At 39.6% G+C, this 72,089-nt stretch overlaps 1 protein-coding gene and 2 pseudogenes across 1 annotated transcript; 2 read left to right on the top strand and 1 right to left on the bottom strand.

Moving 5' to 3' along the window:
* Positions 1-24,965: 24,965 nt before the first annotated feature.
* On the bottom strand, positions 24,966-25,703 carry LOC113301774 (probable steroid-binding protein 3). Its single transcript, XM_026550590.1, has one exon. The coding sequence runs from the start codon at positions 25,600-25,602 to the stop codon at positions 25,303-25,305; it is 300 nt and encodes a 99-aa protein (XP_026406375.1). The 5' UTR covers positions 25,603-25,703; the 3' UTR covers positions 24,966-25,302.
* Positions 25,704-30,955: 5,252 nt separating this feature from the next.
* LOC113306431 lies at positions 30,956-32,403 on the top strand (annotated as a pseudogene).
* An 8,053-nt stretch (positions 32,404-40,456) lies between these two features.
* On the top strand, positions 40,457-62,086 carry LOC113305583 (annotated as a pseudogene).
* The last annotated feature ends 10,003 nt before the right edge of the window (positions 62,087-72,089 follow it).

The following is a 72,089-nucleotide window of genomic DNA, read 5'->3' as shown; positions in this document are numbered from 1 at the left end:
GCGTAATATGTAAATGCCAGAGACCATGTTCCCACTATGAAGGAAACGGGTTAGTTTACACCCACTACTTCTTGCCGCCACTAACTGCCCTTGCTTTCTGACACTTTCTTATAATGGGCGTGTTGCACGCCGCACGCTGTAAACCGCCAGACCAATACGCCGATGAGCATCCCCCAGTTTGTGACATGTTTGATGTCTCGAGTGTTTTTATGGAAAACGTGTAGAAGATTGCTATGTGTGGCAAGTCAAAGTCAGTAGACTTGCCGCAGGAGAATAGCATGTGATGCTATTAGGCTTGTCTTGGCTGGTCGCCTAAGACTTTCCACAGGCCTGTCAATTCTGTGGCGAATTTGAACGGCTAAGATTGTGACTCATGAGAAAGGGTGACCATTGATTATGGCCACATTCTGTTGGCGCCTCATAATGGAACAATGGCGCCATTGGAACATGCCAATGGCGTAGTGACATATTTAGGGCATGCCAGTGGCACAATGACATGGTTGGCATAGTTAGCGCATGCCAGTGGCACGGTGGTGCAAGTAGCGCCTAGCGTAGCCATGGCAGCTAGATTTTGGCACATTGGTGTTAGACCCAAATATGGCCTGGCAACATTAGTTCTAGTTGTCACATCAATCCCAACGTCTGGGTAGCATTACCTGGCTTGGTTGGCGCAACAACTTTACCTAAATTAGGGTTTGGCATGCCAGAACCATAATTAGTGCGTGTGGCATGTGGCCGCGACACGGTGATTTTTTTTGTGAAAACGGTGCCATAGCCATGCCAAAGGAATTATAGCAAGGCCATAATATGGAAAATACCACAGGAGCAAGGGTTGCTATGAGCGGCTATGGTATCGCGCTATTCTTAGGGTTTTCTGGGTCCCGCATGGCTCGTGGCATGTTGTGAGGGCCCGAAGTGGCGTAATTTTGGACCACGACTGGAAATTAGGGTTCCGACTAATGCCACTAAAGCAAGGTCGTGTTTCTGATTAGGATACCCTAATTGAAGTCTGTTATGGCGTTGTCCACAAACAAAAGGTGGGTTAGCACGTAGGCGCGCTATTTATGGCACGTCGGCACGTTCAACATGTTGCTGCGGAAAAGTGGCACGTTTGGCATGTTTGGCATGCACATTTAGTGCATTGACGCGGCATGGCAGGTTTGGCATGCCATTAGCATGTGGAGCGGGATGGCACGTTTGACATGCCATTATCATGTTGGTACGGTTTTGGAAAGCCAATTTGGCATTGTGACCATCTGGCGTAAGTTTGCCTCTTTTAATACTGTGGCAGGTTTAGAGCAACCTGATTGGTCGATAAAAGGAGGGGTCGTCCAAGCATGGGCGTGGCCACACTTCCGGTGCGCGTAACAGATTTAAAGTGACCTGATTGGTCGATGGTTAATAGGGCCAGAAAGTGTGGGCCCAGTCAAAACTCATGTGCGTGTGGCGGGTTTAAGGCGCCCTGATTGGTCGACTGGAAACAGGGCCGGTCGGGCAACACGGGGTGTGGCCACTTGCAAGTGGCGCCCGCTGGCCTATGACATGGTCACACCTCCCTTTGTTGCTGATCCTATTCCGCGACTCCTTTTATTCCTTGTTTTCTGATTTTGGGTAGGATTTTGCACCTACTAATTCATGACGGATTAATTTCCTAGTTTGCCTAAGTTTAGTTTCGACCAACGAGGTCTAAGATACTGCGCAGGGCGGAAAACCCTAATTTTCGCAAATCAGGTTAATATTTGAATCTTGTGAATTATCACAAAATTGATTTGAATTATGTGTGTTGACACATAGTTCTTTAAGTTTATTGTCAGAGAGCAGTATGCTTTCCGATTGAGTACTTTTATGCAAGGACCTTAACCTTGATACTTGGAAATTCGTGTTACTCTGCTGCGAGTGAACACAAATTGTCCTGCCATATCAATATTAAGGGTTCGGCCGGGGAACATAGCACAGAAAACATTCAAAGAAACTTATATTAATTGAATAATATAGGCAGGGTGCCGAAATTTACAAAATATTTGGGATTGTTGCTACATGAACCATTCTGGATAAATTTCATGTGAGTATATCGAGTTGCTCAATAAATGCGCCAGTGAAGAGTTTGAGTACTCATCACTTTACATGGATCTGTTTCTTTGCAGAATGACGACACATCAAATGCGAGGTTTTACAATTTTAACCTGAACTAAAAACCACCATCAACATTAAGTCCCCTGCTTAGCACGTAACAGTGGCATTGATGCGGGGTAAGCATGACATGGTGACATGCAAGGATAAAAAAATTGAAAAAGGCAAGACATGAAGAGGTTTCCAAAAAAAATTCGACTGACCTTGGCAAGAGGAACGAGTATCTTATGATCCTTGCACTGGCGGCTTGGAACATTGGCGTACTTCCGGCTCGGATACATGGGCTGATGGCATGGAGCATTTGGAGCGGTGCTGTCTTGGTCGTGGAGATTGGCGCCATGGAACGTCAACACCGCGGGCCAAGCTTCCTTCTTCTGTGCATGGCCCAAAAGGAAACCTTCTTCTACTCAAACTCCAAAAAGCGCTATGCATATAAAAGGGCGTTGCCCATCTTCTTCATTTTTGTATCGTTGTCTTTGTTTCCGCGTCTTCGTGTTAGCAGCAAAGGTGCATCATTCGTGAGTGGATCAGTGGAAGGAACAACAACATTAAATGTAGGCGAGTATATTTCAGGTATGTATTCCAACGTCTCTTCCCTCTTATTTGCTCTTCTGCATTGGTGTAAACCCTGGCCGTAGGCATGTCTTCCATGAACTTGTAAAAGTACTCCAATATGAATGATTCCTCTTTTCCGGTAGTACTGTAGTAGCGTTAGCCACAACATTAACAGTAACGAAGCCGATTATTATGCAAATCAAGCATGTATGGGAGAGTGGCCGCCGTTGGCTCCTTCCTTCATAAAACCTAACTTTAGTTTTTTCTTCTTTTTTACGTTTGGCCGTGGGCATCATTCCTGCCACAAGACACGGTTTTGGCTAAGAGCATATTTCCCACAACAAATATTTATTTGAGCGAACATCAGTCCCCATTCCTCTTGGATGCAGGTGCCACGACATGTGGCCAAAGAAAATTTTCCATAGAAAATTTGTTGTTGGCTCTTAATTATTGTACCCGATTTTTGACAAAATCTCCATGTATGGTTTTCTTCAAAGTAGTAACTTTTTCTGTTTTGCTACGTTGTAGTTACTTCGAAAGTCAAAGTAGCATAAGGATTTTTGTTAAGATGTCACTTGAAAGCAGTTCTGCCACCGCGTCGAGAAATGCTAACAACTCCAAGCCGAACACGGATGATGAGTTCTTTACAAAGTCTGCTACAGTTACGAGGACCCATTTGATGTGATTTTCAATTGAGTTGTAGTAATAAGTTCGTTGAGACTTGTGAAAGAAAAAGATTTTAGACTTATAAAACTTAAAAATAGAAAATTTATTGCAAAATTGATTTCAATATATTAAAAGTAACCAAGACACTAGATTCCACTATTACACATGAATGAACGATACCAAATATGTTCCAAAACTCTAACTATCCTTTAAGTCCTTTATTTCTTAATTCACACATAATCAAACATATTCCCAAATATTAATTGTATTCCCTAAGAATAGACTATCAATTGATTGAACAAAGTATAATCTATCAAATTGAATCACAAGTAATTAAGAAAATTATGTGAACATTTAGAACTCCGCAAAAGCGGTGATTGAATGAATTATAAATTGTAAATTAGATAAAATAAAATTGTTACCAATCATTCATGCATAGATAGCTTCATCCATTGCCTTGGTTTCGCGAGAATTAGCTCATCATCATGGAAACACGCTCAAAATTCATTTGTATTGCTCAAAGGGTGTTTACAAAGATGAAATGGGAGAAACAATGATAAAACCGGGTTTGTAACAGTTTTATTTGTTACAAACTGAAAAGAAAGATAGAACACTAATGTCGCTGATTCTGTAGCTCTACGACCCACGTCTGTGTGTCGTTTCCACTGTTGAAAAACGAGTGTCTTGGATGGTCTGCTTTTCGTGTTCTTCAGATGAGCAGCGGCAGAAAAATATTTCTGGTGGTTCTGATTATCTCCTTTGCCTTCTCCAAAACTCTCCCAAACTCTCCGTCTCCTCTCTATTACTCCACCGCACCTTATATACTCCTTCATGTACCGAAATCATGCGTCATAACTCCATATATTCTTTCATTACTCGATAATATTCTTCATTGCCAGTCAAGAATTTTCTTCCCTGATTTATCAACCCACGCGTTACTCCTTAGCTGTCATGCTACAAACACGTTCCAAAAGTCACCAAAACCCCAGTTTCCACACGTAAGCCTCCAGTTACAGCACACACTTCCCGGAAATAAACCCGAGAAGATATATCCTCCTTGTGTTGCTCAAATATGATTCTCCAACCCTATTTTTTTGAATTTGATGCAATTACCTGTCCTGTTTATCTGCAACAGGCCCAGTCCAACTGATGGTAGCGTTTTAATCTCATTAGAAGTCGTCCAAATCCAAAACAACAATATCAGGTTTATCAAAACACGTAACTCCCTGATTTATTCCATCTGACGCTCCAGCCAATTCTAACCCAAACCATTGATCATACCATGCCTGTTAAGCTTAAACATGCCTTCCCATGAAATTTCAACCATTGAGTCTCCTTGAATCTTCTCCAAAATCGATCCCTAATTTCTGTTGAAGAAGAACCAAATTTCCCGGAAAAAACATAATTTGAATGTTGAAGATGAAGTGCCATGAATCCGTTTTGCGGGTGCCTTTAACACCGGGTGCTATGGGGGTGTCCTTATCCAAAACGAGGGTGCCTTTAGTAATTTTTCAGGGTGCCTTTAACAACCTTTCGAGCCAAAATTTCCAAAAATGTTTATTTCCCAAAAATACCTACAAACACATAAAACACCAAAATAAGTACGAAATCGAGTACCAACAATACAGAACATTGAGGACAAATTAGACACAAAAATGTGTACCAACAATATAGAAAATAAAATGACTACACTTAGCACGTGCAGCAAGCCGTTAAACCGCTAGGTGTCCCTAGCGGCGGAATGTTGTCTCCGGAGGGTTTACCAGAGGTGTACCCACAAAACCTTTACTCCAGACCCTAGCTATCTACGCAGAACCTTGGAAGGCACTAAAGAATCTCCTTGGTTGGCATACAATCATTGACTATAGGAGGAAGTACCCTGATGCGAAATTCCAATTGTTGTACACAAGTTTGCACTCAGCATACTAAAATTCATATATAAGTGACAGATCTCTACTCAGATAGTTTCTGGACATCATAACCGGAGTCAACCAATCACATGGAAAGATTAAGAAGATGGATAAAGAGAAAAATATATGGTTTAAAGTGAATGATGTTTCCCATATCTGTCTGAAGGCCTCTGCCAAGATGAACCTAACCTAATGGACTGAGATACCGGTCTGACTAATATCAACACAACTGGAAAATACAAGGGAACCAGTGGTCGATAAACCTAACTCTAGGTCAACACAACTAGCATATACAAGGGCACCAGTGGTCGACTTTATTGAATTTATTCCGGTTGGTCTGATGGTCTGGTCTCAATTTTTTTTTTTTGGCATCTCAATCACTCTATTTCACCCTAGAAATGGTAACAATTTGAATCGTGTGCCCCACCAAATCACTTAAAAAATTAAAAACAGAAGGATTAGGATTCAACGAGATATGACGAAACTACCATGTTTTTTTTGTAATTCTAACACCTGAGCTCTGTGCTTTTATGAATAGACTCTTTAGATGTTTCCATATAATCAGATTGGTTCCTCAACTCCTATAACCAAGATGTTCCCATCCACTTAGATTGGTTAGTGCCAACCTTAATAAGCATAAATTTCTAGGCTCCATGAGGAAAGATAGGTCGAACAATAAAAGGACCCGTCCACCGAGAACCTAACTTCCCAGGGAAAAGATGCAAGCGGGTATCATACAGAAGAACTTTTTGACCTGGAGAAAATTACTTTCTTAAAATATTCTTATCATGCACAAGTTTCATTTTGTTCTTATACTCCTTAGCACTATCGCATGCATCTCTACGAATCTCTTCCAACTCATTGAGATGGAGTTTCCTATGGACTCCTTCCTTGTCTAGTGAAAAATTTAGCTGCTTAGCAGCCCAATATGCTCTATGTTCTAACTCAACAGGTAAGTTACATGCCTTTCCATACACAAGTCGATAAGGTGACATTCCAATGGGGTCTTAAACGCAGTACGGTAAGCCCATAAGGCATCAATAAGCCTAGACGACCAGTCTTTCCGATTATGATTAACTGTTTTCTCTAATATACGCTTTATCTCCTTATTGCAAACCTCTACCTGAGCACTAGTCTGCGGATGATATGGGGTAGCTACCTTATGTGTAATACCATATTTCTTCATCAAAAGCCTAAAAGGTCCATTACAAAAGTGCGACCTTCCATCACTAATTATAGCTCGCGGTGTACCAAAACGTGTAAGTATATTATCTTTCAAGAACTCAATCACAATCCTATGGTCATTAGTCTTACACGCAACCGCTTCAATACAGTTAGAGACATAGTCTACAGCGACAAGGATGTATAAGTTATCAAAAAAATTAGGAAACAGACCCATAAAGTCAATACCCCACACATCAAATGCCTCAACAATTAGAATCAGGTTCAAGGGCATCATGTTCCTGTGGGAAATGGTTCCTAATTTCTGGTAACACTCACAAGTAGCACAGTGACTATGAGAGTCTTTAAACAACAAAGACGAATAGAATCCACACTGCAATATCTTAGCAGCAGTCTTCTTAGCACTAAAGTGACCCCCACAAGCATGATCATGACAAAAGGAAATAATACTGGACTGGTCACTCTCAGGTATACATCTCCTAATAATCTGGTCTCGACAATACTTAAACAAATAAGGATCATCCCAAAATAAGTGCTTCACCTCGGCTAAAAACCTAGGACGATCTTGTTTACCCAAATGTTGGGGCATTCGACCAGTAACAAGATAATTCACTATATTCGCATACCAAGGTGCTTGGGTAACAAAGAACAATTGTTCACCGGGAAAACTATCCCTAACAGGAGGAGAATCATTAAGGGTATCCACAACAAGCCTAGACAAGTGGTCTGCTACTACATTTTCTGCACCTTTTTTTATCTCTAATGTCTAAGGAAAATTCCTGCAACAATAGGATCCATCTAATCAATCTAGGTTTAGTATCCTTCTTGGAAAGAAGATACTTCAAAGCAGCATGATCAGTAAAGATTATGACCTTAGAACCTAAGAGGTAGGATCTAAACTTGTCTAAGGCAAACACAATAGCTAATAGTTCCTTCTCCGTAGTGGTATAGTTCAACTGGGCATCATTCAGAGTTTTGCTAGCATAGTAAATCACATGAAGTAACTTATTTTCTCGCTGACCTAGCACAACACCAATAGCATAATCTGAAGCATCACACATGATCTCAAAGGGTAGGTTCCAGTTGGGTGCCTGGACTATAGGGGCGGTAGTGAGTAAAGTCTTAAGCTTCTCAAAAGCCTCTAAACAAGCATCATAAAAGACAAACATAACATCTTTTGAAAGCAAATTGCAAAGAGGTCTAGAAATCAAGCTAAAATCCTTAATGAATCGGCGATAAAAACCTGCATGCCCTAAGAATGACCTAATATCTCTTACGGTTTTTGGGACCTGTAAAGTTTTAATAAGGTCAACTTTGGCTCTATCTACCTCTATACCCTTCGAAGATACGATATGCCCTAGAACAATTCCTGAACGAACCATGAAGTGACATTTCTCCCAATTAAGCACTAAATTCTTTTCCTTACACCTAGTCAAAACTAATGACAAATGATGCAAGCACTCATCGAAAGACGAACCAAACACTGAAAAATCATCCATAAAGACCTCTAAGAACCGTTCTACCATGTCAGAAAATATGCTCACATACAACTGAAAGGTCGCAGGGCATTACATAGCCCGAAAGGCATGCGTCTATACGCAAAGGTACCAAAGGGACAGTAAAAGTGGTTTTCTTGGTCTTCTGGGGCTATGACAACCTGATTATAACCGCAGTATCCATCTAAAAAGCAATAATGGCTACGTCCAGCTAATCTCTCTAGCATTTGGTCGATGAAGGGAAGGGGAAAGTGGTCCTTCCTAGTGACCTTGTTCAATTTCCTATAGTCAATACAGACACGCCAACCCGTGGTCACCCGGGTTGGGATTAACTCATTGTTATCATTCTGGACTACAGTAATACCAGATTTCTTGGGAACAACCTGAACGGGGCTGACCCACTTACTGTCTGAAATGGGGTAGATAATGCCTGCATCTAACAACTTAAGAACCTCGGTTCGAACTACTTCTTTCATATTAGGGTTCAGTCGACGTTGCATCTCCCTAGAAGGTTTGGTGTCACTCTCTAAATAGATCTGATGCATACAATCAGTAGGACTTATACCCTTAATGTCTGCTATGGTCCACCCTAAAGCTTCCTTGTTATTCTGAAGGACGGTCACTAGCCTACTTTCCTGATCACTATCCAAGTCGGATGCTATAATCACAGGTAAAGTTTCAGATGGGCCTAAAAACACATACTTCAGGGAATCTGGTAATGGTTTAAGGTCCAACTTAGGAGGCTTTTCTAACGAAGGAACTAGGGTAGACTCAGAAACGGGTAGAGGTTCGAACTTAGGTTTCCAGCCATTACTAGTGTCTATCAAAGGGGTTGAATCTAACAAAGCATTCACCTCATTAATCACATCGTCATCATCAAAATCAATCCCAAAGTGGGCTAGGCATTTCTCTAATGGATCTTCTAACAAAGTGTTTGGTAATGACTCCTCGACTAATGTTCCTATCATGTTCACCTCTTCTATGCTCGAGTCATCTAGTTCAGAGGGTAGCTTACTAATATTAAAAATGTTCAGCTCAATAGTCATATTACCAAAAGACAAATTCATAATACCATTTCGACAGTTAATGATCGCATTGGATGTAGCTAAAAACGGGCGACCTAAAATCACTGGTATTTGGTTCTCTGGGTCAGGGACAGGTTGGGTATCTAGGATAACAAAATCCACTGGATAAATAAACTTGTCGACCTCAATAAGAACGTCCTCGATCACACCACGAGGAATTTTAACGGACCTATCAGCTAACTGAAGTGTCATCTGGGTAGGTTTCATCTCACCAAGTCCTAGCTTAAGGTACACATGGTATGGGTAAGTTCACACTGGCTCCTAAGTCAAGCAAAGCTTTCTCGACACGGTATTTACCTATTGTGCAAGAAATAGTAGGGGACCCTGGGTCTTTATACTTAGGAGTAGTGGTATTCTGAATAATAGAACTCACATGACTAGCTAGGAAGGCTTTCTTCTGGACACTAAGTTTTCGCTTTCGCGTACACATATCCTTAAGAAACTTGGCATAAGCGGGAATCTGCTTAATCGCATCTAACAATGGGAGGTTGATAGTAACCTGCTTAAAAACCTCCAATATATCATTAAAGTTGGACTCCCTCTTAGTTGGAACTAGCAGCTGGGGGAACGGGGCTCTGGGAACAAAGCCGGGCTCAGCAGACCCTCATTGGTCTCTTTGGAGACTCTATCAGTCTCCTCATTTTCTGGCTCAGAAGGGTGAACTACAACATGTTCACTATCAGGCATGGCAACCTTATTGTCAACTTTCTTTCCACTCCTAAGGGTTGTTATAGAATTCACATGATTGTACGATTTCTCTCCTTTAGGGTTAGGATCAGTTTGACTAGGGAATCTTCCATCTTCTCTTTCACTAAGAAACTTAGCTATTTGGCCGACTTGAAGTTCTAAGTTAGCAAGAGACTGGGAATTATTCTTAAAATTCTGCCTGGTTTCTTCTTGAAAACCATAGTGGTTCTTTGATAACATCTCATGGTTCTTTGCTAACATAGTAAGGGTTTCTTCTAAGGTGGAGATCTTTTTCTCATTCTGAAACTGGGGTTGACCTGAAGAGTTCTTAGCATAACCAAAACCTGGGGGAGGCTGAGAATTACTAGACTGTCCTTGATTCTGACCCTTAGACCAAGAAAAATTAGGATGGTTTCTCCAACCAGGGTTGTAAGTCTCTGAGTATGGGTCAAACTTTGACGGTTCTCAAACCTAGCATTGTTATAGACATGGGCTTGCTCTTCACTAACCTGACCTTCCCAAAACGAGTTATTGGGTTCTACTCCACAACTAGACACTTGAGAGGCTCTAAACCTATCATCAGGTTCAACAAGAGACCTATGTTTAGGATGATTCAATTCCAAAGCTTCTAACCTTCTAGACAAAGCAGCAAACTTAGCATCAGACCCGAAGCTTGTATCTACCATATTGGTGCTACTTCTATTGACCAAGAGTCTTTTGGGGGGTTCAACACAAGACTCCCACTGTTGGGATTTTTCACCGACAACTCCTAAGAAGGTAAAAGCATCATCAGCACTTTTACTAGTGAACTCACCAGCGCACATAGACTCAACCATGGCTTTGGTTGAATAGTCTAAACCATCATAAATAATCTCTACGAGTTTCATCTTATCAAATCCATGGTGAGGACACTGGGATAGGAGATCATTGAATCTCTCTAAGAACCTATAAAGAGACTCTCCCTCTTGTTGTACACTAGCACTAATTTTCTGCCTAACAGACGCAGTTTTATGCTTAGGGTAGAATTTCATATAGAAAGCAGCAATAAGTTCCTGCCATGTTTCAATGGATTTAGATGGTAGGTTGTTCAGCCAGGTGTTGGCTTTATCTCTCAAGGAAAAGGGAAACATCTTAAGTTTCAAGACTTCATCAGTAAGGTCTTTTATTCTAATTGTCCCACAAATTTCCTCAAAGTCCCTAATATGAAAATAAGGGTTCTCATCATCTTTTCCTAAGAATATAGGGATCATCTGAATAATACTAGGTTTTATCTTGAAATTAGCCGTAGTGGCTGGCAATTTAATGCACGAGGATCGGGTGGACCTAGTTGGGAACATGTAATCTTTCAAAGTTGCCATCGCTGGCACAGCTGAAGTACTATGGGTATTTTCCTCACGAAAAGACAGATTCTCAAAACTGAAGTTTCCAAAAACAGGGCTCTCAAAAGAAGAGTCTTTGAGCTCCCCGCTTCCACAAGAAGAACTACTAGGTTTTTTACTAATAAATCGACCTAGATTATCTCTTTTCTAAGCCCGTTTTCTAATGACCTCGGGCATACACTAGAAAAACAAAAGAAAAAGAAAGAAATCCTAAAAGGAAGGGAAGTTCTATGCGAACACAAACAAGGCTGACTCCACCACAGCAAACCTACTGATTTCTAGCAAACAAAAAGCATGATGGCTCCACTTAGATTGTTTCTATACCAACTTCTAATCCTTCGAAAGAGAATTCGTTACAATTTAAGCAAACCCCTCTGGAATCAATCCGAGTTAAAGTAAGTTGAATCGAGACAAGGGAAGCTCAGTGGAGCTTTGATACCCAAGGCCTCACCGACGTTACAAGGCGGTGTATTCAACTCACAAAAACCATCATGAAATTTGAAGCATGCTTAAAAGAGTAACCAATACTTTTCGAATGACTTTCCTATTAAGCTCGTTACCCTATAGGTCTCGTTCTAGTCAAATTTTAGGCTTAGGTTCGCCTTTGGTTTCGTTTTCCTAAGGCGGGCAAGAAGGGAATGGTGATGAAATCTGAACCCTTATCTTGTATGGCCAGTCCTTGCCCTTTACTAGGAAATTAAAGCAGCCGTTTTCAAATCCTCAGCATATATGCAAACGAAGGAATACAGTAACTCGCTGACAGGGGATTCGCGAGTGTTTAGACAAACTTACCTCCCGTACCAAACGGGGGATGAACCGCTGAAGTCGACTCGGGCCACGATTCCTATGTCATGTACGAACCCGAGAGGCCGAGGCGATATCGTAATCTCCGTCCTTCTCTGCAAACAATTTATATTTAAACTACCCTTACGTAGGGTTAAAAAAATAAAGTCCTAAAGTCCACAGTCCAAAAATATAGTGCAAAAGAAAAAGATAATCTAAAAAAAATTCTTAAAGAAAAAAAAATGTTTCTTTCTCTTTCTCTCTCTCTTTTTTCTCCTTTTCTTTCGTTCCTTTCGCTTTGCTTTTACTCCAAATCTTTAAGTATTCATCAAAAGCTTTGGCAAATTTTTCTGTCGCTCCAAACTCCAAAATCTGTAAGGAAAAGACAAAAACCAAAAACGTAAAGAAGAACAAATAAAATAAAAACGAAAAACAAATAAAAACCTAAAAAAAAATAATCTAAAAACTCTAGCCTAAAGAAAAGTCCGCGTCGGCAGCGCCAAAAATTGATGTGATTTTCAATTGAGTTGTAGTAATAAGTTCGTTGAGACTTGTGAAAGCAAAAGATTTTAGACTTATAAAACTTAAAAATAGAAAATTTATTGCAAAATTGATTTCAAGATATTAAAAGTAACCAAGACACTAGATTCCACTATTACACATGAATGAACGATACCAAATATGTTTCAAAACTCTAACTATCCTTTAAGTCCTTTATTTCTTAATTCACACATAATGAAACATATTCCCAAATATTAACTGTATTCCCTAAGAATAGACTATCAATCGATTAAACAAAGTATAATCTATCAAATTGAATCACAAGTAATTAAGAAAATTATGTGAACATTTAGAACTCCGCAAAAGCGGTGATTGAATGAATTATAAATTGTAAATTAGAGAAAATAAAATTGTTACCGATCATTCATGCATAGATAGCTTCATCCATTGCCTTGGTTGCGCGAGAATTAGCTCATCATCATGGAAGCACGCTCAAAATTCATTTTTATTGCTCAAAGGGTGTTTACAAACATGAAATGGGAGAAACAATGATAAAACCGGGTTTGTAACAGTTTTATTTGTTACAAACTGAAAAGAACGATAGAACAGTACTGTCGCTGATTCTGTAGCTCTACGACCCACGCCTGTGTGTCGTTTCCACTGTTGAAAAACAAGTGTCTTGGATGGTTTGTTCTTCGTGTTCTTCAGATGAGCAGCGGCAGAAAAATATTTCTGGTGGTTCTGATTATCGCCTCTGTCTTCTCCAAAACTCTCCGTCTCCTCTCTATTACTCCACCACACCTTATATACTCCTTCATGTACCAAAATTATGCATCATAACTCCATATATTCTTTCATTTCTCGATAATATTCTTCACTGCCAGTCAAGGATTTTCTTCCCTGATTTATCAACCCACGCGTTACTCCTTAACTGTCATGCTACAAACACGTTCCAAAAGTCAACAAAAACCCCAGTTTTCACACGCAAGCCTTCAGTTACAGCACACACTTCCCGGAAATAAACCCGAGAAGATATATCCTCCCTGTTTTGCTCAAATATGATTCTCCAACCCTATTTTTTTGAATTTGATGCAATTACATGTCCTGTTTATCTGCAACAGGCCAAATCCAACTAATTGTAGCGTTTTAATCTCACTAGAAGTCGTCCAAATCCAAAACAACAATATCGGGTTTATCAAAACACGTAACTCCCTGATTTATTCCATCTGACGCTCCAGCCACTTCTAACCCAAACCATTGATCATACCATGCCTGTTAAGCTTAAACAGGCCTTCCCATGAAATTTCGACCATTGAGTCTCCTAGAATCTTCTCCAAAATCGATCCCTAATTTCTGTTGAAGAAGAACCAAATTTCCCGCCAAAAACATAATTTGAATGTTGAAGATGAAGTGCCCTAAATCCGTTTTGCGGGTGCCTTTAACACCGGGTGCTATGGGAGTGCCCTTATCCAAAACGAGGGTGCCTTTAGTAATTTTCCAGGGTGCCTTTAACAACTTTTCGAGCCAAAATTTCCAAAAATGTTTATTTCCCAAAAATACCTACAAACACATAAAACACCAAAATAAGTACGAAATCGAGTACCAACAATACAGACATTGAGGACAAATTAGACACAAAAATGTGTCTATCACCATCCCAAATACGTGGCAACCCTTCTGGAAATTCTAATAATGAAGGAGAAGTCCAATCAGTCTATCTAGGGCGTGTAATGAAGTTTTTCCTTCAGAAGAAAGAATATCTGGCCTCTCCCATAGACTTCAAAATCTGCCATAGTTCATTGCGCTCTTACGATAAATGAATGAAATTCATGATAATCCAAGACCATGTAAGAGCTAATTTGACTGGGGCGCAAATCATGAATGTTGTCATGGCATCTGCGACACTTCAAATCAGAAAAGATGCTGCAGGTTTCATTACTTTCATCTCCAGATGGTGTCCGGAAACTCACACGGCTATATGTAGATGGGGTGAGATGACCATTACTTTGGAAAGCGTAGTCGTTCTGTGAATCTTCCAATAATAAGGAATCTTGATGTCATATTGTCTGAGGAAGAAGAAGAAATGCATGCCACTTTGGTTAAGAAATCAACATGATATGTTCGGAACGATTATGAGGAAAAGTGCTTCTATAACTGGTGGGTGTCTAAATGGTTCCCTGGTGAGCCGGAGCCGGATCAGATACTGGATGATACACTCCATGTTGCTGGATTTTTAGCTCTGTAGTTATCCAGAGACATTTTTGATGATGGCTCTGGCAAGAAGGAGATAAGGCAGAAGCTCATCAAATTTGCTATCAAATTAGCGAAAGGCGTTGCTCTTCCCATTGGTAGTTTGTTCCTTGGATCTTTGTACACCCATCTGGATCATTTAGCAGCGGACATGTATGTCTCTAATGGGTATATGAAAGTAGACTCGTATGTCCTTGTCGCCTTTTTCCAAGCATGGTCGTGGGAGCATTTCAAAAATTATGCTCCTAACCCGAAAACCTCATTTCCTGATATATATGGCGGCTCTAGGATATTCCGTTGGTTGGAGAGGCGTCCAAGACCTGGCTCAAAGCTCATTGATTTTCTTGACAATGCGCATGCAGTTAACTTTCGTCCTTGGGATCCGGTCCACGCCTCCATAGTTCAACCAGACACTTTTGCTTCCGCCTCGAACGTGACATTGCATTCTGCCGACGAGAATATGAGCATTGGAGAAACTGTGTTCTTGCGAAGCTGCATACCTGGGTATGTGCTATCTTTTTTCAGAGGGTCTTGTGAAGTAGTTCCTTACAACATTGACATGGCTGCTCGACATATGGGTTTTGATCAGGGAGTCCCATTCCATCGTCCACTGAAGCTCCAGATGAATTGCTACCCGCCGTTCTTGATAACATCGTCTTTGCACCAGATAAAAGCCTTCCATTCTTGCTCTCAGAACGAAGACCGATGACGACTCCCAAATATAATGTCTTTTGGCAGGATGAGTTTCTCGCTATTCATCAATTCGTGCAGGATGTTGTGACAAATCCACGCGGCAAGCCCTCCTATAAGATTTTAGCAAAGCACCCCTTGTTGAGGGAGTCTTCTCCGATTAAGCGGAAATCTCCTAGTTCAAATGGGAACAATCCCCAGAAAAGGGAGCAAAGATCAAAAAGTCGTGCAGGTGGCTTCCGATCGGATTCGACGGCTCTCGTGACCTTTAGTTCTTCCAACATGCAAGTACATATGATTTCCTTACTGTTTTGGCCGATTTTGTGCAAATTTTTGTAGTCACTAAACATCTCTTCTTCTTTTAACTCAGGGTCTCGGCGTCACGAATGCTTTCACCAGACTTGCACGTGGCTAGAAAATGGCGCCTCTTGAGGAAGGGGCCGGCGACACTGAGTCTCTTGAAGATGAAGAAGAATCCAAAGAGGAAGAAAGATCGAGATCCGGTGGCGAGAAGAGCACTTCTGAATGTAGCAACGAGTTTTCTTCCAGTGGGTCCCACAAATGAGTCGGTGAGTTTTCCACACATTTTTTTTGGGGGCTTCTTTCAGAATAAATACTCACTCGGTGATATCATAGGAAAAAGCCCTTCTTGCAGATAACCCTGAGATGGAGATTCGTCACAATGAAGATGTAGCTTCGTCTCCAATCAGGGAAACCGTACCTGCTAGTAATCCGGAGATGGAGATCGATAATCATGAAGATGCTGCTATGCTGCAGGCGCGATTGTTACCAAGAGTCTTTTTTGGTCACAGAATCAGTTGCAGGCGTCGCTTTCGACTCTCCATTTTTACCTCATTTTGAAGGTCATGTGCAGATCGGAGGATTCAGTGTACCAGCTAAGTATGCGGAGTTGTATACCAAAATATGAGAAAGGTACGAACATATCGTAACAACCAAAAAGATCACCAGCCGATTTGCGTTGGTTAACCGTGTAGAAGAAGCTTTATCTTCGATCCATGACATGTGCAACGTGACTGGCCACACTGTTTCTGAAGATGTAATCTCAAGCTAGAATTTCCACCGGGATGTGTGTGTAGACTTTGAGTTTAACGCCTTTTGGTTCTGCGAAGGATTTTCCAAGATCCAAAAGCTGCAGGTTGAAGCGGTTGAAGGTCCTTCCGCGGATTTGATTAATCAACAAGATGCGGAAGTCAAAAATTTGTCTCAGGATTTAAAGCTGAAACAAGCGGCTCTTCAAAGCATGAAGGATGCTTTCTCCAAGAAGAACGAGCCATTGTTGGGCAACTTCCCTTGAATGTTTTTTTTTTTTTGAACTTCCTTCTCTTAGGTTTTGAAAGGCAAGAGACGCCTCTTTTTATGGTTTGATTTTCTATTTTTTTGGATTGATAGATGATTGTCCTATAGGGATTTTTTGAATTATTTTGGAATGGTTTCACAAGTAATTTTCTGGAAGTAATTGTACTTGGATCAACTAATATATTGGAATCCGAGTTATGAATGGAGGTAGCGTAATTACTGTAGAGAAATTGTAAATGTCATATGAAAATAAGAAATATGGGGATAATATGAAATCTTAGGATAATTGGGTTATCAGCTTTTGTTGTCAACGTATAACTGATGCTTGTGTCAGATCTCCAACAGATTCAGAATGATAAGTTATGTAAACATTGTTCGACGAAACTTACTCGCTTAGGGCCTCTCAACAAAACTGAATTTTCAAAGTGCAAATCCAAGTTTTATTGTGTGACGCAGTCCCGGCCGCTAGAAGTCGTCCTTTATTGTCTCCGTGACGTCTTTATGTCGATCCAAGACAAGGCGAAGAATCTCCAGTCTCTAGACGCAATTCCTCTGAATCAATCTTTTCTTGGACAATGCGCTTTAGACCATTGCATTCGCTGGTAGGATGATGAATAAATCTGTGATAGTGAAAATATCTTGAATCTAGCGTCTCCTGATCAGTTGGTGGACGCCACACCGGGGGTAATTGGACCACTCCCTCTCGTACCCAAATTTTCAGTAACTCTATGACTCATCGGATAGGTAACGGGAAGCATGGATATTTTGAGTCTGGCTTCTCTCGCATCGATGACTACTGTGCTGAGAATTCTGGTAGGCTTTGGTATAAAGCTCGTTTTCGAGGGCGGAATTGACGCTTGAGCCATCATAGTTCATGAGCGGGCCGTTTACTTCTAGCATGTTGCTGAAAGGTAATTTCTCTTGAGGGGCCTGCGTCAGTGGAATCGACACGAGGTGTATGGGATGGATGTTGTTCGTCTCCATAGGCGTCTTGGCATATTTCCCCTTCTTCAGGTGCCTCTCTCTTAAGTAAAGCAATCGTGGCTTGAGACTGTTGGACAACTCTTTGAACCTCTGTGAGGGTTTGGAAATAAATATTTTCCAGCAAAGCTTCATATGACGACTCTTTAACCTTGTCATGTAGATAGTGTGGCACACCTGGAAAGTCTCCTTCGTTGGTCTTGTGAAACTGTCTTGGCTCTCTGTCGTTGGCAGAATCCAATCGGCTGTTCTTCTTCTGTTGTTGTATGACATGGATACATGATCCGTCTGCATCTTCATTAGTAGAAGTACGGGCCTTAGCCAAAGATTGAACGTCCTTCGTATTACCTTTGAAATTGGTGAAATCCTTCTGACAGGTACTCGCTGATTCTTTCCACAATCGACTTATCATATTCTTCAGGATATGAAGCGTTTCATTTTGTCGTCTGATAATATCGACTTGGTTTGCAGCCATATCCTCTAGCATTTTTACCATGCTTTCCATGGTGGTCGGCTTCCGGCTATCCATTTCTTTTGAAAGGTTCGAATGACTAGGATACATATGGAAAGTTGGTGTCTTTGATTGAAATGATTTTTAGTTAATGATCGAATTAGGCCTAAGACCAATTGGGATGGAAAATGAAATTGAGAATTGAATTTGCAACCGAGAGATTTAGTCTCCCACTGTGGTCGCCAATAGCTTATGGGTAAAAATTGTTTCTGTCGGTTTTGGTAAATTTGGGTGTGTGGATGAGAAACGAATATAAACCTAAAACAAATGCACTGCACGGGAGTAATTTAGATTCGAGAGATCAATCTGTACAATCCTGGCCTAAACCAAGAAATGGCCGTTCCAGTCTTGATTCGGTCACAAAGTGAAGAAGAAGGGTTGGTCTTAGGGAAGGAAGCAAAGAAGGTGTTGAGACCAGAATGGTTAATTCTAAAGGTGTGGCTATTTTATGACTTGCATCCGAGTTTGGAACTGGCTTGTGGAATGTAAGCTATCAGTTCTTTGGTATTTTATGGATACTGTGTCGTTGTTAACCCAAACTCTCTTGTTTGGTCGAAATAGGTAAACCCTATTTATACAAGTCATATTGAACGCACCCTGATCTCGTAGAAAGTGGTAATGATTGAGTGATGGAGAAGTGGGGTAATGTGTAAATGCCAGAGACCACGTTCCTACTATGAAGCAAACGGGTTAGTTTACACCCACTACTTCTTGCCGCCACTAACTTCCCTTGCTTTCTGACACTTTTTTATAATGGGCGTGTTGCACGCCGCACGCTGTAAACCGCCAGACCAATACCCCGATGAGCATCCCCCAGTTTGTGACATGTTTGATGTCTCGAGTGTTTTTATGGAAAACGTGTAGCAGATTTCTATGTGTGGCAAGTCAAAGTCGGGAGACTTTCCGCAGAATAATAGCATGTGATGTTATTAGGCTTATCTTGGCTAGTCGCCTAACACTTTCCACAGGCCTGTCAATTCTGTGGCGAATTTGGACAGCTAAGATTGCGACTCATGAGAAAGGGTGGCCTTTGATTATGGCCACATTCTGTTGGCGCTTGATAATGGTACAATGGCGCCATTGGCACATGCCAATGGCGTAGTGACATATTTAGTCCATGCCAGTGGCACAATGACATGGTTGGCATAGTTAGCGCATGCCAGTGGCACGGTGGTGCAAGTAGCGCCTGGCGTAGCCATGGCCGCTAGATTTTGGCACATTGGTGTTAGACCCAAATATGGCTTGACAACATTATTTAAAGTTTCCACATCAATCCCAACGCTCTGGGTAGTATTACCTGGCTTGATTGGCGCAACAACTTTAACTAAATTAGGTTTTGGCATGCCAAAACCCTAATTAGTGCGTGTGGTAGGTGGCCGCGGCACAATGATGTTTTTTGTGCAAACGGTGCCATAGCCATGCCAAAGCAACTATAGCAAGGCCATAATATGGAAACGGCTATAGGAGCAAGGGTTGCTATGAGCGGCTATGGTATGGCGCCATTCTTAGGGTCCTGGGTCCTGCATGGATCGTGGCATGTTGTGGGGCCCCGAAGTGGCGTAATTTTGGGCCACGAATGGAAATTAGAGTTTCGACTAATGCTACTAAAGCAAGGTCGTGTTTCTGATTAGGATACCCTAATTGAAGTCTGTTATGGCGTTGGACACAAACAGAAGGTGGGTTAGCACGTAGGCGCGTTATTTATGGCACGTCGACACGTTCGTCTTGCTGCTTCGGCAAAGTGGCACGTTTGGCATGTTTGGCATGCACGTTTAGTGCATTGACGCGGCATGGCAGGTTTGGCATGCCATTAGCATGTGGAGCAGGATGGAACGTTTTGCATGCCATTGTCATGTTGGCGCGGTTTTGGAAATCCAATTTGGCATTGTGACCATCTGGTGCAATTTTGCCTCTTTTAATACTGTGGCAGGTTTAGAGCGACCTGATTGGTCGATAAAAGGAGGGGCCATGCTTGGCCGCACTTCCACTGCGCATAGCGGATTTAAAGCGATCTGATTGGTCGATGGGAAATAGGGCCGGCAAGTATGGTCCCAGCCACAACTCATGTGCGTGTGGCGGGTTTAAGACGACCTGATTGGTCGACGGGAAACATGGTCGGTCGGGAAACACGGGGTGTGGCCGCTTGCAAGTGGCGCTTGCCGGCCTATGGCATGGTCACACCTCCCTTTGTTGCTGCTCCTATTCCGCGACTCCTTTTATTCCTTGTTTTCTGATTTTGGGTAGGATTTTGCACCTACTAATCCATGACGGATTAATTGCCTAGTTTGCCTAAGCTTAGTTTCGACCAACGGGGTCTAATATACTGCGCAGGGAGCATACCCTAATTTTTGAAAATCATGTTAATATTTGAATCTTGTGAATTATCACAAAATTGATTTGAATTCTGTGTGTTTACACAAAGTTCTTTAAGTTTATTGTGAGAGAGCAGTATGCTTTCCGATTGAGTACTTTTATGCAAGGACCTTAACCTTGATACTTGGAAATTCGTGCTACTTTACTGCGAGTGAACTAAAATTATCATTCCATATCAATATTAAGGGTTTGGCCAGGGAATATAGCACAGAAAGCATTCAAAGAAACTTATATTAATTGAATAATATAGGCAGGGTGCCGAAATTTACAGAATATTTGGGATTTTTGCTACATGCACCATTCTGGATAAATTTCATGTGAGTATTTCGAGTTGCTCAATAAATGCGCCAGTGAAAAGTTTGAATACTCATCACTTTACATGGATCCGCTTCTTTGCAGAATGACGACATATCAAATGCGAAGTTTTACAATTTTAACCCTGAACTAAAAACCACCATCAAGACATACACAAATGACGAATGTCAATTAGGGTTTTGGTTTGGCGGTCTATGACACGGCTATTTCTCATCGAAAAAAAGAGCAAAGGCGTCGGAATAAGTAGTTAAACTCAACCTATTTTATCTCTATCTATTCTGGAAGAGACGAAAAAAATGCCCCAAACGACAAGTAATCCCTATTTTCACGACCTGATATTAAAGAATTTAGCTATAAATAGGTCCTTTATTTCTCCAAGCTAGCACAAAGCTTTGTCATAAACTCTCATTACAATTTTTCTTCAAACCCTAAAATTTTCTGATCCCTCTAGAACCGGCTCTAAGCCCCCTTCCATGTAACTGAAGCATCATTTGAACGAACACGGTGCGTGGTTTAGGCGAAGATTATTCGTGTTCAACCTCCCGCAACTCACTTTCAAAACCCTAGAATACCACTTTCAAAACCCTAGAATCCCACTTTCAGTGCCTCACCAACTATAATTTGGCGACCACAATGGGAGGCTATTCACCCAGTTACAGATCTCAATCACGGAAAATATTAGGAAGGAAGTTGATTTCATCAATCCAAATACAAAGACGTTTGATTGATTCAGTCTCTGTAATTAACACTACAGACGTAGTCCAGAAGGTTATCACTACCAACATTTTTTTTTTGTCTCGGACGATTGTTTAGCCTTGTTGAATAAGTTAATAACGATCTGAATCACTTGAATCTTTTCCCTTCATGGAAAAAACGTACTGGTAACCTACTCTACAAATATTTACCACTAAACCTTGAAAACGTTGGGTAAGGACCTGAGCGAGCTCCCAGGGACTCAACGGAATCTTGCAAAACCTCAGATCGATATCTGACTTATCTGAAGACACCTATGAATAACCAGTAGGGATAGATCCAACAAATCAGAACTGAGTACCCATTTTACAAAGAAAGAGTACTAAAACTATTGAGAATTGCACGGACGGAGCCATTGTACAATCGGCCTTACCGGAGAAGATGGAGCTCATAATGAATGTGACATAGCAAAACCACAACCCTCCAACTATTCAAACTGCCTCATAACTCTCAATGACCGGATGACGCTCTAAACTTGAAGATTCTGACGAAATTTTACTCAAAAATTCGTTCAGGTCAATGCTCCTCAACTCGATTACAGGGTACCAGGGAATTTACTATACTTCATTATTTTACTCACAGCTCCTTCATTCTTTATCCGATTAGGCCTCGTTCATTTTTCATTAGATTTGTTATTCCATTTTCTACCAGATAAAGTTAGTAAATACTTGGAAAGGCTCCAAAATATTAGCCACCTAATCAAAAAAATTTGCAGAGCCACCTAGTGTCACATACTACCATATCCATCCAAGATACATCTTTTCGCACATCGTGCTCTAGAGTGTCATGACCAGAAAGTGAAGAAAGTATGAGACGAGACTGGATCCAAAGACGAAGATCAACCAAAGCTCAGCCTTGTTCAAAAACGCAAAGTTGTTAATCGATATGCTACCTTAACACCTGTTTTTCATAAAGAAGATGAACTAGCCGTAACACTTGTTTGGCCAAGTCTCCATGAACCTCCAGATAAAATGCACCAATGACTATCCAGTTTTATTATACAATGGGACCTAAGTTTGACCAATACGGAGAAGGATAATATCTTTGCTTCCAAACTTACCAAAGGAAAAGAAATTTGTAGTGATACTCGTAAGGTCAACTATTCAAATAAAGACTCCACTGCTCGACGTACAACCACAAGAAGCTACTGTCATTGAAGTAAATAGGGGAAGGATCCAAGAGCATAACTCTTCATCACTCAGGCCATAAGATATTCATCCAGATAGCTGCTAGCAGTTCTCGCAGTCAAAGCCTCTTATCTCAAAAAAACCCGGCTTAACAAGTTGTCTCATATTTCAGAGTTTTATGTGATGACCGATAGAAAATATATGACGAACACTTACAACTTCCTCAGGTCAAGAGACGACTCCTCCACATGAAAAAGTACCTAGCGGATTTCCAGAGAACTCTCCCATCAACAGGGACAACACAAATCGATTGTTCAGCTAACCATGAAGTGTATCAATTTCTCTGCTAGTATTAGAAGACGTTTACAACTCTCAAGTTTGGTTGACCATCTCCCAAAGGAAAAATAGACCTTGACATGATTCTCTACATACGTCCCCAGAGTGTCATTTTTCCATCCTGAAGACTCAATCTCGAATGCTACGAGGGTCTTACTTCAACTTCCAAGCGTCCCGAGTTAACAAGAAGCCTTGGTCGAATCTCAAATAGGGGACTGACGAAGAACCATACATCAGACATCTGCATGTCCAACAAAAGGCGACCTAGACATTCAATTCTCAGATAACATATTTGGACACCATCTACAAGGGTCTCCGGAGAGTGGAGTACATCAAGAACATTCAGAGTTAAGGATTTATCACTAAAGACAACCAAACACATTCAATATGGTTATTTTCTTATTGCTGCACGTTTCAGTCCTCACACCCACATCACAACATACCCAAATATTATTACTTGGGGACTGGGGGACTAGATTCAAAGTGGTGAGGGGAGCTTATCTGCGACTCGGGAGATCAAAATGTCATCTCTGTTCTCGTCGAACTTATCGCCGCCAATATCTTCTTCACATTCAACAATTACAACTATGTCCTAGATCCTGACTGAAGATATGAAGATTCAAATCTGAATAATTTTGTTGCTACAAGATGTTTTACGCATGCACCAGGACTCACATGAAGTAGAAGAAAAATTCAAAACATCCCTCAACTCTAGATGCATGCATGAGACAAATTAGGGTTTGCAATCGAGTTGAAGAAGAGTCTATAGTTTCTACTCTATTCAGACTTGGCTCACCTTTCAGCCAGCTAACTAAGAACTGGTAGAATTTGGTAGAGAATTAGACGATGCTCCATTGACGAAAGATGTTCCTCTATGTCCCTACTAGCATGAGTTAGAATGGCATGACATTCTGAGATACAAGCTAAGAGATATGATCAAAACACTAGAATGCCTTACTGCTGAAAATCCCTAGATTTCCGAGTTCGACTTCACGTGTACTTACTACCGACCAAATAAGCTCAAAATTTGCATTTTTCACTAATTGCTACTCGTATTTGAGGATTTACTATAAGGCAATCGATGCACTAACATTCTGGAAAATATCTTATTTTGCCCCTCAGTAACATAAACTCATTTGATGGAGGCGGAGCATATATCATTTGTCTATCCTGGCCATAATTCTTAATACTAGAGGTATATAGCAAACATGAAGAGGAGGGAATGTCAACTATTGTCAATACCCATTTGATGGAGGCGGAGCATATATCATTTGTCTATCCTGGCCATAATTCTTAATACTAGAGGTATATAGCAAACATGAAGAGAAGGGAATGTCAACTATTGTCAATACCGCTGTACACCTTGTTCGTGAGGTGAGTTTTCTCAGGCCTCCTACACCAAATTGAATCACACTGCACCTAGACTCTTTATTGCTAGTTGCTTATAAACAAACCCAAAAAAGAACTCCTTACAAAGGTGAACCCTTCTACTCTGTCAGCTCTGGCCAGGTCTAACTCGCAAACTTCAAATTCTCAAAGACCGAGCTCATGACTCCTACGTTTTCACCAACCTTTCTTATGCCAATAACGTGTTGCTTGATGGGTCTAAACGAAATTTGGCCGGAGCAGCAGGTGGCTATACAGCTGGCTGGCGGCACATCTTAAGCCAAATAATCTTTCCTTTTCCGTGCACTCAGAAATTCAATGTATCCTACTTTTGAACACAGATTAAGTTAGCTAAACCAAGAAACAACACAGGCTCTCACTTGAATAACGCAACAGAACTCACTCCAATATCTTATCAAACTCACCAGAATACCAGATACCTCTATGTTTGATCCACCAACCTCTTTCATCTTATTCTGAATCTTAATAATCGCTGTTCAATCTTCACTCATTAGAATTTGCACCAGCATGAAGTGCAGTACTTCAAAGAAATTCACAAATAAAAGGTTCAATCAAGAGAAAATATACCAAAACACAAGTTCATACACCATTTGTCTGTAAATAACTAACCCACAAATCATAACCTAACCTTAGAACCCAGACAACCACAAAACAACAAGGAAACATTGAAATCATATTCAAAATACAAAATTAGAGACCAACAACTCCTGATTCACACAATCTTCTTTTATTTATCTGTTTCTTAATTTCTTCCGTACACCATAACCCTAAATAGGAACACAAATTGCAAATAGTTCAAGAAATTACAAAGTACAGTGACCCAAATTTTTATTGGAGTAGCAATACTTGTCCACAGAAAACCCCCAATCTAAACAACAGAACCAATAACAGGGTACTTAGCTTCAAATTTCTTCTCCCAATCGTTAAGAACACCCATTTCTTTCTCAGAGAGACCATCTAAAGAAGCACAAATATCTTCATCATTTTTACTCATCTTAGCCAAAGCTCTACTTGCATCTTTACCAGCAAATATACAGTAAGATCCACCAGGACCGTAGAAACTTTTCCCTGTTGTAACATCAAATATCTTTCCTTTTAATGCCACGTAAATTGGTTTGCTTGCATCCGAACCATCAAATTGTTTAAGCTGTTGCAGAGTTAACTCCATGATTGAATCGATTCGATCCGTAGAGAGAGGTGCGTATTAGGATTTTGATTTTGCAGAGATGAATTTGAGTTTGAGAAATCAGGGAAGAAATGAAAGGGTCTGGGTTATTATAGAGGCCTTGATACAAGATGCGTCAATCTTGACTGTTGGATACTCATTATTTATTTATCGTGGACCATACAAATAGAGACCTGAGTCGAGGTATTTAAGATTTAAGAGACCTAAAGGTCAAATAGTCTGACTGAGGATGCAGTGATCTACACTACAAACAACTAAATTAGGGGTTCAATTTTACAGGATCTACATTGTAAAGATTGGGATAAAACCTTAAAGAGGTAGAGATAACTCTATCATAAAAATCTTCACTAGTTTGATTAGGATTACAGAGACGAATAAAAGTGAAGAGTGTTTTGGTCACACGAGCCAAACACACACACACACAGAAGTTCAACTAAGGACACTCAATACAATGATAAGGGGATCCCTTAAGTAGCTAAGTCATACAAGGCTATGACAATGCCCACTCCTACAGCATATCCTTGTCCTCAAGGATGAACTTAGGGAAAGAAGATCTGATGAAAGTTGTGTCTTCCCAAGTAGCATCTCCTTCAGCAGTGTGAGACCATTGTACCTTCACCTGTCGAACATGTTAGCGGCCCTTGATAAGAACACGAGTACTCAAAACTTGAACATGCTTGACCTTGAATAATCCATCTTTGTCCAAGGTGGGAAGTACTGTCCGTGGGAGAAGTCCTTGGCCAATTTTCTTCTTTAATTGTGAGACGTGGAAAACTGGGTGAATCCGAGAAGAAACATGTAACTCAAGTAGATAAGCAACAACACCAACTCTTTCTAGTACCTTGTAAGGACCAAAGAACTTGGCTGCGAGTTTGAGATTCTTGCGTAGCTGAATTGATGTCTGCCTATATGGATGAAGACGTAAATATACCCAATCGCATACTGCAAAAGATCTCTCAACCCTTCCCTTGTCAGCTTGCTGTTTCATTCGATGTTGAGCAGTAAGAAGATTCTGGCGCAATACATCTGTCATAATGGCTCGCTGGTGTAAATAATCTTCTACTAAGGAATTGTCAATGGTCCCAACAGCGTGTAGCCCAAATTGTGGTGGAGGATAGCCGTAAAGAGCCTGAAAAGGTGTTAGCTTGATGATGGTGTGGTAAGAGGTATTAAACCACCACTCCGCGAGAGATAACCATGACACCAACTTGACAGGCCTGTAACTACACATGCAACGCAAATAGGATTCTAAACAAGCATTAACACGTTCTGTTTGTCCATCCGTTTGCGGGTGGTAAGCGTGCTCAAATGTAGAGAAGTACCCACTGCCTGGAACAAGGCCTGCTAAAATCCACTCTGAAATACTGCATCTCTATCGGAAGCAATGGTTTCAGGGATGCCATGTAGTTTAAGGATGATGTTGATAAAAACCTTGGCTATGGTTTGATATGTATAAGGGTGACTTAACGCTATAAAGTGAGAGTATTTTGTGAAAAGATCAACAACTACCAGAATTACGTCTCTGCCCTCAGACTTTGGCAAACCAGATATGAAATCCATGCTAAGGTGCTTCCATGCTTGATCAGGTACAGGTATTGGTTGTAGCAAACCAGCAAGTAGCTGATGTTCCACTTTATGTTGTTGGAAGATGTCGCAGTTGCGGACGAATTCAATCAAGACTTTCTTCAAGCCAGGCCAATGGAAGAATGACTTAGCTCTCTGATAACTAGCTTGCATTCCGGAGTGTCCTCCAATGGCTGAGGAATGAACATCTGCAAGAATCTTGTGTCGAACTGCACCACTGGTGCCAATATATATCCTGCCCTGCAACTTCATAATACCATTAGTGTAAGTATAACCCTCATCATTTTGGTGAGAAACAATGAGCTTTGGGATCCAATCTGAGGCAAGTCGGTCAGCCACATAGCTAGTGATCACTTCTTCAACCCATTTTGGTTGAGCCGCAGATAAGGAAGAACAACTAACACGAGACAGAGCATAAGCTACACGATTCTCTGAGCCTTTCTTGTAGCACAAGGTGAAGTTGTACTCCAAAATCTTAGTGATCCATTTATGCTGGAGTAAGGTGTGTAACTGCTGCTCCATGAAAAACCTGAGGCTTTGATGATCTGTAAAAATCTTGAAATGGGAACCCAATAAGTAAGTTCTCCATTTGGTGACGGCAAGGACGATGTCCAATAACTCTTTTCCGTAAGTGGAAAGTGCTGTGTATCTGATCCCCAATCCCTTGTTGTGGAAAACAATAGGCCTACCATCTTGCATTAACACTGCCCCAACACCTATATCACTAGCATATGTTTCTAGTACAAACTCCTTACTAAAATATGGCAATACCAACACTGAAGTAGAGGTGACCACTTTTTTGAGTAGCTCAAAAGATGATTCTGCAGCCGCATTCCAAGAGAAATTACCCTTTTAAAGCAATGCTGTAAGTGGTTGACAAATAATCCCATAGTCCTTGACAAATTTACGGTAATAACCTGTCATCCCTAGAAACCCACGGAGACCCTTAGTGGTAGTTGGTCTAGGCCAGTTCACCATACAATCAATTTTGGCTGGGTCAGCTGCGACACCCTTGTTGCTGATTACATGACCTAGATACTCTATTTGTGATTGAACAAATGAACATTTACTACGCTTAACAAACATGGAATGACTGTAGGATAAAAAGTCTAATATGCAGATGCTGACAGTGTGAACCCATGTCTTTGCTATAGATTAGTATGTCATCGAAGAAGACGAGAATAAATTTTCGAAGGTATGGCCGAAAAATATTATTCATGAGTGATTGAAAAGTTTCCGGGGCATTAGTGAGCCCAAAAGGCATCACTCTAAACTCATAATTCCCGTGGTGTGTACGAAATGCAGTCTTAGCAATGTCATCTAAGTATACCCTAATCTGGTGGTACCCAGCAAGAAAATCTACTTTGCTGAATATAGTAGCACCAGATAACTCAGCAAGCAATTCATCAATAACAGATGTAGGGCACTGATCTTTTATTGTGATTGCATTAAGCTTAAGATAGTCGACACAGAATCTCTACCCTCCGTCTTTCTTCTTGACTAAGATGAGTGGTGATGCAAAAGGGCTACGGCTAGGCTGTATGATTTCTGCTTGTAACATTTCTTGGACTAGGTTCTCAATCACCTCCTTCTGCAGATATGGTACTCTATAAGGCCACATATTTGGTGGAGTAGCATTGGGAAGTAAATTTATGTGGTGATCATGATCTCTCTCCGGTGGCAGTATGGTAGGTGTCTGAAAAATGCCAGGGAACTGCTCTAGAACTGCAGCAATTGGTGCTTCTATGACTTCTAAAGTAGTGTTGGCCTGGAGAGAAAAGAATTGTCCTATGATAACTTGGGTGCCTTTTTGAAGTATCCTTTTTTAGCATGGAGCCTGACATTTGAGACAAGGTAGCTTCTTTTTGTTGGCCTGTCAATTCGATCTCCTTACCTTGGTGCTGAAATTTAATAATGAGTTTCTTGAAGTCGAAGACCATAGGGATGAATTCACGCATCCAGTCCACACCAAGCACCATATCATAACCCCCCAACTCTAGAATGTGCAAGTCATTAGAGAATTTATGACCTTGCATACTCCAAGTGAACTCAGGGCATTTTGCTTGACTAAGCAATTTGTTACCATCGGCTACTACCACTTGTAGGGGATGCGTAAAACTGATCAAACTTCCACTCCTACTTGCAGCTTTGGGGTCCAAGAAGCTGTGAGTACTGCCACTGACTATTAAGATGGTGAGTTCATGATTCTTGACCAATCCTTTGATTTTAATGGTTGTATGGGAAATTAATCCAACCAGGGCATGTACATATATCTCCATGTCTTCCTGCATTTCCACAATAGTTGGAGTAGACCCATTTCTTGCCTCTTCAGACTGTGAGACCTCTGCATCATCTGCTACAATCAGATACAATTGCTGTTTATTGCATTTATGACCTCTAGTGTAAGCTTCATCACAGTCATAACACAGTCCTTTCTCCCTCTTTGCGCGGATTTCAACATAAGTGAGTTTCTTCACAGACTGCAATTTAGGACTTGTTGTTGGACTGGTAAAAATTGGTGTAGTGACCAATAGAGTTAGATTAGGAGGTTTTTTGGAGGTAGGTAATGGCTTACCCCCATAGGAAAACTTTCCTGAATATTTTGGTTGAGATCTAGCTGCTTTCTCCATGATGCACTCCTGTCTTCTAGATAAAAAAATAGTTTGCTGTAAGGTAGTAGGGGTGAACATTTGTACTACCATTATGATATCCTCTTTCAGTCCACTAATAAAACTCTGAATAAAGTAATCTTCAGTCAGTGAAGGATTCTTTGCTAACATTAAGGCCTTAAGCTCTTCAAATTTTTCTTGATAGTCTAAAACTGAGTGTGTTTGATCTAATTTATTGAATTCTCCTATAACACTATCATGGCCTAATTCTTGAAATCTAGTGCAAACATCAATAATGAAATCCTCCCAATACAATATACCCTTATCTATTTGGTAGTCTTGGAACCAAACATATGCTTTGCCCTCCAAGTACAAGGTTGCCATATATACCTTTTGTTCATCATTCATTTGATGTAGGAAGAAGTACTTCTGACATTTGCGGATCCAAGCTCTGGGGTTAGTGCCATCAAAACGTGGAAAATCGACTTTAGGTCGGTAATTAGAAAACTGACCTTCCCCCATCTGAGTAGTTTGAATAATCCGATGATGATGAACCGGTTGGTAATTCTGGTAGTTGTTATTAGACGAAGGATCTGGTACTTCACCATCTTCCCAGGAAGTATTCGTTTCACCACCATGATTATACCTTTGAGGGAAAACTGAATTATCGAAAATCAATTGAAACTTCTTATCCAAAGAAGATTGAAGAAGTTGAAATTGATTTTCCATATCAGTTTTCATTGTTTGTACATCTCCTTTTACAGATTTGAGTGATCGAACTTCTTCACGCAAGTCCTGTAGTTCAAGACGCAGTTTGTTATGATTTTCCTCCAACTGCTTCGATCTGGAGCCATCCGCTATTTTGTGTGCCAAGGAAAGACCTAATCTGATACCACTTGTAGTGATCTACACTACAAACAACTAAATTAGGGGTTCAATCTTACATGCTCTATACTGTAAAGATTGGGATAAAACCTCAAAAAGGCAGAGATAACTCTATCATAAAAATCTTCACTGGTTTGATTAGGGTTACAAAGACGAATAAAAGAGAAGAGTGTTTTGGTCACACGAGCCAAACACACACACACAGAAGTTCAACTAAGGACACTCAATACAATGATAAGGGGATCCTTAAGTAGCTAAGTCAGACAAGGCTATGACAGAGGATCTCTACGAAGTCTAACACCAAACCCTTACTCCATTTCTCAGATTTCGAAGGTTAGTTGATTTTTAACTCTGGTATTTATTTCATCTGGATTCTAATGCATAGAGATTACTTTATATGATGATTGAGTGCTGTAGGAAGTAGGAATCTTGATTCACATTTCTTGGTAATTTATATGTTTGATTGTGTAATCTTGATTGATTACAAATACATGACCCTAGATTTTTGGGTGTTTGTTTATACTTCATAAAAATTGTATAATTTGATACTAGTTAACATGTACGGTTTCGAGTTTAACCTTTCCAAGATCAACTGCACCTTCGAAATTCATGGTTTCTGATATTGTATGACAAATGTTCGACAGAATGTTGGTGAGGGATCACATTGCTAGGAGACTGATTACTTGGCACATAGGCTTGGGGTGTTCAACTGGAGTTTATTTGTTATGTTGAGAACTGTTATAGAGATTGTGTGATTCTAGGGAACTTGGTGTACTGATTAGGTTTTGAAATGTTATAATCGTTTTTGAAATTCCATCCAACTTCTGTGTTATAATCCTTGCAGGTAGATTGACATAAAAATGTTTATAAGGAAACCCCCACTTCCTCGGATGCTCCTAAACAACGTCTCTTGCATGAGAAATGCCCAATTAATTCTTCGCAACATCAACGCCACAGTTCATGATGGAGGTGCGCTTGTGTTAACAGGAGCAAATGGTGCGGGGAAATCCACTTTTTTTACGAATGTTAGCTTGTTTCTCACGACCATCGGCTGGAGAGATCCTGTGGAATGGGCATGACATCACAAAGTCAGGAGTTTTTGAGCAATACAAACTCCAACTCAACTGGTTATCCCTCAAAGATGCTGTCAAAGAGAAGTTCACTGTTCTAGACAACGTTCAATGGTTTGAAGTCCTTGAAGGCAAGTCTGGTAAATCAAAGGCAGCTTTGGAGCTCATGGGTCTAGGCCGGCTTATTAATGAGAAGGCAAGGATGCTTTCCATGGGTCAAAGGAAAAGACTCCAGCTTGCTAGAGTAGTAGCACTTGACCGTCCAATTTGGTTGCTCGATGAGCCGTCAGTCGCATTAGATACCGAAGGTGTGAAATTGCTTGAGCACATTATTGCTGAGCATCGAAAGAAAGGTGGGATCGTGTACGTCGCAACCCATTTACCTATCCAGATCGATGATGCGATGATTTTGAGGTTGCCAGAGAGGTTCCCAAGAAGGAAAACCATGGTGGATTTGCTTGATTGATTATGAGTGGTGTATTGAGAGGGTTACTTGGGGGTTTTGTTTTGTGGTATTGGGAGAGGAACCTTTTTAGTCATTCACTCAGTCGTCATTCACTAACACAGCGTGCTCCCAATTTGTCACTGAGTATTAGATTCTGGAGACACACCTGGACTTGTAAAAAAACCAAGAACGGTAAAGCAAAAAGGGTCCTTACGTTGATCAACTGTTGAAATAATTATGATCATCTCATGACAAAGACCAATATTTCATCAAGAGCATCATGATGCACAATTTTCTTATCAACTGCATGCTTGATCTGTCTGTCTATTCATTTATCAGCCATTGTTCTTATAACCACAACAGAAGCTTAAGACAAAAATCAAGCAAAACACACATTTCTTTACAGGAAACATTTTTCAAATCATCAGTTGCCAAAATCTTTAAAGAAAAAAAAAAAAAAAAAAAAAAAGCTATCAAGAGCATGCGACGCAATGTTCTCAAGTTGCGGAATAAAACGATGCTTTATCTAACTGGAGAAGATAGTTCTAACGCAGAATGGCCAGTCTCAACCATTTGACTCCGTGTTAATCTTCAGTTTTGGTTACTTCCTTCCTAGAGCATTTCTTATACCTTGAACACTCGGGTGTTAGATCCGTGCTTAATCTTCAGTTTTGGTTACTTCCTTCCTAGAGCATTTCTTAGCCTTGCTGCATGTAGAAGCACTTGTTCGATAGGGTGTAAAATTCCCCATGTTCATTCTTATTCTCTGTTCAGGTAAAAAGAACTTGGAAAAACTCAAGAAACGATTTTTATGATCCCATCCATGCACATTCAATTTTTCAGACGATAATCATCAATGGCTCCGTATTCCATGGTCTCTTTAACCCTCCTCATTTCCTCTCTGATCATCACAGTTTAAGTTTCTGATCAACAACAACACACCTATACGGTTCTTGGTGCTTCTTCGTCATCATAGTAGGAACAATAGTTTGAGCACACAATTGAAGCTTTAATGGCTATTCAAGATTATGTTGTGAAAATTACAAATAATGTAACTGAGAAGAAGATACTTAGCTCAAACCGATGTTGCTGGAGATGCACATAAAATGTAGAGGCACGTATACGATACGCTGTCCTAAAGGCAATATCGCCTGCCACTCCTCTGAGATGCTACAGCAGTTGGCGAGTCACCTCCAGGATACAACTACAGTTAGTACCCCTCAATGTAGCATACAATGAGGGTACCCTTAGAGCTTGGCAGAACTTAAAACAGTAGAAGAGATGTTTACAGAAAAACAGAGGGAGAGTAGAAGAGATGTTTCTCTGTGGTGTGTCTTTTCTGAGCTTACAACTACTCTCTTATATAGTGTTTGTGTAGTTACAAACAAGAAAGAAAACCCATGCTTATGACAGAAATACTGGTACAAACAGAGAGGCATGGAGCAGTGTGTTGCTGCCAAGCCAAATACGTACAGACAAGGGATCCAGGACAAAACACGTACAGACAGAGAAGCCAAGACAAGCACGTTCAGACAAAGAAGCCAAGACAAGCACGTTCAGACAAAGAAGTCAGGACAAAACACGTACAGACAAAGAAAAGATTCTTCTACTTGTGTGGAAAACACGTACCAAAAATTTCAGCAAAAAGATAGGATCTAATGAACCCACACCCACACCCACACCCGAACCCGCACCGACCGACCGACCGGACGGACGGCGGCGGCGTGCGTGCTTCTATGCGAAGCACCGCGCGTACGGGAAAGGCAACCTTGCCCTAGTCTAGGCCTTCCCTCCAAGCACAAAAGTCTAATGACCCAAGGGCCATGCCCTTATAGCCAATTCTATGGTATTTAAGTCTAAAACTCTTTAGATTTTAGTCAATGTGGGACTATTGTTTTATCTATTCAAATGAAAAAACAATTAATGGGCAATAGGTCTAGGGATCAAAACATAGTCCATGGAAAAATTGGTATTTTTAAAGCGTTTTTTCTAACAATCCCCCACATGAATGATAAAACATATCGACGAAATACGAGAAAACAAAATACATCAATATTAGGCTAAGGTGTCCCAGAGATTGAACCTTAACTTAGTGAGAGGTTACCGGAACTGCTTGTTGTTTCGGTGAACACAATGTCTTGAACCGTCAACAGTGAGTGCAATTCAGAAATAACAACCACGCTTTGATGTCTCAAAGAAAGCTGCCAAGCTCTTGCCGTTGTGCCCGTTTTGGCCGTGGGCTAAATCCCGGACTTAATGAATGTCTCTAGAGAAAAAGCTCAAATTCTCATAGGAAGCGGCCCCACTTCCAACATCCACATAGGTGAGTCCATTAAGAGTGTCCTGCCACACTCCGCTTTAAGCAAAGCCATGGAACTCATTAAGATCTTGACAGATCATCCTAAAACATGCAGGCATCACTATCATACGGTTACACCATAGGGAGGGACAAAGATAGTGCTCTCTCTCGACATCACCAAAAATTAGTTATCTCATTGAACCTTGATCTTGGAGATCCATTCACAAGGTTGAGTGTCCTTCATGGCGATTTATTCTATGAGCTTGAGTCCCATCCCCTTCGATGTGGATCTAACTACCTCTCTAGATAACCCTTTCGTCAAAGGATCTGCAATATTCTCTTTAGACCTTACAAAGTCTATAAAGATGATGCCAGTAGAGAGTAGTTGTTTCACTGTCTTGTGTCTTCTTTGAAGATGTATAGACTTTCCGTTGTATACACTATTCTTTGCGCATCCAATAGCAGCTTGACTGTCACAGTGGATTGCGATCGAAGACACGGGCTTGGGCCAGAGTGGAATTCCACCCAGGAAACCTCGTATCCATTCAGCTTCCTCTCCAGCTTTCTCCAAGGCTGATCGGGCTATACATGTATGTTTGGTAGACTTCCATGACACAAACACACCACCAAGTGTGAAGATGTACCCACTAGTGGGTTTGCACTCATCTGAGTCTGATATCCAGTTAGCATCACAATACCCTTCTAGCACAGCAGGATACTTCCCAAAACTTAAGCAATAGTTTGAAGTTCCTCTCAGGTACCGTAGAACTCTGTAGAGAGCATTCCAGTGATCCTGCCCAGGGTTGCAAGTGTACCTGCTTAATCTACTCACAGTATAGGCAATATCAGGTATTGTACAGTTCATTAAATACATAAGACTGCCAATAACACGAGAATACTCAAGTTGATAAATACCCTCACCCTTGTTATTTTTCAATTTGCAATTGGGATCATAAGGAGTAGTTGCAGGTTTAGCATTTTCATGATTAAATCTCTTAAGCACAGTTTCAACATAATGAGATTGACTAAGACTATATCCATCAGACATCTTTCTGATTTTCATCCCTAAGATTACATCAGCAGGGCCTAAGTCTTTCATGTCAAAGTTTTCGTTAAGCATGCTTTTAGTGGTATTAATACTATCAAGGTTACTACCTAATATGAGCATATCATCAACATATAGGCACACAATAACATGAGAATCATCCACAGATTTAATGTAAACACATTTATCAGATTCATTAACCTTGAAGCCATTAGATATCATTACATGATTAAATTTTTCATGCCACTGTTTAGGTGCTTGTTTTAAACCATACAAAGATTTTTTCAGTTTGCATACTTTATCTTCAAACCTTTCACAACAAAACCTTCAGGTTGGTCCATATAAATTTCTTCATTCAATTCACCATATAAAAAAGCAGTTTTAACATCCATCTGATGTATATGCAAATCATAAATAGAAGCAATAGCAATCAGCATCCGGATAGAAGTGATTCTAGTGACCGGTGAATAGGTATCAAAGAAATCTAATCCTTCCTGTTGTCTGTACCCCTTAGCTACCAACCTAGCTTTGTGTTTTTCTATAGTTCCATCTGTTCTAAGTTTCCTTTTGAAGACCCACTTGCAACCTATGGTTTTACTACCAGGAGGTAAGTCTACAAGCTCCCAAGTTTCATTTTGTTGAATGGAATCCCACTCATTATTTGAAGCTTCTTCCCAGAAGGGAGCTTCCGGAGAAGTCATAGCTTCCTTATAGGTTTGGGGTTCAGACTCTACCGTAAGAGTCACAAAATCTGGACCGAAACCTTTCTCGGTTCTGACCCTCTTACTTCTTCTAGGTTCGGTTTCAGCATCTAGAGACGGGGGTTGACTAGTCGAAGGAACATCTGAGAGATCATCGCGGACCCTTTTATGAGGTCCAGACCCTAAAGGGAAAATGTGTTCGAAAAACACTGCATCTCTGGATTCCATTATGGTGTTCTCACCAATTACCATGAACCTATAAGCACTAGTGTGCTCAGGATATCCTAGGAAAACACAATCTACAGTTTTAGGTCCTATTTTGGTTTTCTTGGAACGAGGAGTGGCCACCTTGGCCAAACACCCCCACACTTTAAAGTATGCATAGGACGGTTGTCTTCCTTTCCATAACTCATATGGAGTTTTGTCGGATTTCTTAAATGGAACTCGGTTCAAGATATAGCAAGCAGAGAGAATTGCTTCCCCCCACAGGTTCGAAGGTAGCCCTGAACTAGCTAACATAGCGTTCACCATATCTATGAGTGTTCGGTTTTTCCTTTCAGCTACTCCATTCGACTCAGGTGAAGAAGGTGCAGTAGTTTCATGAATGATGCCATTAAGTTTGCAGAATTCTCCTATAGGTATCACATACTCACCGCCTCGGTCCGACCTAAGAGTTTTAATAGTAACACCTCTTTGGTTTTCTACTTCAAGTTTATATAATTTGAAAGCGTCTAGGCTTCATCTTTACTTCTAAGAAGATAAACCTGACAGTATCTTGAGTGATCATCTATAAAAGTGATGTACCATTTTTTACCTCCTCTAGTTGGTGTTGATTTCAAATCTCCCAAATCGAGTGGATTATTCTAGGGGAGTTGTACTACGTTCAACCTTTTGTTAAAGGGTTTTCTAGCATATTTAGATTCAACACAAATTTCACATTTATGACCTCTGTCAAAGTTTATTTTAGGAATGCATCCTAATTTAGCAAGTCTTTCAATAGATTTGAAATTAACATGTCCTAGTCTATCATGCCAAACATGTGAGGAGTCACAAACATAAGCAGAAGAAGATGCATTATCATTCAAGTTCAAAGAAAGTACACTAAGCTTAATCATGTTATCAGTGACATATCCTTTTCCTACGAAGTCACCACCTTTAGAGATTACAACTTTGTTAGACTCAGCTACAAATTTAAAACCTTTCCAAGTAAGATGGTTTCTGAGATAAGATTCTTGCATATGTCCGGGACGTGATACACGTCATTCAATGCGAGAGTTTTTCCTGAAGTGAGCTTCAATTCAACCTTGCCTTTTCCTACCACTTTAGAGGTAGAAGAGTTTCCCATAAACAATTTCTCATCGTCTCCTACTTTGTTATAGGAGGAGAAAGCATTTCTGAACTTACAGACATGCCTGGTGGCTCCAGAATCAAGCCACCAGTCTCTCACATTGGTCACATTAGAGACAAGGTTGACTTCAGACACCATGCCAGTAAAATATCCAGAATCATCTACTACGTTTGCCTTATTTTTCTGTTTAGGATCATTTTTGGTCTTTTTAGGTGCCCTACAGTCTTTGGCCATATGACCAGTTTTCCCACAGTTATAGCAGTCGCCTTTGATGGTGTTTTTGGAGACACCACCCTTTGGCTTAAGATGGTTACCTTTGGAGTTACGTTGTTTGTTACGTTTACCATTTTTGCTAGATTCTCCTTGCCTTTTCTTTGACGCAGCATTATCGTCCAGGACATGAGCTTTGTTGGACATGTCTTTGCTCAGCATCAGGCTTTTGTCCTTGCAGCACAGAAGTTCCTCCACCTGGATCTTTTTTCCCAGCTCCACCATGGTGATTTCGCGACTCTTGTGTCGCAGCCTCCTCTTGTACTCGTTCCATGAGGGTGGTAGCTTTTCAATTACTGCAGATACTTGTAGAGATTCATCAATATGCATTCCTTCAGCAAGAATTTCGTTGATGAGTAGCTGGATTTCGACGAATTTTTCTACAACAGGCTTTTCATCAGTCATCTTATATTCCAGGAACCTAGCTACCAAGAACTTCTTGCTTCCAGCAGCCTCTACAAGATATTTTTCTTCTAGGGCTTCCCATAAATCAAAAGCAGTAAAATTCTCTTTTGCATTATAAAAGTTGTACAAGGAGTCATCCAGACAGTTAAGAATGTGGTTTTTGCACATGTAATTCTTCTTAGTCCACCTATCCAGTCTATCTTCATAGCCACGGTCATGAAGTCTTCTTGAGGGTCTTTCTAAGGCAACTTCATCTAGCCTTTGGTCTTTTAAGAAGAATAACATTTTGGACTGCCATCGTTTAAAGTCTTTGCCACTAAACTTTGGGGGTTTGTCTACAATACTCTTTCCCATGTTGTTAAAAAATATAGTAAAGAGGATATTGCCTTTAGATTGTTGTGAAAATTACAAATAATGTAACTGAGAAGAAGATACTTAGCTCAAACCGATGTTGCTGGAGATGCACAGAAGTAGAGGCACGTATACGATACGCTGTCTTAAAGGAAATATCGCCTGCCACTCCTCTGAGATGCTACAGCAGTTGGCGAGTCACCTCCAGGATACAACTACAGTTAGTACCCCTCAATGTAGCATACAATGAGGGTACCCTTAGAGCTTGGCAGAACTTAAAACAGTAGAAGAGATGTTTACAGAAAAACAGAGGGAGAGTAGAAGAGATGTTTCTCTGTGATGTGTCTTTTCTGAGCTTACAACTACTCTCTTATATAGTATTTTTGTAGTTACAAACAAGAAAGAAAACCCATGCTTATGACAGAAATACTGGTACAGACAGAGAGGCATGGAGCAGTGTGTTGCTGCCAAGCCAAATACGTACACACAAGGGATCCAGGACAAAACACGTACAGACAGAGAAGCCAAGACAAGCACGTTCAGACAAAGAAGCCAAGACAAGCACGTTCAGACAAAGAAGTCAGGACAAAACACGTACAGACAAAGAAAAGATTCTTCTACTTGTGTGGAAAACACGTACCAAAAATTTCAGCAAAAAGATAGGATCTAATGAACCCACACCCACACCCACACCCGAACCCGAGACACTTTTAAGTTTTAATTGATCCTTTTACTTTTCCGATTACTGCAATATTTTTAATCCCAAGGGATTAATACACTAAACAATAATGTTTCTTCTTTTTCTACTCCCTTCTCATATTTATCATCAACTATTGCTTATCACATCATTCCACAATTCTCTGTTCTTTCAAACTTTTGAGACAGGTCCCTATTCTCTTACCTGAGAAAACAACTCTCTTAAACCCAAAAATTCTAGATCAAACTATATTATCGATAAGATGGTAATTAAAAATCCTGATTCATATATCAATGGAGCTGTTGTTGCGCTTGGAATTAAGTCTACTCTGAATGACTCTGTTTTTGGTGCTGAAAATGATGGTAACGGGAAAGTCTCAAACCCATATAAACAAAGAACGAATTATTGTACTGGGAGGCGTTTGGAAACTCTTATCCTTGCAGATTTGACCTTAGAATATATACCCGATGGGGATAGATTTTGCAAGCAAGGGAGGTCAATCCCTTGATGGCGGATGAGCTAGTCCCCAAAAATAGAAATACGACTGGTCGATCACCGTTGGTGGCTGGGTCGGATCAGCAGCTCGATGGGTCAAGCCTGGGCGGCTGCTCCGAACTGGACAATTATGGTAGGGTGGGATGTACTTGACAGGGGTGTCATCGGGGAAGTGGATTAGTGTAGAGATTGAAAACGTGATGGAAAGCCGAACTATCAGCATCGAGAAGGTTCGAGCGAAGAGTGTTCCCCTTGGAAACAAAGGCGCTTAGGCGGTCTGGCCACGTCGACGTGACATCTAATGTCTGCAGCACTCACGGTCTAAACGGTGCGATTAGCTCACGCCCGAAACCACCCAACCCGAACAAAGGGAACAAAATGCTCATTTTCACTGGTTAACAGTTTGGGCCACAGAGGCAGTATTAACTAGTGTGGGTACATAGCCTAAAAAGTTTTTTTTTTTTTTTTGGTTAAATCCAACATAGCCTAAAAAGGCACAAACACATCAACAAATAAATGGGGTTTGCTATCTATCTCACTCTTTCTTCCAACATTCACCATTTTCTATAGATTTTTTTTCACTTCGAAATATCCTCTTGATATCAAAAGAGATTTCAAGTTGCAAAATAAAAATGCAGTTTGGAATCAACTCAATGCTGAAACAAGGTCATAAGCATTTCTCTGGACTCGATGGAACTCTTATTAAAAACATTGATGGTTGCAAGTAGCTCTCTACTTTTACCCGAACCTCTCTTGGTCCTAATGGTAATCTCATTTTCGATAATGATTCATCTTATTTGTAATGTCAAGCCTTTTATTTCAAGTGATACAGATTCGAGATTGATTTTAGTCTAAGTTTTCGTAACCCTAGAAGTTTTTCTGATTTTGATATGGGGTTTTACTAGATAGAGCACTGATTCATGTTTTTCTAGTTAACAGCATACAACCCGGAAAATATAGACTACTTTTTGAAGAATCAATTCTCTCTTTCATTATGTAAACCAACTTTTTCTAATGATTATGTTCAGGCATTAATTGTTGGAGAAAATGAGTATATTTGCTGGTTTTATAGTCTTGGTGGGAATGAAATTTAGGACCTTAAAGTCTCTAAGGGTACTTGCTCATTTTCTTATGAGTGAATGAAATATGACCTTTAGTCCCATATATGGTATAACTAAAGAGGTGTTCCACTATTTAACTAATCCATTATGGGAAGTTAGAAAAACAATGTGGGTGGAACGAGTGGGCGAAATATTTTTGCTTCCACTTAGTCTTAGGGCTCGGGCTCGTGCCTGCGCCATGGACATGGATCAACCAAGATTTATCACTTTGACAAAATGATTTTAAATTATTTCCTTAAATATTTTACAATCAAAATAAATACTGTCTTAAATGTGGGAGGCGTATGACCGGGGTGAGAATTATTTCTTTCCTATTTTTCATTGTGTCGACATAACGTGCATGGTTGTTTTATTACCATTTTGAAAAATATTGAATTAATTAGATTTTATTTTTGTCTTTAATTCTGATTTATTCTCTCTTTAATTCGCTCTAAATGCACATTGATTTTGCCTCTCTCTTTTCTACCTATAAAAGGGACTCGAACTTTTCATTTCAATTTGTGTCCAGAAGAGCTACTATCCTCTTCTTTTCGTCTCTCTCCCTCTGTGTGGTTTTTACTTTCATTCTATGCCATTGCCGTTGAGTTCGTAAGAGTTGGCAAGTATTGTAGTGATAACAATACTTGCAACGGGAAGTTTTATCCTGGATACGACTTGACCACAGGGTATAGGCATCACTCATTTTTGAGGCGTACCGGTCAACTATCGTGTTAAGGACAGCGTGTTGAACACGTGACTTTGTCCTCTGTTTGCTGATTCCATTGAGTTTTTATTTAAGCGTTTCATAAATTTATTTATAACATCTTCTTTGAGTATTTTATTGTTACAGTTGCAACAATCTTAACACGATAGTCTTTTCTATCTGTAACAATGGGTAAGAACGATGTTGATGGGTCAGAAAAATTTTCTAGGGAGCTCATCCATTTTGTCAAACCGATTACTTCCATTATAAAGGAGATAAGTATCAATAATTTTTGTTTATTTTATTGTTCCTTGTATTTAATTATTGCACCCAACAATCATGGATGTTATTTGTGGAGTGAAAAAGCAAAAAATGAATTTTTGGGTCAGCTTTAGAGTTTCGAGTTTATCTCTTGACATAAAAAGAATTTTGATAAACCCCTTTGGCATAATGTAGTAGACATCTCTATAGTTACCCACGTAAAATTTCAGAATTTTTGGAGTTGTTAAAGTATTTTTTCGATATTTTACAAAACAGAGAAATGTTCCTGAAAAATTCTGACGAACAGAAATTTGTTGTTGACAATATTAGTTTTTATGGGGTAACCATGAGTTTTATTTTGAAATGGTGGTTCAAACGAAGTTTGTAAATCTAGATGCTATCTTTAAAATTCATATTTTATTTTCTGATTCGGAATTGTGGTTTGTGAATAAAGGTTCCATCTACAAGGGACATGGCTAATAGGCGCATGTGGCTGAAAATAAATCTTCCAAAGATGGCAAATGTGAGAACATCAAATGCAACACTTTGCATAGCTCTCGTAATAAAGGTATGTTTCACAGACCTAAATCTAGCATTACTTTAATTAAGGGTGTTTCTTATGTTTGTAAAATTCCTGGTCAAATGGCATTAATGTGTAGACAACATAAAACCTTAATAAGCAGAAAGTTAATCCTAATTTAGTTGAAACAAACTAGAACGAGTTCAGTGACATGATAACCTATGTGAGAGACTGGAGTGGACTCTGGAGCCACTAAGCATGTTTGTTAAAACAAATACCTGTTCACCTCTTATCTGAGAATAAGGGATGTTGAGAAACTCTATATGAGTAACTCATTTGCGACAGAGGTTGCATAAAAGGGAAAGGTCGAGCAGAAGCTCATATCTATAACATTCTCACATTGAATGAATTTTCATGTTCCGGGCATATGCAAGATAGAATCTTGTATCTTGTTCTACTGAAGATGATATAATATTTAAGATATTAAATGAATCAGTAAAAAACTTGTCGTAACTAAGGGAAATGAATTTTTTAAGCAACGGTTAATTGACTTGGGGTCCATATAAGCTTAACGAAAATATGATGAAGTGAACATAATTGATTCGTGTGCTTTCTTCTGTGTGATTGAATGTTTTGCATGTTAGACTTGGAAATGTAAATTAAATCAATGCATAAACTAGCTAATGAAGGCTGCATACCCAAATTTAGTTTGGAAAAGGAACACAAATGTGAAATATGCGTAGAATCAAAATATGCTATAAAATCTTTTAGCACGAATGTTCATTGAAATTCTAAACCCTTAGAATTAATTCACTTAGACCTAGTTGACATGAAATCGGTGCAAACTAGAGGTGGTAAGAAATGGTTTGTTACTTTTATAGACGACCGTACTAGGTATTGTCATATATATTTGCTTAGACGTAAGGATGATGCATTAGAAGCCTTTAAGATGTATAAATTAGAAGTTGAAAACCAACTGAATACTACTATTAAAACCATTAGGTCTGACCGTGGTGGTGAATACAGAATTCCTATAGAAGATTTATGTGTAGAACATGGCATAATAAATGAGGTTACCCCTCCTTATTCACCTCAGTCTAATGGAGTAGCTGAACGTAAGAACCGTACCCTTAAGGTGATGATGAATGCCATGTTAATTAGTTCAGGATTACCTTCGAACTTGTGGGGGGAAGCTGTCCTCTCATCCTGCTATATCCTTAATAGAGTACCTTTTAAAGGATCATATAAAACTCCATATGAACTGTGGAAAGGTAGACAACCTTATTTTGCATACTTCAAAGTGTGGGGGTGTTTGTCTAAGGTTTCCATCCCTAAACCTAAAACAACCAAGATAGGACCCAAAACTGTTGACTGTGTCTTCATAGGGTATCCTGAGCATACTACTGCATATAGATTTAAGGTTGTGAGTTCTGAAATTTCTGAAATTGGTGTGAATACTATTATGGAATCTAAGGATGCTGTGTTTTTTGAAAATATTTTTCCATTAAAATTTGACTCTCGTAAGAGAGATGTTGATCCCCTAGATGTCCCTTCAACCAGTCATACTTTACCTTTTGAGGAAGATGAAATAGAAATTGATCCTAGGAGAAGTAAAGGGGCTAAAACTAAAACTTCCTTTGGACCTGACTTCGTAACACTAGCCGAGACTGATCCTCAAACTCGTAAAGAAGCCATAACATTTACTGAAACCCCATTCTGGTAAGAAGCCTCATTTAGTGAAATGGACTCAGTCCATCTGAACCAAACTTGGGAGCTTGCTAGTTTACCTCCAGGGAGTAAGACCATAGGATGTGAATGAGTGTTTAAGAGGAAACGTAAGGTAAATGGAACTATGAAAAAATATAAGGTTAGGTTGGTAGCTAAAGGCTATAAACTGAAAGAAGATGTAAATTTCCTTGATTCTTATTCACATGTGACGAGAATTACTTCCGTTGAGATGCTAATTGCTATTACTGTCATAAAAAACTTAGAGATACATCAGATGGATGTTAAGAAATTTTTTTTAGATACGTGAATTAGATAAAGAAATTTACATAGACCAACCTGAGGACTTTGTAGTGAAAGGTTATGAAGACAAAGTTTGTAAGTTGAACAAATTTTTGTATGTTTTTTTTTTAAAAACAGTGATATGAAAATTTGATCATATGATAATGAGTAGTGGATTTAAGTTAATGAATGCAATAAGTATATTTACAAGTAACTTGTTGAGGATGCATGTGTGATTGTATGTATGTTGCTGATATGCTTATACTTGATAAAAACATAGATGTGATTAATTCCACTAAAAACATGCGCTGAATGAGAACGTTGACTTGAAAGACTTAGGCACTGTCAATGTAATCTTAGGGATGAGGATTACAAGGTAATCTATTATTTATAGTGTTAGTCGTTCTCATTATGTTGAATTTGTGGTTAAGAGATTCAATCAGTATGATTGCAATCATGCTTGTACTCCGTACGATTCTTTTTATAGACTCACGATAAATAAGGGTAAGGAGTATCTTAACTTGAATACTCAAGAGTTATAGGATGTATGATGAATTTAATGAACTATAAGAGTCCAGACATTGCCTATATTGTGAGTAAGTTAGGTAGATATAACCTGTAATCCAGAGCAAGCGCATTGGGATACACTTAGTAGAGTAATATGGTACCTAAATTACTCTATTACCTTTTGTTTGGTCTATGAAAAGTATCTTGCCGTCCTTAAGGGATTTTGTGATGCAAACTGGATATCTGACTCAGAGGAGTCTAAGTCTACGAGTGTATATATTTTCACTCTAGTTTGAGGGTCTGTTTTTGGAAGATTTCCAAACAGACATGTTTTGCTCAAATTCACTATGGAATTTGAGAGTATTACGTTAGATAAAGCACGAGAGGGTGCCGAGTACCTAAGATGCTTTTTAGAAGACATTCCTCTCTGGCATAGGCCTGTGCCAGCTATATCTATACTTTGTGTTAGTCAAGCTGTAATAGCTAAAGCTAAGAATAAATAATCTCAATTGGCGTTATTTCCATTGATTGGATTATGTCCAAGGAGAATATCGCAGACCCTTTGACGAAAGGTTTGTCTAAAGAGATAGTTAATTATGCAACAAAGGGGATGGGGCTTAAGCTCATTAAATAAACTTGCCATGAAGGATACTCAACCTTGTTGACTGGTGATCCCAAGATCAAGGTTTTGAATGAGACAACTAATTTGTGGTGGGTCAAGGTAAACACTATCAGAGAATTTCATTCTCTGTCCATTCCCTATGGTGTAGACGTGATAGTGTGACTGCATGTGGAGGATGACTTTCAATTAAGTCTTAATGAGTTCTTTAGTTTCAATTTAAGATTGAAGTGGGGTGTAGCAGTAAACACTCTTGATGGAACTCACCTATCTGAATGTGGAAGTGGGTCGCTTCCTATGAGAATATAGCTGATTCTCTAGAGCATTCTGAGAAATGGGATTTGTCCAGGGCCAAAAAGGACACAACGACACGAACTTGACAGTACCTAGAGAGATATCACGCATGGTTATTATCGCAGATTACACCAAACGATGGCAGTTCAAGACATCGCGTTCACTGTCCATCAAGTAGTTCCGGCAATTTCTCACTAAGCAAAGGTTCAAGACCTCATGGACACCTCTTACCTAAGTGGTATTTCTCGCTTTCCATTTTTCTGATTTTATCGGTATTTCATTAATGTGGGGGATTGTTGGAGAAAATGAGTATATTTGTTGGTTTTATAGTTTTGGTGGGAATGAAACTTAGGACCTTAAAGTCTCTAAGGGTACTTGCTCATTTTCTTATGAGTGAATGAAATATGCCTTTAGTCCCATATAGGGTATAACTAAAGAGGTGTTCCACTATTTAACTAATCCATTATGGGTAGTTAGAAAAACAATGTGGGTGGAACGAGTGAGGCGAAATATTTTTGCTTTCACTTAGTCTTAGGGCTCGGGCTCGTGCCTACGCCATGGACATGGATCAACCAAGATTTATCACTTTGACAAAATGATTTTAAATTATTTCCTTAAATATTTTACAATCAAAATAAATACTGTCTTAAATGTGGGGGGCATATGACCGGGGTGAGAATTATTTCTTTCCTATTTTTCATTGTGTCGACATAATGTGCATGGTTGTTTTATTACCATTTTGAAAAAATCTTGAATTAACTAGATTTTATTTTTGTCTTTAATTCTGATTTATTCTCTCTTTAATTCGCTCTAAATGCACATTGATTTTGCCTCTCTCTTTTCTACCTATAAAAGGGACTCGAACTTTTCATTTCAATTTGTGTCCAGAAGAGCTACTATCCTCTTCTTTTCATCTCTCTCCCTCTGTGTGGTTTTTACTTTCATATTGTGCCATTGCCGTTGAGTTCGTAAGAGTGGGCAAGTATTGTAATGCTAACAATACTTGCAACGGGCAGTTTTATCCTGGATACGACTTGACCACAGGGTATAGGCATCACTCATTTTTGAGGCGTATCGGTCAACTATCGTGTTAAGGACAGCGTGTTGAACACGTGACTCTGTCCTCTGTTTGCTGATTCCATTGAGTGTTTATTTAAGCGTTTCAGAAATTTATTTCTAACATCTTCTTTGAGTATTTTATTGTTACAGTTGTAACATGAATAAGATGGTCATTGATCATTGGGACAAGAAATTTGTCACAAATGATGCTGCCACAATCGTCAACGAGCTTGAGGTTCAGCACCCTGCAGCCAAACTCCTAGTGTTAGCTGCTAAAGCGCAACATGAGGAAATTGGAGATGGAGCTAACCTCACTATATCATTTGCTGGAGAGTTTCTCCAAAAGGCAGAGGAGTTAATCAGAATTGGACTGCACCCGAGCGAAATCATCAGCGGATACATGAAAGGGACCAATAAGGTTTGTACTACTCCCTCCGTTCTTTTTTAATAGACTGGTTTCTATAAATAAATGTTTCAAAAAAATAGGCCGGTTTCCTAATTGGGAAAGTCAAATGTTACTTTAATTTTCTGGGATCACTTTTCTCTTAACTTCTTTTGATGACAAGTGTCATGTGGACCATTTTACTTTACTTCTTTTGCTGACAAGTGTCATGGGGACCATTTCACTTCACTTCTTTTATTGACAAGTGTCATGAAGACCACTTTCAATGATTAGTTCTCTTAATTTCCTTAAATTTCTCTAAAAGCAAAACCAGCCTATTAAAAAAGAACAGAGGGAGTAGTATTTATCAAGTAATCACTATCTGTTAGAACTCTCGGAAATTTGGTTAAGTGAGTAACTGTTTAGTATGGTGCATGTTTTTCCTGACTTTGTTTTATCTTTGTTTTGGTTCAAAGACAGTTGAAATCTTGGAGAGCTTGGTGGAGAAGGGTTCAGAGACAATGGATGTGCGGAACACAGAAGAAGTTGCTTCTCGAATGAAAGCTGTTGTTGCTAGCAAGCAATTTGATCAAGAAAATATATTGTGCCCTCTTATTGCTGATGTAATGATTTACAACCAAGCCAACTCGTCATCCTCTTGTTTCATTGTTATTCTTGACAGAGACACCTTTGGTTACCATTATTACTAGATTTAAGTCAGATTAACAGCAGTGAACTGTTTTGCACTTCAGGCGTGTATCCAGGTATGCCCCAAGAATCCCACAAACTTTAACGTGGATAATGTGCGTGTTGCAAAGCTTCAAGGAGGAGGTTTGCGCAATTCGATGGTTATCCGGGGTATGGTCCTAAAAGGTGATGCCTCTGGGAGCATAAAAAGGGTGGAAAAGGCAAAGGTGAGGCGAACAAAAGACCTATTTTCATGATCCCGAAATGTTTCCTTCCATTATTTGGTAATGTAGATGAACTATGAATAGACTTATGATGATGCAATCATGTGAGCTATCCTTGTTCCGTAGGTTTCATCTAACATGGTAAGACTTAAAATGTAGTCGGTGGCCTGTAGTTATAATTCAACTTCGATACGGTTAATTATGTGCCCGAGTAAAGGTTACGTCTACGCGCTTTAAATCTGTACCTGGTGATAACTGCACTTATAACTATACTCGATTCTCCATTTACACCCAAGTGAAGTGCTGGCACAGACACTTTATTTGGGCATGCTTCTTGTAATCCCATTTAACTGATTTGTAAGGACATTCAACTATCCAATCTGATTTCTAAATGCGGTATCTAAATCAAAATAGCTGTTCCCAGCATTTTATGTATTGGGATGGGGGTCATATATTGTCTGGCAGGCACCCACAGAATATAAAGACAGTGCAATCTTATGTCTTTTTTTTTGTATACTGTGGTTCATCACCCTTGTGAGCATGAAAGTGACCCCACCAGTTTAAATTGTTTGGTTGTACTTTTGACCTGTATTAATTGCCTGCACCCAAATATTGGTATCTTGTATTTCAGTTCGCTTCTTTCTAGTTATTGCATGTGCAATTGCTTTCTTGACTTCCATGTAGGATACAGGTGGCCTCATTTTTATTCATGTATTTCTCTTTCACTCCGTGGTTGCTGATTTTAGTTCATATCTTGCTACTAACTTGACTGAATCCATTTTCTTCATTATTCTCTGTAGATTGCTGTGTTTGTTGGAGGTGTTGACACTAGTGCTACTGAGACAAAGGGAACTGTCCTTATTCATAGTGCTGAGCAGGTTAGATATTGGAGCAAGGCTTTTAAGAGAATAACTTAATGTACTCTTTCTGATGCTTATGCTGGATGATCAATCTTGGAAATGTTTTGGAGTTGAGTAGTGTTGAGTAACACAAACAGAAACATTCCACAACAGTAGTATTTAAACAGATATTGAGTTATAGAAATCGTATAGCTGCAGTGTAGCAAGTTTATAGAAAGTGGTACCTTTACATCATGTGCATTCTTGAAATTAGAAGCGTTCTACAAGGCAGCTTTGTAAGGCTAAGTATGTTAGACTCAGTGTTGAAATCTTTGTGAGAGTTTCTGAAGTATGATGCTTGCATTTTCATCTTTCTCTCGGAAACAATCTGATAATACCATGGCGTCTTTCAGCTTGAGAATTATGGAAATACTGAGGAAGCAAAAATTGAGGAGCTTATCAAGTCTGTCGCTGATTCAGGTGCTGAAGTCATCGTCAGTGGAGCAGCAGTTGGAAAGATGGCGTTACATTTCTGCGAACGTTATAAGTATGACAACTATTTGGTTTCTTATGAATTGCACTTCATAGTTTATTTCAATGAAATCCAGCCTTCATCATGTGAATCACACAACAGTATTTGTTGGCTAATACCATGGGTTTTGTGGATTTTCCATAGTGCATTCATCCATAATAAACAATTTGTAGTGGAATATGCTTTCATTATTAATGGGGTTGAGTAGCCAATAAGCGAGCCATTTACTCTTGTTTTATTATAGCAGGCTGATAGTATATGTCTCGTTTCACGAAAACATTTTGGCGAAGGAGGTTCTTTAATCTTCTCTACATGAATATGAATAGCCAAGATGCCGTGGTTCTTCCTTTTGTACATTAAATTAATTTACTTTCTCTGTCACCAACATACTCAAGTGTGCATATGTATATAGGTTCCCTGTGTTTTCCAATCTACGGATCGTATGTATTGTATAGATGACATACATACACAAGTTCGTGCCTTATTTACCAAGCAATTTATTGCGATGAGATTCATTTTTTATGCACGTGAAGTGTTTTTGAAATAACCTTGCTAAACTTATTCTTTACTTCCAGGCTCGTGGTTTTGAAAATCAGTTCAAAGTTTGAACTTAGACGGTTTTGCCGTACTACTGGATCAATCGCTCTTGTAAGCCCACTATCACGACCAAATGAATTCCCATATGCTTTTGTAGAATTTCCTGTGAATTCATGTTCATGTAATTGTGGAAACAGTTGAATCTTAGACAACCTAGCCCTGATGAATTAGGATATGCTGATTCAATCTCAGTAGAGGAGATTGGCGGTGCTCGATCGGGTATGCTTCTTTCAGTTTGCCGTTGTTACAGATTCTTAAATATTCTTTTGTTTATCTCCTGGAGATTTTTATAGGTTGCATATGCTACATTTTCATTTAATAGGTCACTGTTGTGAAGAACGAGGAGGGTGGAAACTCTGTAGCCACAGTGGTCTTACGAGGAAGTACTGACAGTATATTAGATGACCTTGAGAGAGCTGTTGATGATGGAGTGAATACCTACAAGGTACTTTATTGCTGAAGATGGACTCAACTGAAAAAGTGATCTCCTTACATCTTTATAAGAGTTTTTGCATCCAGATTATAACGCTGTTTTATTTATTAGGCAATGTGCAGGGACAGCCGCATAGTCCCCGGAGCTGCAGCAACAGAAATTGAATTAGCAAGACAATTGAAGGAATTTTCCTCTAAATAAGTTGGGTATGTAGGTTTTTATTTATTTTATTTTTTTCCGTTGCTTTTATGCGCAATTCCAAGACATTTTTAGCTGCTCTACCTTTTTTCTTTTTGATCATAAAAGAAAGATAATCATAAACACAATTTTATTAAAAGCAAGCTTAATGTCCAGAACCGTAGTGAGGAGCATTGGCGACAACCAAACCAAGACTGGTACATGAGACTCAAATTCGCTGCTTTAGCTAGGACATCAGCAGCTTTATTTCACACCCTACATACAAAAACACAGTAAAATGCAGACAAACCTCTAAGAGCTAACCTACAGTCATTGAGAAGATAGAAATTCTTCCATCTAACAACCCTAAAATTAGGCGTCACATGATCTATTACATTTTCATAATCACATTCTATGATTACATTGGGCATGACATGCTGATTCCGCAATACCTTTAGTTAGCAAGTTGCCTCTAGAAGGGTTTGAGCTTCAGCTTGCTCTGACATACTGACATACTGCTCTTCCTGCCAAGAAGATCCTTGTGTTACCAAACCAATACCAGCTTTTTAGAAGAGATATCAAATGCAGCATCAAAATTTAGTTCAAAGGTGGGGTAGTCGAATGCAAATGGGGCAATGATTATTGGTGGTGGTTATAGGAGGACTATAACTAGGTACAAGGCTAATATTGTATTTTATGCAAAATTGCTTGATGCACTGAATGCTCTCTCGCCTTCACCGCTCATCGACCTGCTGGATAAAATGCGAAATACAACCAATGCCTTACAAAAATGGAGCAAGGCCACATTTGGACACCTTCCATCAATGATCGCTACAATGGAACACATCATCAAACAGGCCCAACATATGTGTGCAACCTCAACAGGCCCAACACTGCAAGATTGGCTACAAAAAGAAAAAGACTACATGCATACACATTTGATGCTGGTAAACTGCAACGAACTATACTGGAAACAACGATCGAGAATACAATGGCTGCAAGAAGAATATGCGAATACCACATTCTTCCATACAAAAACAACAATTCACAGGAGAATTAACCATATTTCGCATATTCAAGATGACCAGGGAAGGTGGCATACACATCCACAAGCCATCCTGAGAGTGATACAACAATTCTTCACAAATCAATATGTAGCTCCAGCTACACATCAATCAAAATCTGTTCGATTCTTGATTCAGCCAGTCACGGAAGAGGAAATTGACAAAGCCGTATTCTCGATTGGAACCAACAAAGCTCCCGGGCCGGACGGGTTCACTAGTGAGTTCTACACCTCATTTTTTCCTTCAATCAAACAACAAGTGATAGGCATGGTACAACATTTCTTTGAACAATCCCAGATTGAACAACCTTTTAACCACACAAACATCACTTTAATCCCCAAAATCCAAAACCCCACCAAACCAAATCCTTTTCGACCAATTGGGATATGTAATGTGACCTACAAAGTTATAACCAAAATCCTTGTTAACCGTTTAAGACCTCTACTACAATTCATAGTCAGCTCATTCCAGAGTGCCTTTGTACCTAACAGAGCAATCCATGACAATATTGCCATTGCAACAGAACTATTCCACACAATCAGAACCACCACACCATCAAAAAACCCAAAAATTGCTATGAAGCTTGATATACAGAAAGCGTATGATAGTCTTGATTGGGGCTTCATCCGTCTCACTCTGGAAAAAATAGGATTCCCCCCAACCTTCATACAATACATCATGGATGCATTACATCGGTTTCATACTCTATCAATCTCAATGGCTCTGCACAAGGTCTCATCCAGCCAAAGAGAGGACTACGCCAAGGGGATCCACTTTCACCATACGTTTTCATTCTCTGCGCTGAAGTACTCTCCACTAATTTGGGTGTGTTAGAACAAACTGGAGCATTGACAGGTCTAAAAATTGCAAGGAATTCACCACCAATACTGCACCTGATGTACGCAGATGACCTATTAATCACATGTTCGGCTGATGTGAAGTCATGTGAAACCTTACAACGACTCCTCCAACGGTACTCCACTTCGGATGGACAAGCAATTAGGAGGGAAAAATCTTCTATCATCCACCACCCTAAATTACATCCGGCTTTGGTACAACAACTCAAGCTCTGGTTCAACATCAATACAACAACAACCCCACCGACGTACCTAGGCATCCAGTTCAAGAATGGTAGGAACTACTCAAATCTGTTTACTGAACTTTTAAACAGGTTGGAAAGAAAAGCAAAAGGCTGGATAACCAAGTGTGTCAATCAAGCGGGAAGTCTAGTTCTGATAAAAATAGCATTGACCCCAACTGTGAACCATGTCATGCAAGCACAACAACTACCAACTGCGGCGCACAACAAGATAAACACAATCACCATGAACTTTCTATGGGGCCACGATAGTCAAACAAGAAAGATGCACCCAATTGGTTGGGAAACAATGACAAAATCATTATCAAATGGAGGCCATGGTATCAGGAAAAGCAAAAAACATAACCAAGCATTGATGATGAAACGAGTATGGCAGTTACAACAGTCAAAAGAATCAGTGTGGACCTCAATCTGCACTCCAAAATACTCCAAAACCAATTCAAAAACACTACCATTCCCAAAGCCTCAATCATCAGCCAGTCCCATTTGGAAAAGCTTAGCTAACACTTCTACTTTTTTTGCAGGGTTTAGTTTTCTCACAGGTGGAAGATGGCAAAAACACAATGATAAGCCAAAACTGGATTCCAAATTCACAACATTTATCACTTCAAAACCTACCCATCAACATCCCACTCAATACACCAATTAGCTACTTCATTGAACCTTCATCAAATACATGGAACCATAACCTCCTTTTCTCAACCTTCCCTCCACCCATAGCCCAAAATATCATCAGTATTCACCAACCCAAAAAACCAAAAGCCGATCACCTAGTATGGCCACACTCAAAAACAAGCAATTACACATCCAAAACTGGTTATAGCAAACTCACCTACCAAACAACCAATCCCCCAACAAACCAAGCATCAACTCAACACCCTGTGGACTCCAACTCAATTTGGAAACTAAAATGTCCACCAAAAATCAGACTTTTCTTGTGGAAGGTCACACACCATGGATTACCAACATTCCAACGGCTTCACCGACTCAACATCACAACATCAAATACATGTCCAAATTGCAACAATGAGGAAGAATCAACACAACATCTATTGTTCGAATGTAATAACTCAAAAGAAGTTTGGCAACTAATAATAAATCATCTAACAAGTATTCCGGAGACAAACAATACTCATCAACGACAACACCAACAAGCAGGATCACAACATCAATATCAACAAAAGCCAGCAAGCTCCAACAACCACATATGTCCAACCAACATTCATGACGTACTCCACAAAACATACTCAGAACAAAAAAACAGTGTTACTGAGTTTCACGGTATGGCACATATGGCTGGCGAGGAACGAAATAATGTACAAAAGGAAACGACAACATCCAAGGAAAACATTCAATATCATAATAGCCTGTTCGGTTCAAGTTTTTCAAATCTCAGGAATTGGATTCCAAGAAATGGATTCCATGGTAAAACAAAATCTGTTTGGTTGGGATAATTGGATTCCATTGTAATTCAAATCTATTATTTACTTAAATATCCTTGAAACTTCTAATAAAGCTAAAACTCAAAAATTTAAGAATTCAAAATTTCAAAACAAATTTGAACCATGGATGACTATTGTTCCACTTGTGTATGAAGCGCCTTTTTCCACATGGTTCTTAAGAACTTCTCAAGTGAAACTATATCTTTTTCATAGACTACAGATTTACTGATTACTTACATAAAACTGAGCGAACAAATTTATAGAGTAGAATCACAACCTTATTTCGAAAGGCAAAAACAAAATATAAGATTCTATTGTTGTATTTCGAATGTAAAGTTCGAACATATAGAATTTGCCAAAAAAATACAACGCCATCACAGAAAAGTAGCAGGTGACAATAATGCAAAATTACTGATCTTTCACAGCAGACTATACAGCTGCTGCAGATGGAGAGTTGCTGTAATTCATAAACTTGTATCAAAGTAATTAAGAAGTTAAGCCAACTAAGAGTGCTTTTTCTTGCTTCCTAACCTAGATTTGTAATCAAGAGTTCTTGCCAGCTTATCTCATATGCCAAAACTAGCTTCAGGTTTCATAAAGTCTTAAACAACTCTTCAAAACTACACAAACAAGAACTTAAATTGAAATTGGATAAAGTACAGTTGTTGCTAACCAAATACCCGTAAGAAAACAAAAGAGGAATTCAATGGACCTTCTAACGCTTCCTTTTCCACCAATGCGGTTCACACCAGCCATCTTCTGAAGCTTCTTTTTTTCACTACTACTTGAGTATTCTATTCTTCACATAGTGAGCCCTCTTCCCTTCTTCCATCCCGAAAAACATTTTGGTCTTCGTAGATGAATCAAGTATAATCGAAGCAACATCTATCACATCATCATCAGTAAGACCATCAATCTTCTGTAGCTCCTCAAACAACTGTTTGTTGGTGTCTGATTCTTGGGACAATGTACTACGAATTGCTTCAAAATGTGAAAGAGTGCCTGATACAAACTTGCTGAAAGAATTAGCCATCAGATTAAGACCATTCGAATCACCACTTGATTCACCAGATCCAACATCCAAAGAAGATGATCTAACCCTCTTCCTCCTCCTACCTTTATCATTACTATTATTGGCTTCGTCCACTGATCCAGATTGGTTACTTTGTTCTCGTTCTGTTTCTTGTTCAGTTTCCTGTTTTGTTTCGTTCTCCCTTTCTTGCGCCTCTTTTTTATCTATCTCTTCCAACTCTTCAGCTAAAGAAGCAGCTCCTTTACCATTTGCTCTATCTTCAGCAAATATTTCAACCAATGCGTCCAAATGAGGAAAAACTTTCCCATACACTCCCTTTATACTTGGATGAGACTGCAAAATCCACAAATTGGGACTTCAAAAAATAAGAACAACAAACTGGAAAAAATTAAACTAGAAACTCACAGTTCATAAATGAAACGAAACAAATGCAAAATGAAATTGCGGACTTTCCAGAGGCAGTGTTATTAACGCGAATGCAGAAGCTACACCCATGATATTAGTTAGTGAAGACACAGGTGAACGGTGAGTATCAGTGCAGTAACAGTGCAGTTAAAATAAACAGTGCACTGAGTATCAGTTGAGTAACAATTGAGTAACAGTGCAGTAACACAAAGATGTAGAATAGTAGACTTACTACTGCGCATTCAAGCCTTGACTTCCTCAAAGTCCATACACAGAGACCTTATCCCACCACAAGGTCTAGTTATCACCATCAATTGATTCCTATAATGGTCATCGTTACCAAATTCACTAAATATACTTACACTGTTCACACTACATGGTTCATAAGGTAGCTCAATCTCAAACTTCGAATAGTGATTAGAGGAGAAATTAGAGACACAGCTAATTAAATAGAAAGGAATATATTAAATAATGGTTTGAAATTACCTTAGCCCATTCATCAAATAAATTCTTCTCACTCACAAGCTTATTGTTGACATAATCCCATTCAAAACCACTTCCAAAACTTAGCATTTCGTTGATTGCCATTGAATGCTTCTTCAAAGTCTTTATTCTCGAATCAATGTTGGTAGTACTTAACCCGGAATTGGGTAGTTTCTCAGCTAATTTTTGCTCAATCACTTTCAAATAGCCAGATTTAAATCCTGTATCACTCTTCCACTTGCCATCAAGTGCAAGTTCCGTCAAAACATCAACCAATATGTCATCTTCAGCTTGTACCCAACTCCGATGAGGTGCCATTACTTGCCTGTTTACAACCAAATTATGTCAAGATAATTTCATAAGTAGTTTAACTTCAAATGGAACAAGGAAATGAACCATAGTAACTCACAGATTAACAGTGAGATTTCATCATCTGTGATTGTTGTAAAGGCGGAAAACATAGTAGTCATTGCTGCTATCAAACTCACACAGATATTATAAGATAGAGACAAAAATCAACCATTTGCAAAAATAAATCTGAAATGAACCATCCCCCTTACTATACCATTAGAAGATAAGTAATAAACCTTGTTCTTGTAACAGTTCAGTACAAATGAAAGTGATAAAAAATGTAAGCTAATACAGGAAAATGATGAAATCATTTTAACTAAATATGCGCCTACATCTACGTGCAGTCCATCTTTCCCACATTTGATCAGCTAACTCCTTTCTCTGAACATCCCAATAATTAGAGGAATCGACATGTTCGATCATTCGACTTTCTTGAGGAGAAACCAAATTAATTGGTCCATCTTCATATTCATCTTCCGGTAAAAATTCATCCATAGGCATTTCTATCCTAATAAGGTTATGTATCAAACAACAGGCCATGATAAAACGGCAATGTATGTTCACAGGATACCATGAGGGACCCCTAAGTATTGCCCATCTCATTTTCAACAATCCAAAAACTCTTTCAATCACATTCCTGGCCCTACAATGTTTCATATTGAACAATTCTTCAGCTGTCCTGGGTTCTAAACGATCTCGCCCCCATTCCTTCAAATGATAACGTTGACCTCTAAAGGGAGCAAGAAATCCTCCACTATTTGGATAACCGGCATCAACAAGGTAATAGTAACCTAAACAAGTAAGCATGTAAACAACCATCACTATCTTAATAAAAAACATGAAAAACACTCGCTAATCCGCAGATTCAAGTTATAATACTCTAACAAACTTACCATGTGGAACTTTTAAGCCATTTTTTTTGTAAAAGGCTTCCCTAAGAACACGAGAATCAGCAGCTGATCCTTCCCATCCAGGATATACATATATAACCTCCAAGTCTTGAGAACATACACCTAAGACATTGGTAGCAATTGCGCTTTTCCTTGTACGATACCTAGGCTTGTCTGCTGTTGCAACGTGGACACTAATATGTGTTCCACCTAATGCCCCTAGGCAGTTCTAAAGGTAAACAAGGTAATGTTAATAGTTCATTACTGATACGAAAAACCAAGTGTTAATATTCATGACATATAAGGTTAAGAAGGTTATAATATTTCATTTGAGACAATCTCATACCTTAAAGCAGTTCCATCTCTGGTCAACAGAACTTGTAGAGACTGCTACCGGTTCTTTTAAAAACTCTCCTTGAAGCCTAATAACTCCTTTCAACACCGTGTTCACATGTCTACTAATCATATCTCCTGATCGCTTGAATTGAAAACCCACAACTCTATTCTTATGGTGATGCGCAATTACATTTTAAAATATCGCCACCATTTCTTCGACATCATAATTCCTATTATCTTATAGTCCACTAACAGTGCGCAACTTATGACAAAGAATTCTAAAAGTGCGTCTATCGAGACGAAGTTGGGATTTACATTTGGTGTCACTTTTGTATACCAAATCTTCCATCACCCACAATCGTACCATAGTTAATTCAAAACGATCATTAGATCTTAACACACTGCTTTGATGACGCAAGACATATGAATAGAAATAAATGTAAAATAAAGTTACAACATCCATCGTTGTTCGGATATTGTCTGTCATCATTTCAAGTTTCCTTTTTTTTGTCAAGACTAGAGGTGCCATACTGGAAGTGGGTCTGAATTTGAAAAGGATAAGAACAAAATGGTCAACCATACATGACTATACAGACACGGATGATAAAACAGTAAACAATCATACAACCACAGGGTGACTCAATATAGGTCTCAAGTCAAATATCAAAAGTTTTTCAGGAAAAAAAAAAGCATAATCTAAGTTAGTTTTTCATTGTCAAAAAAACACAACACAATCAAGGGATAGTTAAAAGATGATTTCATGGATTATATCATAAACCCAACATACACATGCATAAGCTAATTTTATCATAAAACTAAAAAATTACCGAAATCAATTTAAATGAAATTGGTGAATGAATTATACCTTGAAAGTTCTTATTAGTTGAATCAAAGGGAAACGCTGATAATATTGTAGTTGATTGAGTCGGTAAAAGAAGAAATAGGTACTGTTGAAAATGAAAGTTAGAGTTCTTGTGGAAGAAATTATTGTTCCTGAGTTGATGACCGATTATCACAAAGCCGCAAATCCAATTGAGATGATAATTGGTCTTTTAATCAATCATTCCCGCAACAAACTGAAAAGAAATCAAAACCCTAACAAAACGAGCAGTTAAAAAATGAAATTACATACAGATAGAGAAGAAAGAAAATACGAGAAGTTAAAACCCTAACCTAATCATCGTATTTCTCCATCTCTCATTCTTCAGTGGTTTCTTTCTTCTTCTCTCTCGATCTCTTCTTCTCTCTCGATCTCAAACGAAATGGTTAGAAATGAAAAATGAAAACCAGATTTAGATTTTGTTTTCAGAGGGACAGATTCGTAATTTTCGCTCAATTCCCTTTGTTTTTTACGGAATCAAATTCCTTTCCACCACCCACCAATGCAATAGAATAGAGCCCATAGGAGGGAATTGGATTCCTTAGAAATCCAATTCTAAATTTTTTTGGGCTGTTCGGTTCAGGGGAATTGGGCCTATTCCCTTGGAATCCAATTACTGGGCTCCCAATTACCCGAAACGAACACGCTATAACGGTAATGTATGACGAGGATCAACGAGCACATGAATATATGGCTCCAATCATGGCTAATGGACCAACAATTGCAAGAATACAAAGGAAGAGAACGACTACTTCAACAATCTACATAGGATGGACTCCACTGGAAATAAATTGGATCAAGGTAAATACAGATGGCGCATCCAAAGGAAACCCGGGACCGGCAGGAGCAGGGATCATATGCAGAGATAGTGAATGAAATCTACTGAAGGCAATGGAAGCACCACTTGGGATAACAACTTCAATTCAGGCGGAAACATGGGGATTACTACTTGCGGCAAGGATAGCTACTCAACACCAGTGGCAGAAAATCTGGTTCGAAATTGACTCACAAGCACTTCTCAGTCTAATCCAAAAAAAGGAACCAATACCATGGTACCTAAACAACATGTTGGCAGAAATCAACTCGCTGCTAAATGAAATACCAAGCTACAAAATCACACACACCTGGAAAGAGGCGAACCAAGCAGCCGATGGATTAGCAAATAAGGCGGTCACAAACCAAACAAATAACACAACTGCGACAACAACTAATAGCTGGGAATTCACATGCCCATCCTTCATCCAAGAAATTGTATCTAATGACAGGATTGGAACAAAATATCCTAGAAATGTAACCTCAAGTTTCTTATCTTAATGAAGTGGTGAACTTTTCAAAAAAAAAAAAAAAACTATCCTAGCATTGGGACTTGGCTGCTCTACTGAAAATGGACTTTTACTGATATAGAAATACGTCTTTGGCTCTCCTTCCTAGTGAACTACCCATCTGTTTGCTTCTCATGTTAAAAACTAAAATTATATCCTAGGGTTGTTTTGTCCTTTTGGCAGTTGTTATTGTTGGAAATTCAGCTCCTTAATCCTCATTAACTAGACTTAAAGATGATAATAATAATGAATAACTTTACCTTCTGATGAGAACAGTATTTACCCAAATATTAACATGTTCCACAACTCTTATATTCCATCTCTTACACAGTATAAACAACACACGTATTAACAATTGATTACCTTAGGCAGAATTCTGTAGAGTTTATAACTGAGACTTATCATAACACAAATTCTACAGCTTCAACAAACACCACATACATTATAATCCATTCATATTGTAAGAATACTTTACTGATTTTACTGAAGGAAGAGAAAGATAATCAGATTTCCAACAGGTGGAGTGATTTGGATTTCTACATCTATTTCATCGTGCTTGAGTGATGACAAAAAACAGAAGTTCAGTTTCCACCACGAGTTGGAAACCACTTAAAAGGTTATTAAGCTACTCTTGACTTGATGTGGCCTTAACCAAAACCTTAACTTAAACGCATGATTGAGAACTTCGATCATACCTTAATCCAGATTATCCTACAGATTGGATAGCGCAAGTACGAGTACTGTCAAGTGCAGCATGTTTATGATGCGGGGACATGGGACAGTGATATTTTGGATATTTGCGTGTGTACGCTGCCTGATGATTTCTCTTGTTCTTCAATCAACAAATAATGAAAGTTACAAAAACCCGAGCTATTTACATTGTGGTACTTATTTTAACAAATTCTAGATGATTTACTACCTAGGTCAGTCAAAGTCTACTACTGTGGACCGAGAGTTGTAAGCAAGTGTGAAGGTTTAAGGGCACAAACCCAGAGGATGTAATAATTTGTCCAGCATTGTGTAGTAAGCTAGGCAAGTCTTTGAAAGTCACTTCATGGGATAAGTAAGCGTATCCAGCGGTACCCGTGTCCACACCTATGGACGCAGGACACGCACACCAGCTGTCTTCCAAACAATCCGAGAAACCCAATCTACAGACATCGTTGGTGCAAATTTAATTCTTAATTAAAGATGGATGGAGCATTAAGACTTACGTGGTGGCAGATGCTATAAATTATTAAACTAATCTATGTTGATGCACTGCAGTGGTCATCTTCTTGTTCTTTACTGGGTGCAAGATGATTGGTACTTTAATAGTACCCACCTTGTATGTCGATGGTTGGAACAATTAATTTCCTAAAACCTTTTCTCGATTTTGACTGGCACTGGCCTGGCATCACTGTAACCTTTTCTTGATGGTTAGTGGAGCTATACTCTAGATCTTGCTGACTGGCACTGGCCTGTCATCACTGTGACGACTTCCCTTTGTGCAGATTGGATCAGTATGCTATTAACAAATTTGCCGAGAGCTTCGAAATGGTTCCCCGGATCCTTGCTGAAAATGCTGGGCTTAATATCGTCTCTATATGCTGAACATGCGGCTGGAAACTCCAAAGTGGGTATAAACTTGGAAGAAGGTGTATGCAAGGATATTTCCAGCTTGGGTATTTGGGACCTTCATGTAACCAAGTAAGCTGCCTTTTGATAATCGTTCCTTTTCAGTTAACAAGTTAACACAGTGTTTTGATATCATTTTACTAATGTAGTGTTTCATCTGTGTCAGATTCTTTGCCCTCAAATGCGCTTCAGAAGCCGTGTGCACTGTACTTAGAGTGGATCAGGTATGATTCTCTTTCTCTGCACCAACTCGTTTACACGCTTTGTTTTATCTTGTAGATGCTGTCGTTGGATATATAACTAAATATGCGGTCCTTTTCTACACGGCTGCAGATTATAATGGCAAAACAAGCAGGTGGACCAAGGAGAGATCTGTTGGAGAAATTACTAATAATGTAACTGAGAAGAAGATACTTAGCTCAAAATAATGTTGCTGATGTTGCTGCACAGAAAATGCAAAGGCACGTAAACTACGCTGTCCTAAAGGCAATATCGCCTGCCACTCCTCTGAGATGCTACAGCAGTTGGCGAGTCACCTCCAGGATACAACTACAGTTAGTACCCCTCAATGTAGCATACAATGAGGGTACCCTTAGAGCTTGGCAGAACTTAAAAACAGTAGAAGAGATGTTTACAGAAAAACAGAGGAAGAGTAGAAGAGATGTTTCTCTGTGGTATGTCTTTTCTGAGCTTACAACTACTCTCTTATATAGTGTTTGTGTAGTTACAAACAAGAAAGAAAACCCATGCGTATGACAGTCAAAGAAAACCCATGCGTATGACAGAAATACTGGTAGTGTTGGGTTAAAGATAGTGCATGGAGCAGTGTGTTGCTGCCAAGCCAAATACGTACAGAGCCAGGACAAAACACGTACAGACAAAGAAGAGATTCTTCTACTTGTGTGGAAAACACGTACCAAAAAAGCCAAGACAAGCACGTTCAGACAAAGAAGTCAGGACAAAACACATGCAGACAAAGAAGAGATTCTTCTACTTGTGTGGAAAACACGTACCAAAAATTTCAGCAAAAAGATAGGATCTAATGAACCCACACCCGGACCTGGACCCGGACCCGGACCCGAGCCCGACCCGACCCGACCGGACGGACGGCGGCGGCGTGCGTGCTTCTGTGCGAAGCACCGCGCGTACGGGAAAGGCAACCTTGCTCTAGTCTAGGCCTTCCCTCAAAGCACAAAAGTCTAATGACCCAAGGGCCATGCCCTTATAGCCAATTCTATGGTATTTAAGTCTAAAACTCTTTAGATTTTAGTCAATGTGGGACTATTGTTTTATCTATTCAAATGAAAAAACAATTAATGGGCAATAGGTCTAGGGATCAAAACATAGTCCATGTAAAAAATTGGTATTTTTTAAAGCGTTTTTTCTAACAATCCCCCACATGAAAGATAAAACATATCGACGAAATACGAGAAAACATAATACATCAATATTAGGCTAAGGTGTCCCAGATATTGAACCTTAACTTAGTGAGAGGTTACCGGAACTGCTTGTTGTTACGGTGAACACAATGTCTTGAACCGTCAACAGTGAGTGCAATTCAGAAATAACAACCACACTTTGATGTCTCAAAGAAAAAGAAAGCTGCCAAGCTCTTGCCGTTGTGCCCGTTTTGGCCGTGGGCTAAATCCCGGACTTAATGAATGTCTCTAGAGAAAAAGCTCAAATTCTCATAGGAAGCGGCCCCACTTCCAACATCCACATAGGTGAGTCCATTAAGAGTGTCCTGCCACACTCCGCTTTAAGCAAAGCCATGGAACTCATTAAGATCTTGACAGATCATCCTAAAACATGCAGGCAACACTATCATACGGTTACACCATAGGGAGGGACAAAGATAGTGTTTTCTCTCGACATCACCAAAAATTAGTTATCTCATTGAAGCTTGATCTTGGAGATCCATTCACAAGGTTGAGTGTCCTTCATGGCGATTTATTCTATGAGCTTGAGTCCCATCCCCTTCGATGTGGATCTAACTACCTCTCTAGATAACCCTTTCGTCAAAGGATCTGCAATATTCTCTTTAGACCTTACAAAGTCTATAGAGATGATGCCAGTAGAGAGTAGTTGTTTCACTGTCTTGTGTCTTCTTCGAAGATGTATCGACTTTCCGTTGTATACACTATTCTTTGCGCATCCAATAGCAGCTTGACTGTCACAGTGGATTGCGATCGAAGACACAGGCTTGGGCCAGAGTGGAATTCCACCCAGGAAACCTCGTATCCATTCAGCTTCCTCTCCAGCTTTCTCCAAGGCTATAAACTCAGACTCCATGGTGGATCGGGCTATACATGTCTGTTTGGTAGACTTCCATGACCCAGACGCACCACCAAGTGTGAAGATGTACCCACTAGTGGATTTGCACTCATCTGAGTCTGATATCCAGTTAGCATCACAATACCCTTCTAGCACAGCAGGATACTTCCCAAAACTTAAGCAATAGTTTGAAGTTCCTCTCAGGTACCGTAGAACTCTGTAGAGAGCATTCCAGTGATCCTGCCCAGGGTTGCAAGTGTACCTGCTTAATCTACTCACAGTATAGGCAATATCAGGTCTTGTACAGTTCATTAAATACATAAGACTGCCAATAACACGAGAATACTCAAGTTGATAAATACCCTCACCCTTGTTCTTTTTCAATTTGCAATTGGGATCATAAGGAGTAGTTACAGGTTTAGCATTTTCATGATTAAATCTCTTAAGCACAGTTTCAACATAATGAGATTGACTAAGACTATATCCATCAGACATCTTTCTGATTTTCATCCCTAAGATTACATCAGCAGGGCCTAAGTCTTTCATGTCAAAGTTTTCGTTAAGCATGCTTTTAGTGCTATTAATACTATCAAGGTTACTACCTAATATGAGCATATCATCAACATACAAGCACACAATAATATGAGAATCATCCACAGATTTAATGTAAACACATTTATCAGATTCATTTACTTTGAAGCCATTAGATATCATTACATGATTAAATTTTTCATGCCACTGTTTAGGTGCTTGTTTTAAACCATACAGAGATTTTTTCAGTTTGCATACTTTATCTTCATAACCTTTCACAACAAAACCTTCAGGTTGGTCCATATAAATTTCTTCATTCAATTCACCATATAAAAAAGCAGTTTTAACATCCATCTGATGTATATGCAAATCATAAATAGAAGAAATATCAATCACCCACACCCACACCCACACCCGAACCCGACCGGACGGACGGCGGCGGCGTGCGTGCTTCTGTGCGAAGCACAGCGCGTACGGGAAAGGCAACCTTGCCCTAGTCTAGGCCTTCCCCCCTCACATAAAAGTCTAATGAACCAAGGTCCATGCCCTTATAGCCAATTGTATGGTATTTAAGTCTAAAACTCTTTAGATTTTAGTCTATGTGGGACTAATGTTTTATCTATTCAAATGAAAAAAACAAGTAGTGGGCAATAGGTCTAGAGATCAAAACATAGTCCATGCAAATTTGGTATAACAAAACCGTTTGTTTCTAACAATCCCCCACATGAATGATAAAACATATCGACGAAATACGAGAAAACATAATACATCAATATTAGGCTAAGGTGTCCCAGAGATTGAACCTTAACTTAGTGAGAGGTTACCGGAACTGCTTGTTGTTACGGTGAACACAATGTCTTGAACCGTCAACAGTGAGTGCAATTCAGAAATAACAACCACACTTTGATGTCTCAAAGAAAAAGAAAGCTGCCAAGCTCTTGCCGTTGTGCCCGTTTTGGCCGTGGGCTAAATCTCGGACTTAATGAATGTCTCTAGAGAAAAAGCTCAAATTCTCATAGGAAGCGGCCCCACTTCCAACATCCACATAGGTGAGTCCATTAAGAGTGTCCTGCCACACTCCGCTTTAAGCAAAGCCATGGAACTCATTAAGATCTTGACAGATCATCCTAAAACATGCAGGCAACACTATCATACGGTTACACCATAGGGAGGGACAAAGATAGTGTTTTCTCTCGACATCACCAAAAATTAGTTATCTCATTGAACCTTGATCTTGGAGATCCATTCACAAGGTTGAGTGTCCTTCATGGCGATTTATTCTATGAGCTTGAGTCCCATCCCCTTCGATGTGGATCTAACTACCTCTCTAGATAACCCTTTCGTCAAAGGATCTGCAATATTCTCTTTAGACCTTACAAAGTCTATAGAGATGATGCCAGTAGAGAGTAGTTGTTTCACTGTCTTGTGTCTTCTTCGAAGATGTATCGACTTTCCGTTGTATACACTATTCTTTGCACATCCAATAGCATCTTGACTGTCACAGTGGATTGCGATCGAAGACACAGGCTTGGGCCAGAGTGGAATTCCACCCAGGAAACCTCGTATCCATTCAGCTTCCTCTCCAGCTTTCTCCAAGGCTATAAACTCAGACTCCATGGTGGATCGGGCTATACATGTCTGTTTGGTAGACTTCCATGACACAGACGCACCACCAAGTGTGAAGATGTACCCACTAGTGGATTTGCACTCATCTGAGTCTGATATCCAGTTAGCATCACAATACCCTTCTAGCACAGCAGGATACTTCCCAAAACTTAAGCAATAGTTTGAAGTTCCTCTCAGGTACCGTAGAACTCTGTAGAGAGCATTCCAGTGATCCTGCCCAGGGTTGCAAGTGTACCTGCTTAATCTACTCACAGTATAGGCAATATCAGGTCTTGTACAGTTCATTAAATACATAAGACTGCCAATAACACGAGAATACTCAAGTTGATAAATACCCTCACCCTTGTTCTTTTTCAATTTGCAGTTGGGATCATAAGGAGTAGTTGCAGGTTTAGCATTTTCATGATTAAATCTCTTAAGCACAGTTTCAACATAATGAGATTGACTAAGACTATATCCATCAGACATCTTTCTGATTTTCATCCCTAAGATTACATCAGCAGGGCCTAAGTTTTTCATGTCAAAGTTTTCGTTAAGCATGCTTTTAGTGGTATTAATACTATCAAGGTTACTACCTAATATGAGAATATCATCAACATATAGGCACACAATAACATGAGAATCATCCACAGATTTAATGTAAACACATTTATCAGATTCATTAACCTTGAAGCCATTAGATATCATTACATGATTAAATTTTTCATGCCACTGTTTAGGTGCTTGTTTTAAACCATACAAAGATTTTTTCAGTTTGCATACTTTATCTTCAAAACCTTTCACAACAAAACCTTCAGGTTGGTCCATATAAATTTCTTCATTCAATTCACCATATAAAAAAGCAGTTTTAACATCCATCTGATGTATATGCAAATCATAAATAGAAGCAATAGCAATAAGCATCCGGATAGAAGTGATTCTAGTGACCGGTGAATAGGTATCAAAGAAATCTAATCCTTCCTGTTGTCTGTACCCCTTAGCTACCAACCTAGCTTTGTGTTTTTCTATAGTTCCATCTGTTCTAAGTTTCCTTTTGAAGACCCACTTGCAACCTATGGTTTTACTACCAGGAGGTAAGTCTACAAGCTCCCAAGTTTCATTTTGTTGAATGGAATCCCACTCATTATTTGAAGCTTCTTCCCAGAAGGGAGCTTCCGGAGAAGTCATAGCTTCCTTATAGGTTTGGGGTTCAGACTCTACCGTAAGAGTCACAAAATCTGGACCAAAACCTTTCTCGGTTCTGACCCTCTTACTTCTTATAGGTTCGGTTTCAGCATCTAGAGACGGGGGTTGACTAGTCGAAGGAACATCTGAGAGATCATCGCGGACCCTTTTATGAGGTCCAGATCCTAAAGGGAAAATGTGTTCGAAAAACACTGCATCTCTGGATTCCATTATGGTGTTCTCACCAATTACCATGAACCTATAAGCACTAGTGTGCTCAGGATATCCTAGGAAAACACAATCTACAGTTTTAGGTCCTAGTTTGGTTTTCTTGGAACGAGGAGTGGCCACCTTGGCCAAACACCCCCACAGTTTAAAGTATGCATAGGACGGTTGTCTTCCTTTCCATAACTCATATGGAGTTTTGTCGGATTTCTTAAATGGAACTCGGTTCAAGATATAGCAAGCAGAGAGAATTGCTTTCCCCCACAGGTTCGAAGGTAGCCCTGAACTAGCTAACATAGCGTTCACCATATCTATGAGTGTTCGGTTTTTCCTTTCAGCTACTCCATTCGACTCAGGTGAAGAAGGTGCAGTAGTTTCATGAATGATGCCATTAAGTTTGCAAAATTCTCCTATAGGTATCACATACTCACCGCCTCGGTCCGACCTAAGAGTTTTAATAGTAACACCTCTTTGGTTTTCTACTTCAAGTTTATATAATTTGAAAGCGTCTAAGGCTTCATCTTTACTTCTAAGAAGATAAACCTGACAGTATCTTGAGTGATCATCTATAAAAGTGATGTACCATTTTTTCCCACCTCTAGTTGGTGTTGATTTCAAATCTCCCAAATCGGAGTGGATTAGTTCTAGGGGAGTTGTACTACGTTCAACCTTTTTGTTAAAGGGTTTTCTAGCAAATTTAGATTCAACACAAATTTCACATTTATGACCTCTGTCAAAGTTTATTTTAGGAATGCAGCCTAATTTAGCAAGTCTTTCAATAGATTTGAAATTAACATGTCCTAGTCTATCATGCCAAACATGTGAGGAGTCACAAACATAAGCAGAAGAAGATGCATTATCATTCAAGTTCAAAGAAAGTACACTAAGCTTAATCATGTTATCAGTGACATATCCTTTTCCTACGAAGTCACCACCTTTAGAGATTACAACTTTGTTAGACTCAACTACAAATTTAAAACCTTTTCCAAGTAAGATGGTTTCTGAGATAAGATTCTTGCATATGTCCGGGACGTGATACACGTCATTCAATGCGAGAGTTTTTCCTGAAGTGAGCTTCAATTCAACCTTGCCTTTTCCTACCACTTTAGAGGTAGAAGAGTTTCCCATAAACAATTTCTCATCGTCTCCTACTTTGTTATAGGAGGAGAAAGCATTTCTGAACTTACAGACATGCCTAGTGGCTCCAGAATCAAGCCACCAGTCTCTCACATTGGTCACATTAGAGACAAGGTTGACTTCAGACACCATGCCAGTAAAATATCCAGAATCATCTACTACGTTTGCCTTATTTTTCTGTTTAGGATCATTTTTGGTCTTTTTAGGTGCCCTACAGTCCTTGGCCATATGACCAGTTTTCCCACAGTTATAGCAGTCGCCTTTGATGGTGTTTTTAGAGACACCACCCTTTGGCTTAAGATGATTACCTTTGGAGTTACGTTGTTTGTTACGTTTACCATTTTTGCTGGATTCTCCGTGCTTTTTCTTTGACGCAGTGTTATCGTCCAGGACATGAGCTTTGTTTGACATGTCTTTGCTCAGCATCAGGCTCTTGTCCTTGCAGCACAGAAGTTCCTCCACCTGGATCTTTTTCCCCAGCTCCACCATGGTGATTTCACGATTCTTGTGTCGCAGCCTCCTCTTGTACTCGTTCCATGAGGGTGGTAGCTTTTCAATCACTGCAGATACTTGTAGAGATTCATCAATATGCATGCCTTCAGCAAGAATTTCGTTGATGAGTAGCTGGAGTTCGATGAATTGTTCTACAACAGGCTTTTCATCAGTCATCTTATATTCCAGGAACCTAGCCACCAAGAACTTCTTGCTTCCAGCAGCTTCAGCAAGATATTTTTCTTCTAGGGCTTCCCATAAATCAAAAGCAGTAAAATTCTCTTTTGCATTATAAAAGTCGTACAAGGAGTCATCCAGACAGTTAAGAATATGGTTTTTGCACATGTAATTTTCCTAGTCCACCTATCCAGTCTATCTTCATAACCACGGTCATGAAGCCTTCTTGAGGGTCTTTCTAAGGCAACTTCATCTAGCCTTTGGTCTTTTAAGAAGAATAACATTTTGGACTGCCATCGTTTAAAGTCTTTGCCACTAAACTTTGGGGGTTTGTCTACAGTACTCTTTCCCATGTTGTTACAAAATATAGTAAAGAGGATATTGCCTTTAGAGTGTTGAAAAAAATACTAATAAAGTAACTGAGAAGAAGATACTTAGCACAAAATAATGTTGCTGATGTTGCTGCACAGAGAATGTAGAGGCACGTAGACTACGCTGTCCTAAAGGCAATATCGCCTGCCACTCCTCTGAGATGCTACAGCAGTTGGCGAGTCACCTCCAGGATACAACTACAGTTAGTACCCCTCAATGTAGCATACAATGAGGGTACCCTTAGAGCTTGGCAGAACTTAAAACAGTAGAAGAGATGTTTATAGAAAAACTGAGGGAGAGTAGAAGAGATATTTCTCTGTGTTATGTGTTATGAGATTACAACTACTCTCTTATATAGTGTTTGTGTAGTTACAAACAAGAAAGAAAACCCATGCGTATGACAGGAAAAACTGGTTATGTTGGGTTAAAGATAGTGCAAGAAAAGTTGTTTTGACAGGCATGGAGCAGTGTGTTGCTGCCAAGCCAAATACGTACATACAAGAGAGCCAGGACAAAACACGTACAGACAAAGAAGCCAAGACAAGCACGTTCAGACAAAGAAGTCAGGAGAAAACTCGTGCAGACAAAGAAGCCAAGACAAGCACGTTCAGACAAAGAAAAGATTCTTCTACTTGTGTGGAAAACACGTACCAAAAATTTCAGCAAAAAGATAGGATCTAATGAACCCACACCCACACCCACACCCACACCCGAACCCGAACCCGAACCCGAGCCCGACCCGACCGACCGACCGACCGACCGGACGGACGGCGACGGCGTGCGTGCTTCTGTGCGAAGCACCGCGCGTACGGGAAAGGCAACCTTGCCCTAGTCTAAGCCTCCCCCCCAAGCACAAAAGTCTAATGACCCAAGGGCCATGCCCTTATAGCCAACTCTATGGTATTTATGTCTAAAACTCTTTAGATTTTAGTCAATGTGGGACTATTGTTTTATCTATTCAAAAGAAAAAACAACTAATGGGCAATAGGTCTAGGGATCAAAACACAGTCCATGGAAAAATTGGTAATTTTAAAGCGTTTTTTCTAACAATCCCCCACATGAATGATAAAACATATCGACGAAATACGAGAAAACATAATACATCAATATTAGGCTAAGGTGTCCCAGAGATTGAACCTTAACATAGTGAGAGGTTACCAGAACTGCTTGTTGTTTCGGTGAACACAATGTCTTGAACCGTCAACAGTGAGTGCAATTCAGAAATAACAACCACACTTTGATGTCTCAAAGAAAAAGAAAGCTGCCAAGCTCTTGCCGTTGTGCCCGTTTTGGCCGTGGGCTTAATCCCGGACTTAATGAATGTCTCTAGAGAAAAAGCTCAAATTCTCATAGGAAGCGGCCCCACTTCCAACATCCACATAGGTGAGTCCATTAAGAGTGTCCTGCCACACTCCGCTTTAAGCAAAGCCATGGAACTCATTAATATCTTGACAGATCATCCTAAAACATGCAGGCAGCACTATCATACGGTTACACCATAGGGAGGGACAAAGATAGTGCTTTCTCTCGACATCACCAAAAATTAGTTATCTCATTGAACCTTGATCTTGGAGCTCCATTCACAAGGTTGAGTGTCCTTCATGGCGATTTATTCTATGAGCTTGAGTCCCATCCCCTTCGATGTGGATCTAACTACCTCTCTAGATAACCCTTTCGTCAAAGGATCTGCAATGTTCTCTTTAGACCTTACAAAGTATATAGAGATGATGCCAGTAGAGAGTAGTTGTTTCACTGTCTTGTGTCTTCTTCGAAGATGTATCGACTTTCCGTTGTATACACTATTCTTTGCGCATCTAATAGCAGCTTGACTGTCACAGTGGATTGCGATCGAAGACACAGGCTTGGGCCAGAGTGGAATTCCACCCAGGAAACCTCGTATCCATTCAGCTTCCTCTCCAGCTTTCTCCAAGGCTATAAACTCAGACTCCATGGTGGATCGGGCTATACATGTCTGTTTGGTAGACTTCCATGACACAGACGCACCACCAAGTGTGAAGATGTACCCACTAGTGGATTTGCACTCATCTGAGTCTGATATCCAGTTAGCATCACAATACCCTTCTAGCACAGCAGGATACTTCCCAAAACTTAAGCAATAGTTTGAAGTTCCTCTAAGGTACCGTAGAACTCTGTAGAGAGCATTCCAGTGATCCTGCCCAGGGTTGCAAGTGTACCTGCTTAATCTACTCACAGTATAGGCAATATCAGGTCTTGTACAGTTCATTAAATACATAAGACTGCCAATAACACGAGAATACTCAAGTTGATAAATACCCTCACCCTTGTTCTTTTTCAATTTGCAATTGGGATCATAAGGAGTAGTTGTAGGTTTAGCATTTTCATGATTAAATCTCTTAAGCACAGTTTCAACATAATGAGATTG

The sequence above is a fragment of the Papaver somniferum genome, chromosome 8 (assembly GCF_003573695.1).
Source record: "Papaver somniferum cultivar HN1 chromosome 8, ASM357369v1, whole genome shotgun sequence".
NCBI classification, from domain to species: Eukaryota; Viridiplantae; Streptophyta; class Magnoliopsida; order Ranunculales; family Papaveraceae; genus Papaver; species Papaver somniferum.
This window is presented reverse-complemented; position numbering and strand designations above follow the sequence as displayed.

Bases quoted from the DNA above. Each gene is read 5' to 3' on its own strand.
- LOC113301774 (XM_026550590.1), bottom strand. From the start codon at position 25,602: ATGGAGTTAACTCTGCAACAGCTTAAACAATTTGATGGTTCGGATGCA.